Genomic DNA, 72089 nt, shown 5'->3' on the forward strand with positions numbered 1-72089 from the left:
ACTATGAAATTGTACAGGCGATACTTAGTCTATCATACCCGGAACTTGACCAGATATTACAAGCCGGAGATTTTGACACTCCATCCTTAAATCTCAGCAAGAGCTACATCCCCTAAAATGTAGTTTCATAAACGTCTTGCGAACAGCCATTAGAGGTTCAGGACTAATTGAACATATGGATGATGCCACGAGATCAATCCTGGACAAAATACCCTCAAAGCTACGTTGTTTATCGACAAACAATCAGCTTCTATTTGACGGTTTCCGTGTCCATGCCCATAATACAGTAGCGATCATGATATGGTCATGTTTGACGTTGTCACAAACGAGATACTTCGGAGGGACCACAATGTTCTTTACTCTAGCTACATTGAAGCAGACTACACGGCAATGTGTGAGCTTGTTCAATGCTAACCCTGACTACGAGTGTGTTGGAGGCTTATATTATGCATCCAGTGGGGGGTAGTGAGAAACGTCACTCGGAATCCTATCGAACACAATGAAACTCAGGGTCATGACACAAGCGGAAAGCAAAGAACCCGGGTTAGGCGACGCACGTAACGCTTGCTACATGCCAAACGGAGAACTTGGCACAACTGGAAAGTCTCCTTGAAGGACTATGAACGTAACTTACATAATATTGAGAAACAGATGCCATGCCAAAGTTCTAGGCAATCGGAGATGTTTTCATTCCAAACTAGCAGCCGAACCGAAAACCAACACTAAATATTTCTACAGATTCATGAATAAGAGTAAACCTACGGACCAGGGATTTGTACTTGTAAACAGACAAATCACCAGTTGAGGGTCTGAGTGATCTCTAACTAACTTCTGGGTTACTAGTCGAAAAACTAGAATTCTTGCGCCCAGGAAAACCGTCAGGTTTTGAGCATTCGAGATACAACCCTGAAACAGTGCACAGAGGCTACTGGCACACCACTGTGAGGCCTGTTCAGGCGCACTAGATTCACACCAACTTTCAAGGAAACGGAAGCAGGCCAACCTATCTCCATTTTTGAAAATTCGGATAGAATAGATCCAGTCTCTTACAGACCAGTTGCAGTACTCCCAGTGTCGTCAAAGGTGATGGAAGGACTACTAAATAGAAGAATTAAAGAATGAATGGGTAAAAATGACATACTTCGGCAAGTTCAGCAGTGTTTAGTTTTGGAAAACTGTACAACCTACTGGAACCATAGTATACCAGTTGATGTAATATTGCTCGATTTAGTGAAAGCCATCGGCACAGTACTGCATGTACTCCTCACACCAAAGAGTGGAAAGACGAGTTTCACTGCCCTACTTCGTATCACTCTCATTAACATTTGTGTTTGCCCTCTCACTCGTTCAAGACGTGAAGGCAAGGATTGGCAAAACAAGGACAGCATTCTTACAGTTGAAGAACATATGGAACTCAAAACAACTATCAACCAATACCAAAGTCACAATCTTCAATACGAATGTTAAGACAGTCCTACTGTATGGAGTTGAAACTTGGAGAACTACAACAACCATCATCAAAAATGTACAAGTATTTCTAAACAATTGTCTACATAAGATACTGAATGTCCGTTAGCTAGATACCATCAGCAACAACCTACTGTGGGAGAGAACAAACTAACTTACAGCTGAAGAGGAGATCAGGAAAAGACACTGGGAATGGATAGGACATACATTGAGGGAATTAGTGCCCCAGGGTACAGTTTTGGGGCCAGTGCTATTCCTCTTGTATGTAAATGACCTTCCTTGTATCCTATCATCATCGGTCTTGCTATATGCTGACGATGTCAAGATATGGAGAACGATACGATGTGAGGGTGATAGCTTAGAACTTCAAAATGACCTGAAGAAGTTATCTGAATGGTCTCAAACATGGCAGTTGCCGATAAATACTTCCAAGTGTGTTGTGATGCATATCGGTCATCAAGGCACAGATACATACACGATGAATAACACTGAGCTACCTGTCGTCCAGACATATAATGACTTAGGAGTTATCGTTAGTCAAGACTTAAAGACTACTGCACACTGCCGTGCAATAGCCGCCAAAAGTTTTAGAACGTTATGGTCAATACGTAGGGCTTTTAGTCATGTCGACGCTAAGACGTTTTTGACTTTGTATACAGTGTTCGTTCGTCCTAAACTTGAGTACTGCATACAAGCGACTAGCCCTTGCTTAAAAAAGACAGTGAGCTTCCGGAAAAGGTTCAGAGAACGGCAACTAAGCTGATTCCCGGAATAGCGAAGCTTCCGTATGGAGTTCGACTGGCCAAGCTGAACCTTTTCCCGTTGTCATATCGTAGAACTAGAGGAGACATGATTACAGTCTACAAATTGCTTAGTGATAAATTTGCACCTAATATGCCCTCATTTTTCTCGTCTTCCAGAACAGAGAATTTACGAGGACACTCCAAAAAAGTTCATATGCCGAGAACAAATTACTTATCAGCTGACTATCGACTTTCCCATCGAATCATCAACGAGTGGAATTCACTACCTCAGCACGTGGTTGAGGCTCCATCCGTCGACTCTTTCAAAAGAAAGTTGGATCAACTGAGAGACCACCATTGCCAGGACTAACATAGGCCATCGAGCCTCCTGTCCTTCCCAAACTGAAACTGAATTAGCAAATTGCATTACGAGGCGAGCGCTAACTTGAAATCCTAAAGGGAAACGTTAAAGAGGAAGGCCAAACAGCGCATTGTGTCGGCAATTGGAAGCAGACAGGAAAAGGATGAATAGCAACTGGAAACAACTAGAAAGGATTGGCTAGGACAATGTTGGATAGAGAATGATGGTGGACGGCCTATATCCCTCCATGAAGGGTGACAAGCGTAAGTAAGTGGATATGTTACCACCCACTGGACATTACCAGATACCTAGAACCGTTCCGAAACAACAAGAAGGGGTCGAAAAAAATCAGTCGGTTTATACAATCTCTTGACAACGATGTTTGAACTGTCCTGGGTTTTTTCAATAGTATCGAGAAAGATTTAGATATCAATGAATACTTTAACAGTGTATAACCTAAGACATTACTGTCTACAACCCACAAACTCTACTAAGAACCTCCAGTTCAGAAAAACCATGAATCGCCGCTTAACCGTGAGCCAAATAACCATCGAATTTCTTTTCTTATCTCGAAGTTTGTCGTTGAATAGATTGGACATTGGAACGTAGAGGATATTAACAAAGAATTTGTTGTTAGCTCAAGCGCTTACGTTGAATTTTCGAGCACGATGCACAGAGAGGGCGGTAGATCTTACAAAGCTATCCAACCTCCTATTGTAAGTTTCTTTGTTGTATGCTTATTGTTAACTGCAGGGTGTTGTTTATAATTTCTTGCAGAAGGTATTTTGTTGAAACGACTGTCTATGTAATACTTCTTCCTAGAAAGCACGTGTGAGGGTATGGCTGTATGAACAGTGTAACTTACGAATTGAAGGAGTGATAATTGTACGTCAGTAATTTGTTGCTCACCACTGTACACAGGGTTTTGACGAGTATATGAACCTAGTGTTGGCTGACGCTTGTGAAAGGCACATGAAGTCAGGAGCTAAAAAACCTTTGGGTTAGTATTGTAATTTCATTTCGAGTTGTTTCCTTGCAGGAAGGATCCTCTTAAAAGGAGAGACTATAACGCTCGTCCAGGTTGCGAACTAACGGAGTTATTTCAGATTCTGATAAATCACTTGATATTTCCCACTTTGTACGTTAAAGTACATATAAAACCATTTGATGTAATTCTTTGTAGTGTTAGACTTGTTTCTTTAATGTGTTATTCGTAATAATTCAACTCTCCAGTGATATCATATATAAGAGGATATGGCGAAGGTTATCGTTGCATTCATATTCGACCTATTAAGATGTCTAAAACTGTATCTTTTCCTGTTCACTTTGTTAGCAATAACTTATCATATTAATGACTTCCAAATCATTCACAGATCACATTTAAGGAAAATTGTTTTGCTTTATCAAACGAAAAGGTATTGCTTTGAAAATAGACGAAAGTAGTTGTAGTGATTCTGACTTATAGGGTGATTAATAATCTGCATAAGCTAATTCAGCGAAATTGTTGGCTCGATGGTTCATTTTATTTATTTTCATCGTTAGTTTTGCATAACTGACATGATGATGGCGGGACAACTCTATTTAGTAAAGAAGCTGTAGCTGAATGCTTTTCACAGGAATATGTTACTCGGCATTTCAATCTGCTGTCATTGGAGCTCCAAATTACTACTACATTGATCTTAACTCAGCCTTTATGTTTTCTTAAAAAGTCCAAATCGATTACTTAGGCGTGTTAAAGCCCTAGTCGTACGAAAGTTCAAACCACCATGGTGTTAAAAAATATTGGTGCGTACCTTGATTTCATTGATTTACTATTCAGTTGTATGGCTCGCTAAGTTTTTCACACCGATCAATTTGCGCAGTTGACCTCTTTTTTATGCATAAATGCTTCAACAGGTAAATATGATCAGATATTTCGAAATTCATTGGGCTTATATATCATAGTTCTGATAGTCTTGGTATTTTATTACATTATATAAATTTATCAAAGGGACTAGTTGGACTTTTGATTACCTGGTTTTATTTTTGTTAGGGAGGTAATGGTATTGTAGGGGAAATTACGTGTACTCCTGACAACTAGTATTCAGAATGTTTAGTAAACCTGATCTTATTTTCCAGGTTTTTCTCGTTACTTAGCTATAATTGGGTGTAATAATCTATTTGGTGTTTTATGGTATTGGTTACAGTTAGGTCCTCGTACTTATTAATACAGATAGGTTTTTCTGAGGCTATAATGTGATGACGAATAATTCTAAATAAACGGAAACGGACCATCATATAAATTTATTTACGACTAGTCACTAAACGTATAGAAATATATATAGTGCATAAATAACACCAGTCAGTCAGCTACGACTTAGGGCCGGGCACATATATGCCACACCTCATTAGCAAAACAAGTTGAACACCAAATTCATCGAAGTAGTTACTTCAATGATAGAAATGTATAAAAGAGATTGCGTAATAGGGTATAATACAAGGAGAAAGAATTGCTTCATGGGAAGAAAAGTATAAAAATTTTAATCTCGCGCTTTAAGGGAAAAGGATGTATACGCCTACGTTGTGATCGATCAAACTAATCCCTCTATGGTTATCGCAGGATGAATTTGACCCCTTATATATTGCGAAAATCAGTGGTTGTGACCAGTTAGGTGGGATTACGTCCAACTCCCAGATTTTAGCTAAAATATTAGTCAACCTAATCTCTAGAATTAGACCACCATACTTAAATACCTCTGAAGCCAATGCATCTGGACCAGCTGCTCTTCCTCTTTTCAGATTAGCTATAGCCTTTTGAACTTTAGCTTGAGTCGGGGGACCTACTTTAGAACTCTATTCACGCTGTCTGGAAATGGTGGGTTGTTGTAGAGTTGCTGAAGGCCAACTGAACTGCTCCTTAAAGTGTTCCGCCCATTATTTTAAACGTCTGGGCTGGAAGCAGATGAAAGTGTTGTCTTGTTCCGATATGGTCTCACTCATACTTCGTTTTTTAGTTCCAATTTCCTTTATGAGTCTGAAGGGTTGTCCTGTGTTACCTACAGCAGCCGCCTTTTCTATCTCTTTTGCTATCGTTGCCCGCCACTGCCCACAGTCGTTCCATAGACTTTTGCTTAACCTAGGTCTGATTTGCTTTCGCTCATCATCGTGTTGACAGCCTGATGATATGACTTGACGAGAATCCATCAGTGCAATAGTCCTAGAAGAAATCCATTGGTTTTTTGTAACTGGTTCAAATCACTAACAGATGTCACTGCTATTTGTATATCTTTTCAAGCAACATCTAGATCGGCCTCGTTTTCAGAACTACCTAGGTGTGGCCTCAGTCGTTCCTGGAACCTACTTTTGATTTTATCATTACTCAACTCAATTATAATGTGGTTTTCCTGCGTCCAGAGAGGCGCAGGTATATGCATGATCGGAGTCTAAGCAAGTATTCCAGAACGAGCAACAATCTTCTATCGACTCTCTCCAAATATGATTGATGGCAATATGGTCTATTTGAGTCCATCGTTGGTTTGGTGCAGGGGGTCGCCGTATAAGATGATGTCTCCTTATGTTTAAAATTGGTGTTTGCTAGAAATAAACGATTGTCTGAGCACAGTTGCAGCAAACGATCACCATTATCTGTTCGCTGAGCCGGAATGCTAAGACCACCCTTGAACTTACTTTTTTTTTCAGGTACCTCTAGAAGAACGCTTTCACGTTGTGGGCTAGCACCCAAAATCACTGTATTCATAATCAATATCTCTCTTGAATTCCTATCATTCCTCCTATATCAACTTTCAACTCTAAACTTGCTCATTTAGTTGGTGTCTGACGAAATCTCAGCACAGATTCGGGAAGCTCGTTTGGCTTTTGCCAACTTACGTCGCCTATGGTGAAGGTGAGATATCCGTATATCAATTAAGGGACGAGTATACTGCCCAACAGTTCGTTATGTTCTACTTTACGACTGCGCAACGTTGCCATTAAGAGTATAAGATATTCGTAAGCTAATAGTTGTGGTTAGGGACTTCGTAACATGTGGAAATAAAATGTTGACGTGATGAAGTGTAACAAATATGACGTGAAAAAAGAAGTACGTTGTTGTAAGATTAAAATATCAGTAGCGAAGGAGACAGTGGTCACTGCGTTCCGAACACTAGTGGCTAAAGCCGGGATGGGGAAAAAAGTTGAATAAATCCCTCTGGTTTACCTAGTTTTGGCTTTAATAAACCTGATGCACTGCCAAGACGGACGCACACTTTTTGGTTAGATTTTGATCACCTTGTAGCTGACTAAAAGCTGAATTTATTTTGACCACTGTCCACAAGATAATTGACTGAGGCGCCTCTGATCAAAACATAGGAGGATGGAATGTAAGTACAATTAATTTTTACAAGTATTCAAATGTGATTCAACTGGATTTTTAGTGGTTGTTCAAGAGGAAAATTGATATATACCCAAGAACCCAGAACACCATAACCTATTAATATTCCTCATTTTACCGTTAAATATAATTAAGTTTGTACCTGGAGGCACCAGTGACTTGGTGCCACTAGATATAGTAGCCCGTTCCATGAATTACAAAATTGAAAAAATCTCCCTAACGTAAGAAAAATCGTTACTTATTATACGTACAAGTGTTTCATTATGACAAATGTTTTTGTTCAGAAAATCTGTAATACTATCCCCTATTTGACTTGCTATAATTTTTAAGCTTATTTGAAATATATATTTTTTAAAAACACTATATGAACGTCGAACTAAGCATTGATATTTTGTTTGCAGATACACTGAACATTTCCAAGTGGTTTATTCTAGAGATAAAAGTTACAGTGATTTAGTCCGATTATTTAGTTATTTCCATGCCTAAATTTTACTAGCAATCAAGTAATGATTTAGAGAGCATCTAACTTACTAGTGGTAATTTCTGGTAAAGTATTCATACTTCATGAGTTGAATATTTCATAGAAAATCTTAAGAATGGTTCATCAGTTGATTAGAACGAGACGGTTAAGACTGATTCCAGGTACTAAGTTATTTATTCATCTCAAACCTACGTTGTAGCACAACGATCTTGCATAAAGTTCATTCCTCTAATTAATTCATGTGCACCTTTTTTAATAAAATATATTTTTAATACTACAAAATCATGTGATTTTCGTTTTGAATAAAGTTACCTACAAGAAAGTAGGCGTAAACTGTTAAGAACAATAAAATATCACAAAAGAAATCTTACTTCAATATATAAATATTGAAGTCCTTACTTTAACCAGACAATATTGATTATATGACTTAATTATGATCTAATTATTTTTCCAATAAACCTATAACAGGACGCAGCATCATCCCATTAGGTTGCTCTAAATTTCATTTACATAATTCTATCTTACCACAAACTTGCACATTATTCAAAATATTCTTAAATTACAAATTTAATAACAAAGAAGCAGATTAATTTCCAGATGGTTATTAAACTTGCTGTTAACCTCTAGATTCCATAGAATGAGTAAGTGATAATCTATCCAACTGAATATAGCATTGCTAGTAGACACTGAGAAGTAATCATTTCAGACACACGATTCCTTTTTTTGATGGAGTTTTGTCCTCTGAGCTGGATTGTTTGGTCGTGGAGTTTTGATCGTTCTTCTGAACGACATCATCAGCACAAACTTCAGATTGAAGTAAAATGTTCGAATTTCTCCATATGCGTTTCACAGCTTGTTCTGTACACCTCGACGTTGACTGGTTCTTATTGACCTTAAATTTGTCATTGTTTACTTTGTTTTGGTTGTCTCTCATTGATTTAATTTTTGTTCCTATATTTGTGCATAATTTTGCTGATTGGTTCGTAAATTGGATCGATTTCAACGTGCTTGTTGACTGCTGAGTGCCAAGCTTCTAGAAACTCTCTGATGTTTTTGGAATTTCCTCTGTCCATGATTTCCACATTTTTCCAATCGAATGGGTGTCCGCAGTTGTCCACGTGCATTAATATAAGTGAGGAAGTATTATGGCGTTTGACTGCTAATTGATGTTCATGTAGGCGAAGGTGGCGTCCACTTTGTCCGATGTAGTGTTTTTCGCAGTTGGCACAATTTATTTTGTAGACGATGTTTGATTTGTCTTCTTTTGTTATTTCATCCTTTGGTTTGCATAGGGCTGATTGTAGTGATTTTGTCGGTCTGTGTGCCACATCTATCCCGAAGGCTTTCAGCAGTTACGTTGCGCTTTCTCATATGCCTTTTATGTATGGTAGGGTGATCCTTTGGTTGACTTCTGTGCTTGACTTAGTTTCTGATGCTGTGCGCGGTTGGTATTTTTTGATGAAGCTGATCGAGTAGCCGTTCTTTTGAAATCCGTCCTTCGGGTCTTTCTCTTTGTATTTTCGTGCTGCCAGTGTGTCCTCGCTCTTTTGAACAATGTGTGTACGCAGTTGGTTTTGTGAGCTCTTGGGTTGTTGCTATTGTAGTTGATAACTTGATCTGTATGTGTCGGTCCCAGTGTTATATATATTCAAGAATGGTGGTTTGTTGTTTGACTCCTGTTCCATTGTGAACTTGATGTCATCGATTATGTTGTTGATCAGCTTGTAAGTGTTTCTCAGTTCATTCTTTTTGACGATGACGAAGGTGTCGTTTACATAGCGAATCAGAATTTTTGGTTTGGTCACTAGTAATATCGCGGCTTCTAGTCTTTGCATCACTGCTTCTGCGATCAGTCCTGACGCTGGTGATCCCATTGGTGTCCCTTTCGTTTGTTCGTAGATTTTGTTGTTGAATTGAAAATACGTTGTTAGGCATAAATCAATGAGTTCTAGTAGACTTTGAATTTAAAGCTTCGTGTACTTAGTGAGATTTGTGTCGTTGAGGAAGAGCAGGGATATAGTTTCTTTTGCTAATCTTGGTTCAATCGAGGTGAATAACGCTGTTATATCGAAGGATATCATCAGTTCGTCGTTGTTGATTTACTGCACGGCCATTTTTGTATTTTTTTTGGAGTGAAATTTTTTTCATCCGCATCTTCCAATAACTTTCATTCTGTTTCGTCCAATCAAATAACTAGTTTTGAGTTCGATATAACTGGTCGTTTATTTCTTCAAATCGATATAAAGTATGAGGACTTGACGACAGAGCACATTTCCTTACAATTATGGACGGTAGTAACATGCAGAGCACGAGCTCCGTCGTTCATCACGTTGTCACAGAAACCGATAACCTGTTCGTTCTTGAGCACATTGTATCTCGTAGCGTTCTAATCTCTTGAAGCGTTGAAGAGCGCCATTAGAACGTATGAAAGAGCCACGTACAGCCATTATGTGGTGACAGATTCTCATTTACACAGAGATCGGAAGTCCTATATTAAATTCGTATGTTGGAGAAGTGGCCGTAGAACATCTAGCGGTTCCTCACAGCCGAGTAGACGAACGAGGTAATTTGATTAGTGTTGGTATAATTTTTCATAAAGGACTTTCGTGAACACTCAATGTCCTTCCTTCATCTTTTGTAAGTAACCGACTATCAAAATAACGTCAATATGGATGCAACGTTAAGCAATGACGAGGAAGAAATTGTTTCGACGAGCTCAGAGGAGTTCACTGAACGAGACGAGGACGCGTATGACAACAGACTTTGTGATATTTGCAATCTTGCGCAACCGCCACATGAAACTGGTGATGGAAGTACCTGAATTTTTTGTCCATGCGAAGCAATGTTTCATTTATTTTGTGCTTACGACCCGTCACCACGCGTCCATGGAATCCACTGTCCCGTGTACGGAGCTATGATGGAATAATAGCAACGCCTTTGTTCATGAAACTCGGAACTGTTAAGAGAACGAGTAAAGGCCTTTTTCAGGGCCACCCACAATCTGATTTAAATTCTTGTGTTTCAGTTTCGTATTTCTATAGCAAAGGTCAAGTGATCAAACCATCAAAATTCATTTTAGATTAATAGTCATTATGTGATTAGCGCCTACGTATTCGTAAACGCTTTGTGAGCTTTATCAAATATACGGTTTAAGTAAACGATTTCGTATAGGAAATGTCATCTAATGAACACTAATCTGTCTAACAATGGTACATGCAAAACTTATTCAGAATGTTTCAGTGCTTTGTCATAAAGTTAGTTACTATAGGCGAATGTAGTACTACCAGTTTACTAGTACAACGACATCATTTCTATAGGAAAGGTCAACTGAACCAACATCGATGAATTCTAATTAAGCCTTAGTGATTGAGTAACATAATCAATGGGGATTTATAAAAATTTCGTGGATTAGATCATTAAAAGAGAATTTTGGAAAAAACATAACTGGTTTTAATAGTTGATGATAGTAATAACTGACGTTGAAAGGTGGTCAAATGTTTAATACACAATTAGTAAAGAAATTATTCATCGAAGTATTTCCATTAGTTTTTTCTTAACACATCGTATGTTATTTTAATAAACGTTATATGCGTAGCAACATATCCATAAATCATCATGATAAAATAATGAATAGGGCATGCATAAATCACGCTAACCGTTAACGATCGGTAAATGAAGCAAAATAGTAATAACTTCTCTCAGAAAATGACAAATAATATTTATGATTGGGCACTTTTCCAAACAATAATTCTTAGTAGAAAATAATTGTTTAGTTTTATCTGAATAATGGTGTCATAAATAAATGCAAGATTGTCAATTGAGTTATTTTGCTAATCCATTAAGAGCGTTACTTGTTTTTACCTGTACATTCTTTGCAGTTGAGCAGATTAAAATTATGACAAAAAATACTTGCCTATGTAAGTAGTCATGTGAATAGTTAGTTGTGCTCGTCAATCAGGCTTGATATTTTTTGCACGTAATGTCAACAGCATATTTGCAGTTTAAAAAAATCTCCATAAGATATTCTATATTGTTGAATAACAAGTTTTTTTACATATACCTCGTTCTATTGTATTTTCATGCAGGCCTCTTGATTTTATCGGATGGTTCGCTCATATTTCCTTCTTTTGGAGACTATTCTCTCGCTGCTCTATCATCTATGAATTTCAGCTTTTCATTCTCATTGCTCTTCTCCCCTCATCTTTTGGCTTCTATATCCATAGAGATCTATCATTTTTGGTTTTGATTATTGGGCCTCAGCGCTCCTGGAATTTTGATACTGTTGCTTCTTAGATTATTATCCAGTAGCTCTCCATAACGGTCTCGTTATTTTTAATAAGATACTGTAAGATTTAAGTTCAGTTGTTGAAATCTTTCTTAAACTCACTGAACATTTTGGTATCTCCACGGAAGTATCTGTTAAACTTTTCCATTGTAGCTCATCCAATTGTTCAGTGTTGCTTCATCTTTAAACCAGTACTTAACGCTCCCAGTTCCGATGAGCTATCCTCTAATTTAGTGTACAACGTTAGCTTTGAATGTAATCGTCGTGTATCCTATCGATTGTCAAAATCTTCCAAGTTCTTACAGAAACTGTCAAATCAAAAATGTTAGGAATTTAGCTAGAGTTCAGTCACAATCTGTCTGATTGCCTCTATTGTTCAATTAATTGGTGATGGATGAATCTTCAAAGGTAGTATGTTAGGGCGACGATTTACAATTTGAGACAATTTTGGGGTCTGTATGAAAGAAGTACACAACGTTACAAGTGTTATGTGACTGATAATCCTGTCCAGTGTGTAGAGTGATTGTCAACTATGGTCTACTATCATTACTACTCTAATAATAGACCTGATCCTAAAATTTTGGATTCGTCATGATGTAATTGCCTAATTCGTAAGATTTGACGTGAAAGTCACATCATTGTCTACACCAACTCATCGCATCGTAACAATCATCAATATATGGTGGAGAACAAACTTAGGCTAGAGATAGAACCATATGTTTGAGATGAATAAAAGATTGTGTTAAAACACTTAAAGGTGAACACGTCTTCAAGGCTGAGCCATGTTGTCCGATCAATTCGAATTAATTCCATTCATTCTTCCCACTTTCTTCATCGTTGGGTTTTTCTCTGCGGTAATTATTGAATATCTATTTTCCCAGTTGTCCCGTGTTCAGCTTTGAGGTTTGTGTGGTTAGGGCCCAACGCCACTACAAATGTATATCCATACTACCTATGACATATCGATATGTAAAAAGAAGGAAGGTGACTTGTCTCTAATGCATATTATTTTTGATTATGTTAACGCGATGCATCAGTATCAGATTTCGTTCTTCAAGGTTTAGACAATGATAATGACCAGCATTCTTCCTAAGATTATACACCTTTCGACTCATCACTCCCATTCAGTCAATGAAAATAACGTCGGTAATCTACATATATGGCCCTTGGTGCTTTAAGCCTAAGTATCGCGAGAAGAAAAAATGACGTCGAGTTACTAACAACAATTAATGCCGTTTTTGTTGAGTGATACGCCGACATCTTCAACATTATCTTTCCTGAAAGATCTACAGGCAGTTTACCAGGTACGGTTTTGCCGAAATTCCGTGACAGTCTCATGGATGCTGCTGGATGATTAGCACTTTGTAAATAGACTCCTATCAAATACACGGCAACGAACGGAGGCGAAGATAGACAATGTAGATGCAGCCTCTGGAACAGTAGAATCCAACACACATTTGAAAGAACGAAATTCTAACACACTGAAAGAAGTGCCAACCAAATCTCACTTTGTTGAAAAGCTTTGAAAGTGATGTTAACCTTGACGTACCACATGAGTACCAGTGATAATCGAGGATTTGGTGCAGATATGAAACAACTGGTTGCGAAGTCAAGGAAAGTATCCATTAACTGAGGAACATTTAGGACACGTAACCAATCTCAGCCAACACGGAATTCAGTATTATGAATAAGAACGTCGAACAGTCCTACTTTGCGAAGTTAGGACCTGGAGAACTACTATGACCATCATTATAAATAAACAGGTATTTACGAAGAGTTGTCTGCTCAAGACACTCCGAATTCCACGCCCGTAGATTATCACCAATAACATGCTCTTGTAGCGTGGTGTCGAGTCTCAGTTGACTATGAACACCGCTACCAAGAAACACGTGCCAAATAAATCCATAAAATCTCCCGGAAGCCAAATATCAGAAGGCAGTTAATGGACCAAGTTGAGATATATTTGCTGGCGATCTCGTGGTATCAAAAAAATACCGAGATCATTCCAGGATACAAGCTTGGTTACTGAGCGTAACCGGATTAGCGCGAGGTCACAATCGGAGTAAGTTTAATGGATGTTTTCGGCACAGTTAATCAAAGAGTATATTAAAACAAGCACAGGTACAATTGGTTATAATAATAATAATTGTTTTCATTAAACCAATCGTCAGCACATCGCGCCGAGAATTGTGTACAGATATCAAACAGATGAATAGCTTTTGAGAACCAAATGGTAAGGAGATCCCAGTACAGCGAAGGTTGCATATACTCTACCGGCGGCCTATGTCTTACGAGGAGTAGTAAGCCTAAGTGAGTCGTTGTAATGATACTAGAACTCATAATATCAATAATCACAAGTTGAGGATGTTTATCGGGTACAGATTGCCAGATGAAAGACGACGAACTACGGTAGACTTATACCTCGCTGTCAAGCCTCTTCATAAAGCTGTTCACGGAATAAGCAGTGGTCACATAGGCTGAGAGTGTTCCAGATCGGGCCTAATCGCAATGATAAAAAGTGTAACCTCGTTTGGATGTTTGAGCTTTGACATACAACTCCTCAAAAGTCACTTTGTGGAACGTAATAATATATTTCAAGCAAAATATTACTGTTGGGCAGGCGTGCGGTACATATTAGATTTCACACGATTATCATAACTCATCTAATTCTTGTTTGTTCTAGCGAGTATTATACGAAGTAGAAAACCCCCCTTCATTAGATTTGTCGTAAAACTCAATAGCCCGTTCAGTTAACGCAAATTAAGCATAATTTACCAATATAAAATCTGATTATTCAAGACAATAAGTATATTCATAATTTCCTGTGTGAATACTGTTGTATACTTTCAAGCAATAATTGTACTTTCAGACCTTTCAAAGTACGAGATCCATCTCACATGTCTTTTAACGCCTATGGAGGACCAATGAAATTTCAGATCGATGGGATATTGAATTGACTGCTTGTGGTGTACAATATGTATGGATGAAGTTTCCCATCTAGCGCTTGTTTCAGATATGGCGCAACTCAATGCATAGGAGTGAGAAGGACAAACGGTATGATAGACAGTTGAGGCTATGGGGTGATCATGGGCAGTTTGCACTTGAGTATGCCAAGGTGTGTCTTTTGAGAGCTGAAGGTTTGGGGGCAGAAATATTGAAAAATTTAGTACTTCCAGGTATTCCTATACCTACACAATCTGAAACATTCAGGCGTCGGCAGCTTCACAATTATAGATGATTCCTATGTAACTGATAAAGATTTAGGAAGCAAGTAACTCGAATGTCTTATCATATGAATTTTTAGTTTCTTCGTTACAGAAAATCATATCGGAAAGGTAGTTACACAACATTCCATTGCAAAAAACTTCTCAGGCAAGGGCACAGGTTGTAACAGAGTCTTTACTGGAGCTAAATGACGAAGTCAATGGAAATTACTTGATCGAGGTTTGTTGTTACACGATATATCTAGCGCTAACAGGATGTTCGCGATTTGTTAGAAAGGGACCCTCAAATTTTCTTTTCCTTTGATATTGTTATCGTAACAGATGCCAGAGAAAAGTGAGGATTCGCATTCTTAAATCTGTCAAATTTGTTTTTTAGTGATGACTTTTTGATCTGCGAGGGTATTAGGGTCGGCAATTTCCTCTGTACACCTCACAAATATTTACGTTACTACCCCTACTACTTTGATATTTGAGCGGACGATCTCTCAGTGCATATAGGCTATTGAGACTTAGAGCAGTGTACATTTATACCAGGTTATACGTCGCTACTGACTGGTTCGTAATCATTGTTTCCTCGTCTTTTTTGTGCACGTACACAATGAATTTTTATTCCATTCTCATATTGCTTTATATGACATTCAGTTTGTCAAAAAATTTGGGTGGTCACTCTTGAGCCGACTTGAAACTGTTAAATTAAAGCATGTTTTAATCCATATGGTTCATAAATTTCCCTAGAGAATCAGTGTTTAGAAAACTCGTGTTAAACCAACTGATCTTTTGTACTTATCTGCAGGCTACTAGAGATTTATTTCCCAATGCATTTTTTAATATTACCGATATCACATATTCTCAACCTGTTTTCGGGCAAGTTTTGCAACAAAATGGCAAAAAAGTAACGGTTGTTTTTGTTCATAATTGGCTATTCATAACTGAGCCTGATTTTGTACCAATATTTGCAAACTATCTTGTCATTTCGTATGTCACGTTTTCTGGTCAGCTCAATATTAGTCACTTGATTACCCGTATGCATAACTGGCCACTATTTTCCCGTGGCGTACATGCTTATGTATGCACTGTGCATACCGGTGGGTAGATCCAGTAACTTTTTGTGCGATGTATCCACGTTCCCATACTTATGAAGTATGGTGCGCAACCAGAAAACCGGAATCTTAAAACTTTGTGCATGCCGAAACTCCTCACTCTGATAGAAATAGCAACTCAAGTCGATTCACGTTAATATCAGTTCCTACGTTGACTGTGACTAGCAAAATATGTTGTGATTCGATCCCTAATGATCGATATTCAGCAACTAAGTCCCAGGCACGAACCTCGTTCTACCTATTTCGGTCTGGAAATCCGGGTTGCACAATTACTCCTCAAACTTAGAGTGGTATGTATTAAGTATTTGACGAGTGGGTTTGTTTAATTTTTATTTTTTAAATAAAGAAACACGCTCTACATTGAAACGTCTGTACTGAGAACTTGATTGTATTCACGCTCCATTAGTAGTTAATATCCAGTGGTTCCTTGTGTTGACTTCATATGATCACAAAAGTTGGATTGTCGGCGTTTACTATTAAGAACAGACATCCATCGTTAACCACCTCAAGAACTTAAAATAATAACAGGTGTACTACCTTGCTGATTACTCAAATTACCATTTCTCAATGTCTTGAATGTTTTTGCAATGACAGTGTAATCGCACCAGAATATCAGAAATTACTTGGTCACCGTTAGCCTGAGTATTACTGATAGGAACTTACACAATAGCGGTTGTGGTTGCATATTCAAATTCACGAGCGGAAATTTGGTTTCAATTGTCAGATGCTTGTAGGTTTCTCTTGGAAAAAAAGTGAATTTGTATTAAAAATTTTACCACTGCGTTTAGTGTTATGACGAAACTCTAATTCAGTGATCTACACCGTTAATCATAAGTTCTCAGGTTCAAGATATTTCCACTTACCTCAATTCGAGCACCTTGATTTCATCTTCAGCTCCACAACAATGATAAAGCAGGTTGAGCACATACTAATTGCGTATATTTTTAATCAGAGTATGATTTGGTGTCTAATTAATTCGTCATCATTTATTACATGTATTGGTCGTGTTAGTAATGTGACAATCTGAAATAATTTCTGTTCAGTTCGGGCATTCAAATGGGTGAGTAGCTGTAGACAAAAAACTATGACTTCATGGTACTCTGGTCACGTCACAACTTGGTATCCGAAGATTGAAGTTATAATCATATGATTTTTGAGTAGTCCGAGATTTCAGAGTTCATCAGAATATCTATGTTGGATCTTCATTTAAAATATCAATTAACCAATTTGTAGAATTGTAATCTTAGTGCATAAATTTGAACAACCAATACAAATGTTTATAATCTTTTGTTGATAGATTACTCATTCGTCTCAGTCAGCTTTTGAGTGGTACTTCTATCACTTTGGTGGTATGCTTCAGCATTGGTGTCATTGGATATTTAAGAATCTGTTCTCCTGAACATGTGATAGTCGAGTCACATCCAGATTCCTATTGCCCCGATCTAAGACTTGATCGACCATTTCCTGATTTCGTTAAAATGGTAGACGAACAACCGTTAGAAGAAATGACATCTGAAAAGCTTTGTCATACACCGTGGCTCATAATTGTTTATGTTTTTCTGCAGAAGTTTATTTCTCTAGTAAGTTTTACTGCTGTCGGAGAATTGTTTTAATTTTTATGTGTGGTCAGTGTCTTCAGTTTCTGTTTTGTTTGTCGCTAATATTAGTGCACGGGTGATATGGCTCAGATTAATCGTAGTGGCATAGATACATTCACTCTTAAACTCCCCTCAAATGTTCAGTCCAAAAATCGTTTTTCTTTCTTTGCCTATTTTTTCCCATTGCTCCTGATATTTTTACTACTTCAACTATATGTTTTGGCTTAGTAATTTCATCTCTGTAATAAGGCGGTGTAGCAAATTAAACCAGTATAAATATGTGCCGTATTCAACATGGCTGAGTGACTAGTGTACTACTTATTCATTTCTTGTCTTCGAAGCTATGTCTGACGTCACATCTGTTGTCACGATAATTATTTTCTAATCTGTAGCTTATATTTATACATCCTTTTTTGCAGTTATTTAGCCAACTTACAACAACCATTTGGAAACGTTGATAGGACTAGCTTTCAATTAGTGGCATTATTCATTCGATCGTTTAAATATTCATGTAGAAACTAAAAATTAAGTTCACCATGCGTCCTGTAAAAGAAAAGCAATTTCATCATTAGATATGTAAAATCGTAAACTGCAATGATTAAGGCATATGTTAGGGAAAGTTTACTACCAGGTTGAATACAAGTAGATCAAAAATCATCTCACGTTTATCAGATCAAGAATTCGTCAAATTATGAACATTCTAACTATCGAAATAAGCTGTGTTGGAAAGTATGAACCCTATAAACTGTCTGTCAACAAACCTAGATTATCAAGTTTAGACTTTGTAGTTTAATTTAATAACTACTGTTTGTGGCTAACGTTTCGTGATGTTTTATGGCTAATGTCTTAACAGGGTTATTTTTACGGGATGAGGTTGCTAATCTAAGGCCCGATTCCCCCCTTTATTCGGAATTAGTGTCGTCAGTAACCCTAGTAGGACTCTAGGCGGAGGCAACCAATTTTGTATTCCTGCAATTCATAGACATCTCTTTATTTTGAACCACTTATTTCTTTTGTATAAGGGTTTTATATTCTATTGTTTTTATATCCCTGTACTACTGTTAGGGTCCTGGCTTTCAGTTGTGTTGATTTCTCTAGTAATGTTTTACACGGTACACAACTACTTTAGGTCCTTTGTTATTTCTGTTTGTAAGTTAATAGAATGCTACAGACAAAATGTAGGCATATGAGTTTAGTGTCGTAAAGTTAGTAAGTTTTTTAACCCAGACTTTGTGGCTCGATATTTTGAAGATTTTTTCTTCTACCATTGAGTCACTGATTAAAATGTTCCAAACTATTTTAGTTTGCATAACCTGGTAGTATTTACAACCCTTAACAAGTACTGAATAAATGACATAGTGCAAAGCTGTAGTCAGTTGAATAAACCTCAGGGTCATCAGGTGATCATATGAAAACGAATTGTCAAGTTATTGATAATTGATGTGAAGCACTGTTGTATTGATTGCTGGTGATAGTATCTTATATTTCACTTCATTTTCGGCTTTAATTTCAATTTGCTCTATTTCAGGCAGTTAATTGCGTCACCATTTTATCGGGCTAGCCCCTCAGTTCCAATATATTATTTCTGTTTTTTTTAAAAATATATTTAATCTAGTGTGTTGTGGTTGTGTAATTGTCCCACTCACTTAATTTACATTTTTTCGACTCCTACTTTTCTTAGCACGGCCATTTTCCAAGAAATCATAAAGAAAAGGCAGAGATTAAAGATATGATTTCTAAAGGTAACCACCCATTATTCGTCCGTTTCTATTCCATTTCCAGTGTATGTTATTGTTACTTAATTGTTTCCATAGTCTTAACATTTTGCCTTAATGATAACTTTCATTTGTGAAATGTTAGACCTTAATTTCCCTGGACTTACTATCATCTTGATATTCATCGCTTAACTCAGACAGTCAGTCATAAGCAATATAAAACCTGGCATATATGTACATCGGCCCAGTTTGCCGCACCATGTAAGTACAACAGGGAGAAATTTTAAAATTAAATATTAAAGTATAGTAGTAGTATCAGCTTAAACAACTACTCAATTAGGTGTTAGCAGATCAGAAATCGACATCCGAATAACGTACATTCATTTCGATGCATATTGACAGCAACCACAATGTCTCTGATTGTGCTCTTTCTTTACTTGTACAGTGAAAGGTCGTGAAGTTTTCACAAACACACCTGATTAGGTTGTGCAACTAATTGACATAATAATCTATCGAAACAAACAAAAGACAGATAAATTTGAAATATCTAGATGGCTGGAACAAGTATCGCAGATATTCAAGAAGGTTTGATTCTTCGATTTGAACTAAACTTATTAGATCATCGAACTAAAACCTTTACCGATATTTCGCTGATAAAGGATTCCTACTGTAATCGTGAAGTGATAATAAATGATATCCAGATATCCCTTTAAAAACCAACATGTGATAATTATCCTTGGTGTAAAAGCTTGTATGGTCACCATTCATTTATCGCTTGATTACATAGATATCATTTAATTCAATCTGATTGGATGTTATTTGTTGAACATGACAGATGCGACTTGAGACACAGAAACTTACGTCTATCACGAAGATATGTAGGCGCCGAATTCTAGCTTGTTGCACCAGCTTTGTTTCTATAAAACAAACTACTAGTCTGTGTCTCCTTAAATAGTTTATATGATCGTTCTTACATTATTGCATCAATTTTATTTAGGATACATTTGTATTCTAGTGAAGTTTTTGTCAAGTTTGCAAATCATCTATTTTCTAGGTGCGGTTGATCTTTGGAGTCAATTGTGTAAACGTGAGAATAACCTGGATTCATCTTTTGTCTTGGAGAATTTTCAAGAAGCATGTCAGGCAGTCAATACAGCAGTTCTACCGACTACAGTTAGTTTATTTCCTGCAGATGTGTTTTCAAAAAGTTGTTTATAATTGTAGTCACATGGTCCTAATCGATTTGATGTTACAAAATTCCCTACTGGGTGGCACAGTAGTAGTTAAAGTTTACTTTACTCCTTTATTTGATACGTGGCTGTTCGCTGTTAAAATTCGCGAAATATGCTGTTTACGTCATGTCTAATGAACACCGAAACCTTAGTGTTCCGTCTGTTTTCCAGGTTCTTCACTTTAAGAAAATAATAAGTCGACTATGGTTTAATCGACCATCACCATTACAAATCCTTGAATCTTCAATGCTTTGGAATTACCGAGTTAGGCAATAATTATTTGATTGTTTTACTATACACTGCTTTCTAGTATTATGTAAACTAGTAATCTGAATCGCATTAAACTCAAACCCCTTTTAAACAATATGACAGTATTTTTTCTTGCTGAGAAAACCAAAAGGCAACGAAACTGCTTCTTCTCTTTGACTCTCGTTATTTTTTACATACTGTTTCTCTGGATGTATCGTCATAGTGGTGGTAAATTTTCTTTTCTGTCCCATATCTCTTTGTCACCCATCATAGTAAGTTGATGTTTAGAAAAAGAGTTCTACTTACGACAGTTGTATAATTCCTTTCATATATGAATATAGTCTCAAAATTATGGTTTTGCATATTATATCTGTAATCCTAAATTGTTGTTTCTAGCTCTTTATTATTGGTGTGTTTACTAGTATCGTGTTAATCATAGTCATATGACCAATGTACTATGTAATTATCTCAAGGATACACTTGTTTTTCTATTTTATAGGATCATTTAAGTAAGTTTTTTTTATGTTTTAGATTCCTGAAAATGTGAAGAAGTTACTCGAGGATGACCGCTGTAATGATCCCTGTCTTACAAATATTGGTATTTCGGGATCCAGTAATACAGTATGTAAATACGGGAAATTACATATTTTGTTAGGATTTATTTATTAATTTCTGTACTAAAATTAACTTAACCTCTCACATCTTGAAGGTCACTGGTTTCATCAAGTTCCTTTCCTAGTGAAGCTAATGATTATTTCTTAACATCCCTAGGCATTATTTTGCGCTAAAAGTTGATTATCTGCTTTAAATATTTAGTGGTTTCATATACATATTGATACTGTTGTTTTAAAAAAGAGGTTTAACAACAATTACTTCTGTGGTACACACATATTATCTTCTTATCAAATTATGTTATAGTTAGAAATATTATTGAAAACCGTTGTAAATTGAGTAAATCTAACTTCATATAATTCTGTGTACAACGTCCTTAAGCGGTTATCTTACAGAGTTAGTGAGCATACTTAAGAGAACCTTGTGAGTAGCTTCCGAAAGTTGATTATCCGCTTACGCCATCCTCATTTTCAAACCCTCACTATATTACATTTGCTGAAGCGTATTTAGAATAGAAAATTGTGTTCAAATTTTTGGCTGAAATTACTTTCTATGTAAGTCAAAGAACGAAAAATGAGTCAGTAATTAAGTAAATTAGTGCTTCTTTGTGCCACCACAACATTAGTGTATATTGCTGGTAAATTCGTTAAATTGTGGGTACAAAATTTAAAACGCTGCGCAAAATTGTCTGCCGATACAACATTCCACATTTCTGAAAGAATTCATCTATATGATCTAATAAATTTACCTTATTTACTGTATATCTTTACTCACATAAATAGAATCTAAAGTTTCCTACCAGGAACCACCAACAATTACACAGAAAGAATTCTGTTTACACAACTATTTCACCTATAAAATTCTGGCGTCTAGTTCGTGCTCTACGAGATTTTATTGAACATGAAGGTGAAGGACAATTACCTGTACGTGGTAGTCTACCAGATATGATATCTGATTCGAAGCGTTATTTACAGCTTTTGTCTATTTATCGTGAACGTTCTGAATGGGCAGTGGAACGCCTTGCCTCAAGATTATTGCAAGTAAGTTTTAAGAAATCGTTTTTACATCTCTAAAAGGAATATTCAACTTTTTATGTTGAGATAATTTGTGTAAACAAATCCTGTTTGATTGAATCTATCATATCATTAGAACAATAAGTAGTAGAAAATATCCCAAGCAGTAGAAAAATATTCTGTCGGAGAAAAACTGCAAAAATTCTGTCATCCGAGCTTTCGTAGTGAGAATGTTTCTTCATTTTATACTCGCATTCTATATTATAACCAGAATTTATTTTTTACACGTGCCTTGGTCTTAGTAGCTATTCGTTATCTGAATTTCCCGGAATTAATATCCAATCTGAAGTTTTTATCATCGATTCTATGGTTATAAATGATAAAGATCCATATCTTTTATGGTGATGCCAAAATGTAGGATATATAGATTTCTCTTCTACCGATTGCGTGATTTTGCCTCAGGACTAGTTTGAGTCATTTCCTAATCTAATTGTACCGCGTAACGTAGTTGTAAAATTAGTCCAAGTGATCTTTTAGCTGACTTAATACCAGAACAGATACAACAGCGACCACCTTTGACCTCAACGAGATTTTCATCTCCCTAACAAAAGACGAAGATACTATGCAGCAGCTCCTTTTGTATTATTTTTCCAAACTCTGAGACACAGGCTTTAATGATGGGAGGCATTTATATAAATATACCTAAATCACAATTTCGATGTTCACATTGGGACTTGAACCTGACGACTATACCTACTTTATTTTTTGCATTTTAGTTCCCTGATATTTCTGTAGACGACGTACGTCTTTTTGGTGAGTCCTCGAAAAGCTTTCGTTCTTAATATTTATGATGTTAATATTTTCGAGCTAAATACAGATTGCCGCAAAAAGAATTCTAAAAAAAATTGAGTTAACAATGTCAATTCAGTTGTTTTGTATCATTGGTTGTTGAACTGTACCGTGTGGGCATAGGTGCAGCTAATTAGTTGGGGTCTTCCTCGAGTATTCTAACCACTGAATGGAACGGTTCAGAGTCAGTTGTAGTTACTCAGATTCTTGGATCTTGAGTTTAAAAATTATCTACTTTTTATCGTAATAATTCAGTCTTTCCTGAATCATACAGTCTGTGCCTAGTCTTTTTTACTGCAATTAGTACTGTTACTAGTTCTTCTACTCTGGAACTTGTTTTGGTTATTTCAACTCAGTGTTTATATGGCATATGAGCTTGAACTGGTGCACAAATGTGTGCTCCAGGTCCTGCGTTACTTATGATTGACTAGCTGTTGTGATTGTTTATGTTTGAAATATATTCTAGAGAAATGTAAAGATGTTTCTTTATCTTTAATGTAGTAACATATTTATCTCAATCAATAAATTAGATATTATAAGATAAGCATATAGTCTGGGAAATTTCGCATTAAAGGTGAAATTCCCCTCAAAACTAATAAATTGTTAATCATTATTATGTTGATTAATATAAGTCGGCAACTAAGTTTTGATTAATGTATAGAGTACCGTTAATGTGTGGTTAGTGATACTAATCGACTGCGGAAATCAAAGTGTGTATTTCCATTATGTTTTCGATGACTGTCCTTTTATTCTGCTACGCTTTTTTTATTATAAACTTTCCTAGGTGTTTCATTGTAAATATCTAATTTTAAGAAAATTATTTGGACGAAGGCATTCAATAATTTGTTACATACATCTAAACAGAAACTCTCTCGTCTCAATAAAAGCATTTAGTGGTATTTTGAAACAATGACTATTTTCGCTTGCGAAAAATCTCACTGTAATTAGACTGTTCAGATGTTGGACCTTATTTTATTTTCATTTGTTGATTAACATTTTAATGCATTATTTTCAGTTAAAAATGCAAGCTTCTTGAATGTTGTACGTTGTCGGTCATTAGAAGAGGAAATGAAACTTTCACCAGCGCGTTCAGACGATCTGAGTAAATTCCTATTTATTGTTAAAATTTGTGTTTCTTTATCAGTATCAATGATTTTATTCTAAGCAAGTCATACCCGTTTTTCATTATGGCAACAAAAGTTGTCTTGTAGACGTTGATTTTCTTTCAGGTGTTCCACTTCCAAGGTAACATAGCTCCACTATGAATCTAGTACTAACCTTTAAGATTTTCAAGAATCTGCTCTTCTTTATAAGTACTGGCTATGAAGCAGCTAGTGATTTCCACTTCATTTGGTCAGCAGCGTATCCGAATTTTTGGATTACCGTTTCAATTAACTGTAGACACAAATGTGCATTGATTCATCAATCCCCACATTCAATAACTAAAATAAGAGAATATTCGCAATTCTTCGGTTAGATATTTTTACTGCTTAGTTAGTTATGGTAGTTTTACTAGAAACTTGGATTTAATACCTCCTAATTTAAAGCATTAGTGTACTATTTCGCAATAGACTAAATACTTTAAAAAAAAGCAACTCAAACTTCTTGATGGCTGTCTTCTGTCGAGCATAATTACACAGTCACTTTACTTATTATTTATTATGAATTCTAGTGGCTTGTCCGTATACAATATATGAACTCTGGTATTTTCTTTTAGATTTACTCCCAACACACAAAGAAAATGATTCCATGTTGTGGTATTTAGTTCTTAGAGGTGCTAGTAGTTTTCTGATGGAAACTGGACGGTGGCCTGGTAGCTCCCAGCCTTATACTACCACATTTAAATTCAGTACTAACAACCAAAATCAAAACTCAACTGGAATTCCAGTGCCACGTGAAGAACGATTCTTCGCTACAAATTCTGAACAGTTAGACATAAACATCATTGAATCTGACTTACCAACGTTACGGATACACTTAAATCGTGTACTCCAGTCGTTTGGGATTGCAACGAATCGTGTTAACACAGATTATTTAGAGGTAATGTACTTACTTAATTATATTTCCTACGGTATGTAATACTGATAAAAACGAATTAGCAGTGTGATATACTAAAATTATCAGTTTGTGTTCTCTGAATGTCTTTAAAAGCCTCGAAAAGTTAGGTGGGAGTAATCTGTGATCGGTGAGTGAGCAAAGACAGACACATCTAGTTACAGTAAAAATAAAACACTTTTATATGTAAAACTGACCCTACTTGTTTCAATTTGACTCCACTTTGTGATTGCATTTTATGTGTTAATTTACTGTTGTGCTATGACCTATTTCTAGTTCTTGATGGCTAGCCAGATAATTAAGTCAAGTGTGTCATTTGATCAAATATTATGACCGACCCATCTAGCTATTTGCTGATCCGGAATCAAGTATCCAGTGTAGGATCCAAAGCCCAAACATATTCTTGTTGATTCAGATTGTGTTATCAGGAGTAAACTACCTTTTTGGGATTTGCACAATGATCAATGTCAGTGATTGGAGACCCACCCACATTTTCCACCTTCTTCTAGATCTTGATTTTCAATAATATTCTTTTTAATCGATGAAGTTGGCCAATTGGTCTGAGACATTACCGCAGCCAGAGATTAGAGGGGTTGAGTAACATTGTACAGAATCGGTCACATGGACGCAATCGCATTCACTCCTTATCTTACTTTATAAATTCCTCTTAGTTTTTTAAAATCTTATTTATTTCAACACATAAATATTGGTACAGGAGGGCACCGAATACATATGCGCCACACAAATCTCAGTCGATATGTGTGAGGGCTGTGATACTGCCCGGGTGCTCAAACAGGAGTAGGTGGTTTTCTTAGGGGGCCACACCTCAAGCCTTTGACCTAAAGGTCTGATCCACAAGGCAGTGGAGCATCGTAAGGAGATGCATTCCCATGGTAGCCGGTGACCAACGATTGGTTCATACGCCAATTGTTCCCGCAGGATACTGGAGCCGATGTGCACCATTGGTTGGGGATCCGGTTAAAGCGCCGGACATTCGCTTTTCGTCCTCTCATTTTCGTAAACAACAGTAATGCCACGAGAAGGCAGTGAGTAGGACTTCCCTGGTGGAGGCTGTATACGCGTGGTCATGTGAGAGCATTTCGAGAGGGAGGGCGAACCCACCCCACTCTCAGTCATACCAGGGCGTTTGGGGGCCTTTTTCTCTCACAACATAATGACAGTACGTAGATCTTTCAAAAGTTCTGATAGCGGACTTTAACGCTGCAACTGATTGGAACGCTACGAGAAATAATGTAGTTTTTTAGAAACTATATTCTCAATTCATAATCTTTCTCATTATCATTGGTACTAAATTATTTTGTTATTTATGTTTTTAATCAATATAACTTGAGTGGACACATAATTGTTTCAAACTGCACTTTAATGATGACTAACTCCCTATCTAGAATTGTAATACTTTAAAATGATTGATACTCGAGTCCTGTGGAAGTTTTTTTGAACTTATCAGCAACGCTATTATTTACATTTAAGAGAACAATATTATGTTCAATTAGAACTTCATATTTCTAAGATACGATAATATCTATATACATATTTAAAGAATATTGAATCATTCGAAAAAAATGGAGTTAATCGTCATAAAATAGGATACATAAATAGTCGTAGTGAGTATATTGTAAAAATTGTTATTAATATAGTTGGTGTAGGACTAAAAAACAGCATGATAACAAGACTAAGAAAAAGATCATTAATAATTATTTGGTGAATCCCTATGAATGCTCTAGTTCTATCCACGACATGATCCTGATCGACCAAGTGTGATAAGATGGAGCTGGATATAGATACAGTTAGACCGTTTTCGAACCACGAAAACAGATACTCGTCAACTAGTAAGCTAAGTGATCTAGTCTTAGGATCGACATAGCTTACTCCATGGTATCAGCTAAATTGATAGTCTGACGAAGATCTATTTTAAAACAGGATTGTTCGCCTATATGTTCTGTCCCAATTTACATGAAAGCTTGTAATATTTTCATAAGTATTCAGAAAACATAATGATATCCACTAAATTCTTTTAAATCGATCGCTGTGAGACCGAATATGCTCTACTCGACTCTCGGTGAGGTTGTAGATGTGCACTGCTGAGTCCCACACTAAGATAAAACAGCTATCCAATGCTTCCTGGTTTACAGCGGTTGCCTAACTAAAGTTAGTCAGTGATGCAAACTATATATATATATATATATATATATATATATATATATATATATATATATATAATTTTTTTCTGCAATCTATTAAAGCCGCGCCACTTCTACCTTCTTTTCTAACCTACAGGAAATGTGTCAGTTCCGTGGTAATGAGCTGCATTCAGTGGTTGCATTTATGGGTGGAGTTGTAGCACAAGAAGTTATCAAGTTAATCACACACCAGTTTATCCCAGTATCGAAGCCGTTGATCTATAATGCTATTAACCAGAAAATAGAATTGTTGGATTTTTGATGAACGTTGTTGTTCATATATGAGTTGAGTATATGCATGTTAAATAAATGTTGTTTCCCACTTGAAGTACATTTGTCACTCAGGTGACCTTTCGTTTTCTGAGCTGGATGGTTTGGTTGTGGAACATTCATTTCTCATCTGGAAATCATCAGCGCAAATTTCAGGTAAAATTTAAGCGTTCGGATTTCCCCACATGTGACTCACAGCTTGAGTGGTTATTGACCGATCCAATTTATAAACCAATCAGAAAAATCATGGATAAACATGGTGTGGTACAATCAAATTAAAGAATTAAACAATGACAGGTTAAAGGTCAACAATAACCAATCAAGATCGATAGAACATGCTGAGTCATATATGAACAAATTCAAACACATCATTTCTACCTGAATTTTGTCCTGATGATGTTGTTGAGAAGAACAATGAAAACACCAAATCATCCAACTCGGGGAACAAAACTTCTCCTAAATGACTTACTATATCTTTGTCATTTTCTACATTCTGATCAACTCATCATTTGAGTTTCATGAGTTTTGTTTCCGAACAGTTGTTGAATAGGGACTACGTAATTACGTCACTTAATTTCATATAACACCTAATACTGTGATTTTATTCAAAGTGATGGAATCTTTCTCTGGACAGGATATCGTATTTTCTAAGCCTACTGCTATCTATATTAATGAATACTATATTCATTTAAACCCTTAGCTGAGAGCATAATTTCCTTCCTTATCAAAACTGAAGCACAATGGCAGTGGAAGTTCTCATGCATACTGATTAACGATAATGGATTGAAATTTACACTTTACACTGATCCGATAAAACGTAGTGATGGCAACGTTCACATGCACAATCCGTCGATTTACTAACTGAATGAATATATTTTACGGAATTAATAGGTTTGCCGAGTATTAGCTTACCAAAAGGTAATTAAATCCTATATTTCAGAGTTGCTATGTGACCACCAGTCTTACTGACTTGATAGGTCCTGAGTTTTCAGCCGATTTCATTTAAAGCATCAATTTTTTATACTACAGTTTAGAGAAATGGAATAAGTTCCATATTCATCAATTGTGATGATCTAGTTGGCAGAAAAATTAAACAGTGTGCGTGTAACAAAATGTATTATACAGTCTGTTTCTTTACAAAGTTATCCTGTGATACAAGCAGCCATGAAAACAAATCAAATACGTTACGTAGTTTGTTAACTATTCATCTAACATAAACATAAAACCACATAAGATAAAATAATTCTGTTCAAGTATGAATAAGTTAGTAAAATGGATAGAAAATAATAAAACTGAAACTATCAAACAAGTGTAGGCATGGAGAAAATTACAGACTACAAAATTCAAGAAGAGCTCAAACCATTATATTTATACGTAGTGCCTTAGGTGTTTGTATCTTGACTGCCTGAATTGGATATTTTATGATTATCATTGCTGTTACAATTATCAGTAGTACTCGTAATAGTAGTGGGTAAGATTCCACTTCGTTGTTGATCCCAAAGTTGTTTATAATATGAATCCGGTTGTGATAGTAAACTGGAGTGCGTACCACGTTCAGATACACGACCATTTCGTAAGACTAAGATTTCATCAGCATCAATTATTGTGCTTAAACGATGAGCGATTACAAGCGATGTAATTCCAGGTGTAACTTCTGCTAATCGTTGAAGAATAGTCTACATAATTTGTTTATATTATTTTAGTAGGGAAAAGAAAAAAAGTATATATATATATATATATATATATAGGATCGATTTACTTGACTTTCACCAACAGTGTCAGTGATTCATAAACTACTATCAAGAATGTTGTTAGCCAGGTATCATTTAGGTATCGCATATAGACTGTATCGATGTGCCCCTGTGTACGATGAATTGGAATAGTGTCGCAACTGAGATTTACCATGCAGTTTTATCTTGAAGAAATAAAAGTCGATCGACTTACAACATAAGCAGAGCCTCAGTATCAAGTTCTGTCGTCTTGAATCGTGTGTTTTGACCTAAGTATTTAACTGTGCACTAGCAATTGGAAAAGTGATGAATTTTAAGATCTATTATATTAGGGTGAAGATTGTTGTTTCTTTTAGAGTACTAGCTGCATTCAACTAAGCTTCGGTTCATTTCAAGGACGAAATGCATTTTCGATAACAAACTATCAGCGTAGTTAATGAGGAAACTATCTAGGTATGTTTCTTACTGTACATATCTCAAATGATGACTTCCGTCATACCGAAAAAATTATGATGAGTTAGACTGTCTAATTACCAATTTGCCTCTTCTGTCGTGTGTTTGAACACATAGATGGTTGTATTTGTTGACATGATAACTGTCTTTCGCTTTACTTTTCTAAGCCTTAATTTATTAGTGATACCTGGAAACCCCTTCAAAACTAACTCGAATAAACTGAGAGCTCACAAACACCTTTTCACGGTTTTGGAATTAACTTGTTTACACAACTTCTTAAGAAGTACTTACCGAAGATCGATTTCCTGGAAAATGAACTTCATCTATGAGTAAGGGACGATATGTAAGGCTAACGAAATCGTACATAATCAGTGTACATAGGTATAATACAAACTTCGCATCACCTCCACTTACTCTTCATGGTAATTGATTTGAAATTCGAGAAGTTTGCGTAATTTGATGAACGGTGAGTACTCGTACAGATGTAACATATAAACTTAATATGTATACAACAAAAATAAGAGTAACTCTGTGTAATCTGATCTACGTCCAGAGCCGTTACGAGGTTTGTCTGTTCACAAATAAAATCTGGTGTACAACGGCAATTCTCATAACCACTAATTATTCAAACACATAAAAATTGGTACAAGGAGGCACCAAATAGATATGCGGCGCATAAATCCTTCGCTTTGTGTGAGGGCTGGAGTACTGCCCGAGTGCCCAAACCGAAACAGGTGGTTTTCTTAGGGGACCACACTCTGAGCCTTCATCCTAAGGGTCTAATCCACAAGGCAATGGAGCAACGTCAGGAGATGCAGTCTTATAGTAGTCGTTGGCCAACAATAGATTCATAAGCCATTTGTTCCTTCAGGATCCTGGAGCCCATGTACACCACTGGTTTGGAATCAGGGTTTCCCAACTCCCCTAGGTGGAACCTCCGTATCCCCCAACCCGGTTAAAGCGCCGAACATTCGCTTTTCGTCCTGTTAATTTCGTAAACAATAGTAATGCCGCGAGAAGGCAGTGAGTAAGACTTCCCTGGCAGTTGTATGCACGTGGCCATATCAGAGCATTTCGGGAGGGAGAGCTGACTGCCCGCTCTCGGCCGTACTCACTTAGTTGGGACCTTGACTATAATGAAAAATAAATTGTTATCGATATTGAGAACATATAAAAACATACATGTTCAGTGATTGAATCTAATGATGACGTTGCTTCGTCATAAACCAAAATTGAAGCTTTCTTCAGTAGAGCCCTTGCAATCGCTATTCGTTGTTTTTCACCACCGCTCAATTTCAAACCACGTTCTCCGACCTTTGATTACGAAGAAAAACCAAAAATAAAATTAAATGTAAGTTTAATATTCATATTATCAAAATAAACGAACAACTGATCAATTATTCGAAGTGAATGTATGTCATGTTCATCAGAGATTGATCCCAGTTGAGGTATTACTACAGATCAAGTGGTACTGAACAACTGTTTTGTTCCAGTATGAAACTCCCCAGTATTGAGCACTAACAAACAAATCGGAGATAGAACCAAGGAACGTCTGCTCTCTAGGCGAACGCCTAATCATTAGGAGCTAAAAATAAAGACAATCTTCAAAACTTTTCCAATAAATATAATAGTCAGCTTTGTAATAACCTGCTTCAAGATGTTCCTGTAGTTCTAATGAGAACACGTGATTGATAGAGTTCAGACATGTCAGTAGTGACTTGTTTCTGATATCATTAGACGATTGTCGTCCAAATTGCGAACTGCTTGATATCAAATCAAGGGTTCTAAAGGTTTGCAGTTTGCTGTGACACCTGAAGACCCTTGAATTTGAATACTGGTGGGATGGTGGGTTCGCATTGCTGAAGAGTAACGTACAGTGATAGAGCTGTCCAATGTCCGCTAGTATTTAATGGCACCTCAACTGAAATCAAACTGTGATAAAATGCAACCTAAAAGCTAGGACTGATCTTCAAAAACCTTCAACTATAGTACGTTGAATGTATTAATTCTTAATAAATAGGAATTTATGAAGTATAAATTTATTTAGTCAGTTATTGGGGGCACGGCTGTTTCCTACTACCCGACTATCCAAAATAAAGTAAGCAGAGTAGTATCTTAACTTGTAGCTGGAAGGTGAATCTTCTAACCGTTAAGATGTTGGACAATATATAATAATAAATGATCCTGATCAGCGCTTAGTTACATCTATATGCTATAAACTTGCAGCAATCTGTTAACAAAACAATTTCATAACAACTAGAACAAATTCGTTACATAACTTAATCAGATCATCACGATTAACGCTTTAGTAAAAAAAAATTTATTTATATTTCAGACCGGATAAATGTCAACGATTAATATGAGGTACGTAAGATCCAAAACTGCGCCTTTGAAAATTGTGTCCTTTTTTACCATCGGGATAATTGAATTGCGATCGGGCCTTTTTCTGAAGGGTATATAATATACACAAGTATTCAGTAGTTCCGCATTGTAGTGTTAAGGTACTTTAATAGATTGGGTTGGTTGTCTGGTTTATAAAATAACTAACTTCTAGTTGATGATATGGTTTAAAAACAGCGAATACTCCACTTACTTGTGTATCGTATCCGTGTGGCATACGTTCAATTGCATTGGCTACATTCGATAAACGAGCGGCTTCGTAAACTTCTTCCGGAGTTGCTTTCAAGTTACCGTATTGGAGATTATAAAATATTGTATTATGGAACAAAACCGTATCCTATGAAACAACAGGACAATGAACATGGATACTGATAAAGCGTTCTTACATATATAATTAGCAAAGCTACATTTTAATTTGATATATGAAATCCGATTGAAAATAGCAGCCCTTGAGATGTTGCACGAAATATGAAACAGTGACGGATAGCTGGTTGAATTTGGCTGATTTCGATGACGATATAATCGTGGACATTTATAGAACAGTGAACTATTGAGGAATGTCATTTAGTGATTTTGGTCAACAAATTATGAGAAAAGGTACGGGAATTTCATTAACTCAACAGGAGGCATGGATTGATGGGGATGGGTGAGACATAATTAACTACTTTGTATATCGTGGGAAAAGGGAACAGTTACACTAAAACTAGATAATAAGTTAGTTACGGAAATGTCAGTTACCTAATGATATATTGTGACCATTAAAACTACAGATAATTATATTAGACGAACATAAGTTACGTTAAGACAAAGTTTGCTGACAACAAACGATTCACTTGAGTAACAATAGCTAAGATTTTAACTGCTCTTATAAAATGTTATACCAGTTTGACCTAATCAAATCACTTGAATAATTTAAGTATGCATTTGTTATTCACAGAATTACCTGTGGTATCACTGCAATTGCACGACGTAAACTCTCTAAATTCACTGACCGAACATCTTGACCACCGACTAGTACACTACCACTAGATACATCAAAAAATCGGTAGACTAATCGAACAATTGTAGATTTTCCGGTACCACTCTCACCAACAATAGCTACACGTTGACCAGGTTCAACCTTAAAAGGAGAAACGAGCAAAAAAGAAGAATTTCTTAATTATATGTTTTATGACAGCAAGGATATATATACCATAATTGGTCGCATCACCTTAGAACACGGAAATGAAGTCATCAACATAGACAGCAAAAATGAAAAACCTAGTGTTAATAATATTAAAAATGGAGAATATGATTCGAAAAGCGTAAGTCAAATAAGGGAATAAAAATTATGAACGATGTAACCATATTGGAATATTGAGGGGTCAGTCAAGATAGTGACTTTTAGTTTATTTTCGTGAGAATGGCATCTAAAAAATCAACCGTGAAGTGAAACTATCGGTTAGAATATCTTGACAGCTATTAACTCTAACTGTCCAGTCAGTTTATACGATAGACTTTAAAGGTGAACATCATCATCAAATCTTAATAATTGGTTTAAAAATCACTCACTTGATGATAATTAATAACATAAACTAAACTGAAATGTTATTCATTAACATGGGAGATATTGTTAAGACCTCAAGCTGTATAGTCACTTTTGTTAAATGGTCGTTCTGACGTGTAAGAAAGTCTTTGATAACTTATTTCAATTTATATTAAACCCAACTGACCTTTGCTGAACTTCTGATTCATTGCTTACTCTCTTAGTCTACTATTTTCATTGAATTACAAGGTCATATTTTTCGTTATATACGCATACAATTGTACTATTACTATTTTGAACTATTTGAACATTAAGCGTTTTCCAGAATTCCCGACTTCTCTTCTATGAATTACGTGAAGGACAATGGTTGAAGCTTTGTGTAGTAGTAGTTGTTCAACTTATTCAATTCGCATAGATCCCATATCGTATTAGAACAATTTCCCAATCATTTATTATTTGAATTTACCGTAATCAATCTCAAAACACAGCAGATGTTAAATTTTATTTTTTGTGTTTTGAAACATCGTGCAAATTTACCATAACAACTAAATTAGTTATAAAACTGGTCAAAGAAAAAATAATATCGATGAAAAAAAAAGTAATTTTGTTGAAAAACTTTACTTATCTATTGAAACTAACACACCATCATAATAAGCTTGCTTACCTTAAAACTTAATCCATCACATATGAACTTCCCAGGTTTTAATAAAGAATCTTTAGGGTCTTTAGTGTAGTAAGTGAATTTCACATCACGAAATTCTACAGATGAATTAGAACGATCAATGTGTATATTTGGTGCATTCGGTAAGGACTATAATCATACCATTCAATTTTCATGTGTGTTTGGAAGAAGAATAAAGCAGTTAAATCGGTGAACACATAGAAAACAAGTGATCATTGTTTGATTTACAACAAAATGACATTAAACAAAAAAAACACCATATAAATTAAAATCAATTCATAAGGTAACGAAAATAATGTGGATAGAAATCAGACTAATGTGGAAGACAGTCAATGAGGTCATTGACTGGTAGACTTCAGCCATGATGTTGGTAAGGCCCAGACAATCTGGTTAAGGCTCATGTGATTATCGTAAGTAATAGTTAAAGATGTTGAATGACAGAGCTCAGAATCGGTGCTAATGACGCGGATCGATTCACTGTGTGTTTTCCGCTAAATCTTGAGTTTTATAATAATTTTATACTTTTTTTTATTGCACGAACTCATTCTTTTCGAATCATATTGTCTATACTTGATCTTTTCTACTATTACTGATATTGTTACCAATTCTACTACTTTACGGTTTGTTTTGATAATTCCATCTGATTGTGCTAATTTGATCGGGAAACTTGAACCGATGTACAAATGTCCTAGGTTCTACGTTGCAAGTAGCTGACTAGCCCTCAACACTTGGAATGTGACTCGAAGCCAAGTACATAAACCTGTGCCAAGTAAGCGGACTAAATAAAAAATGTGAAAAAATTCTGATTTCTTTATTGTTACGCTTCTGTAAATTGAAGTGAACTGAATGCTAGTGAAATCCTAACTAATACTTTCAAGAAATCTGATGGAAAACAAACTATGATCATAAGCTAATTGGAAAAAGTAGACAATACTCATAGCTGCTATTGAAAAACAAGACGAATTTCCTTCTGATTGATTAGTACCCAAAATATAAGATATTGCGACATTTAAATTTCTAATAAGAAAACAGAAGATCAATTAGTGAATGTTTTTGTTAACAACAGAAATATTAATTCATAAAAAAATGGTTGTTTGGATATTTGCATTAATGTTCAGAAATACAACTGATCAGTCGCTTTTGGCATATGTACATCCTATGTGGATTGCCTCCATATCCCTCATTAAGTAACAAGCAATTTAAGCAGAGACGAACGGTGGTTAGCAGTAGTATCCAGGAAACACGTCTCGTTCTATTTGGGACTCGTCAGATGAGTGTGCCTGCAGACCAGAGTTGATACTCACTCTAGGACTCAACTCTGGAATGCAGGTACATCCAGCCGACAAGTTCCAAATAGGAAATAACGCGTATCTTGGATTACACTGCTAACCATTATCAATCTCAACTGAAAATAGAAATAGTGAATTACACATTCATCAATATACCTGGCTAAATTAATCAAACCAATAATCATAATTTTATTGTTTACTTAAAGTTAACACACAGTTTAGAGTAGGTAGAGTTCGTGCTACCATTAAAAAATACAGTACCACGACTTCATGTTTAAAGTATCAGTTAGTCTCTACTAAAAAGTAGTAATGATTGGATTTCAACTGAAATAAAAAGTTTAAAACTAACATCGAAATACTGATAAGAGAAATCATTTTAAAACATCGGTTCCGAACATATTTTATAACATCTTTACCTTGAATAAACGCATAATAAACTACAGTTTAAAACAACTATGTAACTACATTTCCAATGTAAATTTGAATATTAAAGCAGAGTAGAATATATCGAAAACAAAGAACTGATGTATATTTTAACATCCAATTAGTTAGGACAGATTAACCTTAAAAAGCTACTTCTCAAGAATATATATTGATGTCAATGAATTTCACCCTATAGTCAAAATGAATTTCTCTAAAAAAAATTTCAGGTCAAATTAAAAAAAATAGGGGATCAAAAAAATATGATCAATAAAAACTAGGTTCGTTTTATCATTACACATTGTAGTCTAAAATTATCAAACAAATGACTTGAACTTGATAGTTGTTTTCTATTTATGGAAAAGAACTATTTTATTACTGTAAACAATAACACAGTATTTAACAAAATCACATTTCGTGTAAGCTTAAAAGCCTGTTTATATACATCTTTCATTTGAAGGAGCGTATGTTTACTAGCTCGTTAATTTGAACATGTATAGTGTGGCCAGAGGATCTGTGTTAGTTGTTTTCTGGTTAATTTGTTCTGGTTGTTCAAACGAAAGATAAACTACTTAGTCCTGTTGTAGTGAACCTAGACGGAGGCGGAGACAACCAAATGTATTTAAACACAAAATTACAGAATATCTTGGTAAAATATGAGAACCATACAGTAAATATTTCATTTGCAAAATATACATCAATTGGCTCAGACTTAACTGTTCCTACGTTTCAATACCAATCACTCTCTGTTCTCGTTCTCTTCTCTTCGATTTTCTCAACCTTCGAATGCCAGGCGTTCCACTTTCAGTCGGTGATACATACTACTTATATTTGTCGACATAAGTAACACATACCACATTATCACTTAAATAATTATTAGGTAGTAAAGATTTATAGTTTAGGAGGATAACTTTGGTGGAATTGTTTTTTCTGAGATGAGTGATGTAAATGTGAGGATTCCATTGTCTGCCTAAACAACATCACCAACACAGACTTCAGGTAGAATTTTACCACATATAACTGACAGCTTGTTCAGATACCTCACTTCTGGTTGAAGTTTGTGCTCATGATGCTTAGGCAGACAATGAAATCTCCACGATTATAGCACCCAGCTGAGGAAACAGATCCACCGAAATATTATTTCTTACTTGTGACTCTCAATGTAGAAATAAGTATGTTGAACATATTTCTAAGGAAATTCATGCCCCCGAATGCGGAGAGTGGGATGAGTCAGCTCTCCCTCCCGAAATGCTCTGATATGGCCACGTGCATACAACAACCGCCAGGGAAGTCTGACTCACTGCCTTCTCACGGCATTACTGTTGTTTACGAAATTAACAGGACGAAAAGCGAATGTTCGGCATTTTAACCAGGTTGGTGGACACAGAGGGTCCACCTAGGGGAGTTGGGAAACCCTGATTCCAAACCAGTGGTGTACATGGGCTCCAGGATCCTGAAGGAACAAATGGCTTATGAATCTATTGTTGGCCAACGACTACTATAAGACTGCATCTCCTGACGTTGCTCCATTGCCTTGTGGATTAGACCTTTAGGTTGAAGGCTCAGAGTGTGGTCCCCTAAGAAAACCACCTGTTTCGGTTTGGGCACTCGGGCAGTACTCCAGCCCTCACACAAAGCGAAGGATTTATGTGCCTCATATCTATTTGGTGCCTCCTTGTACCAATCTTTATGTGTTTAAATAAATAAATAAATAAATGCGTAGAGGTTTGCTACAGCAGTTTCTCCCATAATTATGCAAGGTTCAAAAACAAAACAGCACCGGAACAAAATTTTATCACATTCGATATTGGTAAAAAGTACCCTTATGTTCAAGAAAGTGACTATATTACCTTGTTCCAAATTATATTACCACAGCTATTTTTAAAATTATTGACCATGTTGTGTCTGAGTTAATCTTGTACATATAGTTAATGCAGATGACAGTTTTAATAATGTTGAATTGTGTGATATCTAGTCACAATATTACTAGCTGACTGATACATCACGTACATCATTGATATTTTAAAGTTTGACACATATTCAGATTCGCTTTATAAAATGATAATTAAGAAAAATTGAAGTAGTTAGTAGCATTCCCAGTGTTCAGTATGTGTGTTGTACCCAGCACTTTCGACCATTTTTTCCATTAGTGTAGTAAGTGGGTGTTCTATAGTGTTATTTTCATTAGAGCTTCCAATCCGAGATCTAACTTTTACTGCATTTGTGTTTTTCATATGAAAAGTTAAGCTGCACTACGCTAACATGCTCATGGTAGACAATTGTGAGTAGCTTCGGACGATGGGAATGAAATCCTTGATAAAATTTACATTCAAATATGCAGTATGTATCCACTAAACAGACAGAAAAATAACCGCAGTCACTGGGCACAACACATTTAGTGAACATTGAAAACGTAGACAACCCTAGCTTATTAGGATATAAATTACCATACAATGATGTGAGACAGCTTCGCAAAGATTTTTTTCCGTTCCGAAAGTAATTTTCGCTACGAAATGAAATCAGGTCAAGAACCATTGAAAATCTAGAGAATAAATAACCAAATTTGGTTATTTATTCTCTGAAGTGGCTTACACTAAGTCACGAAATGTCAGAAAACATAATTTTTCTGCTCATTGGGATATTACAAATATATTATTTATTTCTAACAATCTACCCAATGTTCAATTTATTCGAACTTATCAAATCAAACCTCGGCAATGATACCTACATTGAAGACCAAGGAAAATTGAAAAGCTGTTTGGTCCATGGGCTTCAGAACTTCTCTGTAATGCATGACTCTGGACTGTGCATGTGATTGAAATAATAATTTGTAGATCTTGTGGAGAGTATGATATCAATGAAGTATTATTAAATTGTTATCCAATGACCGATGTTTTTTAACTTCAGTCAAATAGCATTATCCTTACCTAGTAGTATCACAGTTAGCCAAAAATATTTCACTCTCACATATCACTAGTTCTCATCAGAACTCTGAAAATTCCACATTGAGAGGTTACTTCCTATTGAGAATATGAATACTAGTAGGTCAAGAAAGCTAAACAGAGCCGTATGTATTTTGAAGATGACTTTCATCACGAAACAATACCAAGTCGAAAATTACGAAAATTATGATCGAAATTTTAACCAAATTACTTTTTAAAGAGTACATACACTAACTTACACGAACTGTTGGAGCAAGTTCTAATAGTGTAAACATAGTTGACATATCAATTAAAGATTGCCGTACTTCACGATATACCGTACCCAAAAAATTCAATGGTATCGATAGTTGGAATAATAATCCGTTTACGAGAACAAGATCTCCCACAGTTAAAGATTTAGCTAAACTACTTATCCCAGTGGCTTGAAGAACATGAGCAGCTGTTGCTGGATCGGTTATACCGGAAGTAACTTGATTTGCAACTGCTATCATTGTAGCAGCTAAGCCAACAGAGAATATAGCAGCCTGACCGAAGTTAAGTACAGCTAGACTAGTTGTTGTTCTAATACTGGCCTCTTCGTATTGAGCTTGAAGTTTGTCATAAAGTTCTGCTTCACGCTCTTCGTTGTTGAAGTACTAAAAAATAATTATGGAAGCAATTCTCAAAAGTAACGAGAAGATAATAGGTTGTTAATCAACCATAGCAGGGTTACAAAAAATAGAACGAAAATTGTAAAAGGGGCTTATCAAAGCTCTAGTGTTTCTCACTGGAGTAAATAATCACCAACTCATCGCATTAGTAACTTTCATATCTGTTCTAATTTTCAAGGTGCAATAAAAAAAATGTACGACTGATCCAAAAGCTACTGCACTTTATATTAAATACGGATCTCTGTAAAGTAAGGTAATTTAACTTGTGATTGTGAACAAGGTGACTATGAATGTTACCACAAATGCGTGAGTGAGTGTCACAGCTCGTTTGCACTCGAAACACGTTTTTCACCACCCCAAGTTGAACTGAGTTAGATTTAACTTGTAGACCAGAGTGTACTGTTTGCTTAATCAGTAGAAATAGAAAATAATAACGAAATATAAGTGACAGTAAATTATTAGACATAGGTGAATAAGCGAAAAAGTGAAACTTTGAAGACTTTTATTTAAGTATATTTAGGCTTTTGGTGCTTCCGTATTTCCATACTTGTAGGCTTTTATTCAACTGTCGGTATATCTTTTATCATTCATAAACTACAGTTAATTAATGTACGTGTTATTCAGTTTTGTACTACAAATGACCTAGCTATCCGTAGATTGTGCTCTTATATTTATGGTGCGTTTCAGTATTGTGATTCATGTATATTATTATGTGAGTTTAAGTTAAAAATAAACATAGTAAACTGGCTGGATTTGTTCCTGTTTTGATTAGAAAGGCTAGGGGCAGAAACAAGTTTCGTGGGCCAGTCAGGGTTAGCATATTAGTAGCACTGGGATGATTAACGTAAGCGAAGTCATTATTAGCAGACTCAACAAATTAGTGATTGTATTAAATAACCTTATAGAGACCGACTTCCGACCATAATTGATGTCCATCTACTATGTATTTAAAAGAAATAAAACATTGTTACTCTTACTTTTACAGTTTCATAATTAATAAGTGAGTCAGTAGCTTGACTTGCAGCTCGTCCATCTGCCTTATTCATTTGAACACGAAATTGAGTACGCCAACGTGTAACAGCAAATGTGAATGCTGTATAAGCAGCTATGCAGCTTAGTGCAATTGTACTGGCCGCTACTCCATATTTATAATACTAAACAAGAAAACAACATAAAAAGCGGGAATTAGGATGCAATACTCAGATATAATTTGTGGAGACTCATATCTCATCCCTTCGTATATCAGAATAAATAAAAAGTACTGAAGATATTTACCTTTATATAAGATAGAAAGACGAAAATTTAAAACGTGAAGAAGACTATTAATTAAAAGACACACTTTATACCCAAATACATAATAAAATTTTCAAACATCTATTTATACACAGCTAGTTAACAGGTAACTACTAAACAGTAGTTAGCGGTACCATACTGTCTAGTGTTGAATGATATGTATTAATGTATAAATTAATGATACACTTGGTAATCCAACTTTTAACAATTTTATATTTGATTGTTAGCCTTATTTCCTCTTTCCTGTCGGTTAAAAAATCCTCTCCTGACTTTTCTCTTATAATACTGATAACTTTTGAATCTTTTCATTCTTCATTACTTTTGTCGGTGGCTAAGACCACACCATTACGCATCCGTAGTCACCGCTTAACCTAATGTAAAATGCTTGCTAAGTGCAGGTTAGAAAAAGACTGGGGGCGACATAGTATCAGTTCATGGATCTATTAACTGTTGATTTGAACTATTGGGAGAGGTTGCGAGTTACTGGTTAAGGCTATACAATAGTTGCTACATATATATATATATATATATATAACTTCACAGTGAGAGGGAAAATTAAGTGGAGGTAGGATAATCAAATCAACTCCAATGAAAAGCTTAAGAAAAAATTGTGGTTCAAAAGGAACGAATAATGTCACAGAATGAAAAATGCGGGCGATGATATTGAACTCACTCTCTAAATGAACCTCACCGAAAATCCCCAGCTATACGTCACAATTATTGTGTAACCTTAACCAGTAACGATTGTTTGTCGTGGTGTAACAAAAAACTGATTGCTTGGAAGGTTTGTATGAAGACTAAGAAACCTAATGGTCGGAGTGTATTAACGAGTTGATTTACATGCATTAGTGAGCGTAGTCCTTCTCTGTACATGTGAAACGTAACCTCTCCGAGTTGGGGATGTTGTGCGAATGTCTCCGAAGGATCGATGACATCCAGTAACAACACCATGTTAGTAATGTAGAGGTGCGGCATCGTATGTTCGGGCACAGCTACGATAATTCGATTGGTGTCACTATCTTGAAACACCGGCGTCGGTGCCTTGGACATGTCTTACAAATGTTATCCCAGCAAACCCCACATTGTGCATTATTTGCCGACGCTGGGACTGGTTGTAAAAAGCAGAGGTGGTCAGTTTATAATACTGTACTGTTGTATGGAAGAAGGCTGTACAGGACTGGCATCTGTCATTCCTTCACGACTGCCTAGTTAAGGTCCTAGAGATAGCGCAACATAGTGACTCGAAACATTATCAGACATGGGCTCAGAATCAAAGCCAGTGACGGTGCTGCTGTAAGTTTCTTTCACTTTCTTCATATAAGTGAATTTTAACTGAAAAGATTCTTTCTGGTTGTATTTTTCTTAACTGAACTACTACTATTCGTTTTTACCCATTCACTCATTTTCATTTACCTATTGTTTCTTAAAGTTTATTATACTCACGTTCCTTTCCCTATCCCTTTACAATATCACTTTCTTATTGTGTGGTGCAAGTACATCATTTCGTTCCTTTGTACCAATATTTGTGTTTAAATAATAATAATACAGTTGAGTTGACTTTTAATGACAAACATGAAATTTCCAGTGACAAGTTACTGTTTTCCATCAATTCATATTTTCTACTGAGCCAGGGATTTGAGAAAATTGCTTTACTATTTTTTTAAACCAATCTACCATTAAAGATATAAGTAATAATGCACTAGATCGTATGACTGAAAATTACATGACATCATAAAACTAATCTTGAAATGTACGAAGAAAAATTAATAACACTCTCCAATCAGATAGCCATAAAGTTATTGTTCTCAATAATCTATACTTCACTATATAGGTAAATCATGAGTGAAAGTCTTTGAACTACCTACAAAATGTCATGTAATCTTTCATCTCATTTTTTCGTTCATAAGGGCTGATATATTGGCTTGAAAGATATGTTTCAATGGATTATCCTAATTTTAGATTATTCAGTAAGGAGTAAGACGAGTGAACGAATTTATTAGGCACTTGCTCAGCATCAAGTACATATTTACCTACTTTACTTCGAGCTATATTCTAATTGTGTGAGGGCTGATTATACCACGTGATTGTTGGAATCGACATAAGTGGAGTAAGATTAAAACCTGTGACTTAGTGACTGAGATTTGAATGCTTCAAATATCGAGTCATCGCTACACACTTAAAAATGGTATAAGCTTCAATAATTTACAAATAAATAATGTGAGCTTAAATGTTAATATTGTACAATGCACAAAACGTCAAACACTAAACTATATAGTTGTCAAAAGTCAATTAATAATTAGTTTTGTTTATCGATAAAACTGAAAATAAAATTTTTCGCAGTCAAAGGTTGCATAACTAACCATTTAATGCAATAGAAATATCAAAATTAATCAAAAGTATTTAGCATATACAACACCGAAATATTTTACAAGATATGAAGCCAATGATGGGAAATTTTTAACGGTGAAATTTATCTACAGTATGAATTTGCCCCCAAATGCCCTGGTATGGCCGAGAGCGGGGTGTGTTCGCCCTTCCTCTCGAAATACTCTCACACGGCCGCGCGTATACAGCCTCTGCCAGGGAAGTCCTACTCACTGCCTTCTCGTGGCATTACTGTTGTTTACGAAAATGAGAGGACGAAAAGCGAATGTCCGGCGCTTTAACCGGATTCCAAATCTATGGTGCACATGGGCACCAGTATCCTGCGGGAACAAATAGCGTATGAACCAATTTTCGGTCACCGGCTACCATGGAACTGCATCTCCTTACGATGCTCCACTGCCTTGTGCGTTAGACCTTTAGGTCAAAGGCTCGGGGTGTGGCCCCCTAAGATAACCACCTGCTTCGGTCTGGGCACCCGGGCGGTATCGCAGCCCACACGCAATTAATGAACTGAAATTGTGTGGCGCACTCCTGTACCAATATATATGTGTTCAAATAAAATAAAATAAAATAAAATGAATTTCATTATGCTTGACATATGATAAGTTAACTAGAAATTTGTTTCAGTAAAACAAATACTACATGACTGTTATATCCCAGTGAAGATTAAATTACGGGTAACTTCCGAGGACTATTAATGGACTAATATTCTATAAATATTCTTATTGTATAACTATTCAATAATTGGATTATGTATATTTATATTCCTCTTATTATAAGCTTTATCTTGACCTATAATTTATTACTGTACGATTTACGGTTCTTAAGCTATGTTCATTTTATTGACTACTGCCTCCCACGCTTATGGTACGTTATGGTCTGTCTGGTTGATATATAAACCGAGTATGTCTGAAATAAACAATTCGATTCATATTGCAGAAGCTGGTATTGTGTTCTGGACTCAAGTGGACGGGCTAGGCGGACATAGGACCAATAAGGACGCTAGGCTGCTCATACCGGTCGAACGTCACTGGTTTGGTATAGTGCTAAGATTGTATAAGTTGTATTTTGATTGGTGGGTAAATCACATGATAAAAGCCGGACATAAAGTCATAACGATAACTGTCTTTTGAATACTGAAAAATTGATTACAGTTAAACTGGTTGCAAAACAATCATTTATAACATTACGTAATATAACCTTGAGAATCAGTTAAGAAAACTTGCACAGAATTCACAATTCCAAAGATGAGCTTTAATTCATGAATGTAATAACCATTAATTAGTTTACTCTTGATTTCACAGAAACCACTAAGAGTAAACAGCAAACATTTCGGCAAAAACATTATTTTGTTGATAATTTATTAAGAAGTACAAACTTTTCTATAATAAAAGCACAGAAAACATTTACTTTTAAGTAAAAACGAGAAATAAGATACAATCTTACCAAAATCCCTGTTACAACAGCAACTTCAAATGTAGTAGGAAATAAATTGAAAACCATAGCAGTCAATATAAAATTTATTCCCCTAGCGCCACGATCAATTGCTTTACCTAATGCTCCAGTTCTTCTTCCAAGATGATAACTTAAGTCAAGATTGTGCATATGTCGAAATACTTGAACTCCGACTTCTCGAATTGAAGAAAGAGCGGCTTTAGCAAAAACTGCAGTACGTAATTCATTTAAACCAGAAGCAGTAGCTCTGAACAAACCATCTGTGAATAAAAAAAAACAGAAGATAGGTTGAAAGGATTATAAATAGGAATAAAAAGGACGAACTAGAAACGGTCGTAAATAGTAATGAATTTAGAATTTGGGACAAACTATCTTTATGTACTCGATGTAACTACAAGTATTTTGCACTATGTTCTGAATAAGACTTTTTACTAGACAGGTAGTAACACCATAACGAGAAGTTAAACCGACACGAGTGAAGTGGCATTCCAATCTGTGCTTCCATAGTTGAAAATCTGGCACGCCTCTTTACCATAAAGCCGTCGTTACAATTATTTACCGTAAGTGAATTTAAGTGAACTGACCAGCCGGTGTTATATAAAACGTTGAAGAGTAATAAGACACACTAGTCATACTGAATAAATAAGAACTACGTCACCACAAGTGCTTTTAATTCGGAGATATGCATCACTTTAAGTTGCCCTTATTTTCAGTATTACAAGAAATTCACATAAGACATGAAGCTACCAGACAAACTTATGAAAGAAAGAGGCAAACAAGTGATGGGATTCGTAACTACAAGTTGATTTCAGATCAAAGCATTTTCAGTAAATTATTTTGTAAATAAAAGAAGTGAATAGATCTAGGTAATTACAATCTATTAAGGGTGATAGGGCACAATGAAACAGATACATCCATTCTTTGTCTATCATTAGAATCTTATCTTTAATATGAACTGATATTCCTTATTTCGCGAATTCGTTCCTTGTTTTTAAACTGTATTTCTTATTCCTAGTATTCGTTCCATTATCAATGACATCAATGCCAATTCTGGGTCGATAGAGATTTGTGCTGTGTTACGTTTCCTATAGATCGTTAATGTTTGGGCTTACTTATAGTATTCACGAAAGTAAATACTGTCTACAACTACATGTTATAAACATACCCTTAATCTCATTGCACTTAACAAGGAGGTAGTCACATTACAAACTGACTATACATAGTTGTATGTAACTACATCTTGTCCTGCTCTCGTGGTAAAACAACTTAGCCAAACCGACATTTATCCCAGGCTCTGTATCGATTATGAATACCGTCCGGATCATTACAACATGAAAAAATGAATAAAAGAGTTCAAGTAATCTCATTCACCCATTTAGACTGTATATAAGACCAGCAAATTAAATGATAACCAAGCGCGCAACTCTAGGCATATTGGTCACTTCGTTTTCACTCGAATAATCAATTCTGGACATATAATTGCACATTTTACACACACTTGATTGCTTATTTACTTATACGATTGCGTTAATTTTGTAAACTAGTTAACATAACATAAAGCGAGACAAATAATACCAAAAGTGGGGAGGAAAGATAATAAGATTTTCAATATCTAGATTATTGACAACGAAACTGTATCAAAACCTGCTAATTAAATAGTAAGAAATCGCCAAAGTACTTTTACTTATTGTCTCCAGCATATTGTTCTGAATTATAATGAGTTTATGCTTGATACATAGTAGCTATGGCTGAACAAATGAGTGCAGCTTTCTAAAACAAGCACACTGATAAGGATGGCAGTAAAATCAATTAAAGCAGAAACTGTCTGAATATTATTATCGTGAAAGCATGAACATAGCATTTAAGCAACTTGAGTTAGAATAATACTATGAGAATTCCTTTAATGCTAAACTTGTATTGACAAAAATTACTGTTAATAAATAATGTACTAGTTTCTTGTAGAATACAAGGCTGTGTTAATGACAATAATTTTGCAGTCTTCAGAAAATATGCATAAAAAATTTGGGAAGGTGGTGACTCTTTCATTCAAATCAAGCGTATTTGTTATTGGACATGCCAATTATTGAGTATACATATGATGCAAATACATTCACTTTCTGTTCCTTACAAAAGATATGTTGGTTAAGTATACCGTTTGAAATTCATAGTCTTACCAATAAACACGAAATAAATTTCTTACACGAAATTAAAATAGTTGTAGCTGCCACACTAGGACTTGTATCACCTAATAGTAGTGGAGTTTCTCCTGACAAACAGTCAACTGCAATTTTGAAAACGAATGGGACCAAAACATTAACAAATTTGGAAGATAATAACAACAACATAGCCGCGACTACACGCAAACGGATTTCCGGCCTATCCTGTGGCCAAACATATTTTAGAAGTCGTCTAATAATAGTCCAGTCAGATAAAATCTAAATGAAATTAGAATGCAAACAAATTAATCGGATTTAATTGCAAGAACAAAAAGCTGAAAATTGATTAGTCTCACTTCAGAAAAAACGATAGAAATAAACAGAACTTACGTAGTAACTGATAGCTAGCCCGTATTTTAATCAATGTAACGGTTGGTATTTCGTCAAATAGGTTGATTGAAATGTAAAGTAGTGTAGTATATTTAACCTTAGGATGTCTTTTAACACAAAACAATGTTCTGGACCCAAAATCTCAAAATATGAGATAGCCTAGAAGCTTACATGACAATGTTCTGGTTTACACCACACAATATCACAAAAGGAAAAAGATATTAGTGAAAACGGAGACAATGGATGAATGGGTAGTGGATAAGTATAACGTCTGATTGAACATAAAAACAGTGAATCTCTATTGAGATTTTTGTGAGGTATATCTCTTGAAATTATTACTCACTGAACTCGAAACTTTGTGGTTGACAGTTAATAAGCTTGCACTGTTCCAGAATAAACAGCTGACAAAATTAAATTATGTTAATCCGGGTTTCGATATGAAACCGAGCCGCTAAAATCCAAGTGTTTCGAGCTACCAACCTTTTCTATTGGAAGATATGTTCATCGTTAAGACACAGACACACCTATTGGTACAGACAGTCATCGCATTAAGAGAGGAAACAATATTTGGTTGCTTACAAACCTAATGGAGTAGATGAGAACTGAAAACTTACTCACTAGTTAGGTCAAATGGTTTGCTTTCCATACAATGGGTACAATACATAATTATGAACGCGAACAGAATACTTAATAGATATTATAATCTACAATTTGTTACTGTGCTTCCATAGTTTTGAACGATTTACACAAGCATGACTAAGCTTTCAAATACCAATGAAACAAACTGACGCCAAAATAGAATTAAACAAGGATATTTCATGAAAGTAGACTAAAAATACTTATGACGTGTTAATCCCATAGCAATCTCATAAATATAGCCATTGTTCATAAAAGTTATGCTAACGAAGTTTTTTAAGTATGATGAAACAGTCATATAAATTTTCCGAGTACTCATTCGACTACACAAGAAAGCAACACTAAATTGGTGGGAATTTCATGATTTAACTTACTGCTTTTTGTTCCAAAGCTGGATTTGATAAATTATCTGAAGGACCATGAGAGTGTTGCAATCTCAGAGTTAAAGCTCCAGTTGGGTGAAAATGAAGTAAATCAACAGGTTTGTAAAGGAGTTTTTGCCTGCCATTTACATTATGAAATGTACTGGAAAACACTCCGCATACTGACTTACTGGCTAAGAGTTGGGGGAATGAAGTACTTCTGAATACACATTTATGAGTAGTAGCCAGTATTTTCGGAGTTCCGTTGATCATTACAAATCAGAAAAAGATATAATATCCATATGAAAATGCCGTGTGACACTCATTTCACAAAGCCATCTAGTAAATCCACGTTACCTAGTGGTTTTTAGACTTAAGAAGTCCTCACGCGAGATACAGTTGTAACGTCCAATTTTTGGTAGGTTTGCGTCTAGCCTGAAGATACCTTGTGTGTTGGGGGAATGTTAGGAGCAGTTAGATTATCTGGAGGAGAACAAGAGGAAAAAAGAGCCGAAGACTCATTAAGAACATAAAACTGATTTACATTAAAAACGAAGGCAAACGATAACAATCACTAATAACATGAAAGTGAGATTAAGACAATATTCTCTCCTAGTTTCGAGCGTGTCAGTCACCTGCGTCCTTGAATTTAAGAATACTTAGACTTTGCGCTAGTGAAATGTGAGCTATCCACTATACAATATCTTTCTCACGAGTTTGCATTAACCGACTGGTTTGATTAATTGGTAATCCTGTAGCGGTAAATAAATCCTCAGAATAAATAGCTCTGCAAGTTTTCGACATTGGATGCTGACCAGATTAGTTTTAGTGGACTCACCTAGCTGAAGGCGCTCGGTCATGCATCCGCACCAGATCACGTGTGGGAACGCCGTGCTCAACATCTACTGCAACCGCTAGCCAGACTAGATCAGACAATTCCGATATATTGGCAATCGTCAAATACAACTTCTGATCTCCTCGATTCTGTCTTTTGATTTCTCTTGGTGAGTACGAGTTATATTAGAAGGTGTCACTGGTAAAAGCGTTGTCAAATACTGAATACCTGTGTCATCATCACTAGTGAGCCCAACGTGATCTGGTACAACAAATCGTAAACTGCGAGTCTGTTCCTATTTGAGATAGTATATGTCATTGCCTTATCTTAATTTTTTATACATTGTGATATTTTTTCCCCGCGTTTTGGGATATATATTTTTCCCCTCGTTCATTATCGTACTTCATACTTCATCAAGACTGAACAGACATCCAAAGTACTTAAGTTTTAGATTTTGTCCCCACCTTCGTTCCAAGTGATGCCCTTCTGGCCAGACAACATCGAAGCCTGGTTCTGCTACGCAGAAGCCGACTTTTCTGAGTACGGCGTGATCGGCACACATGCACGATTCCTCGCAGTAGTCGAGGCACTACCGCGCGAATTCAACAGGTACGTAACACTTAGTATGTTTACTAGTGATGTTTCTGAACCTTACGAAACGCTGAAACGTTCTATTCTTAAACGCGGAGACCTAACCGATAGACAAATGTTAAACCAACTCCGTTATAATATCGAACTGCAGACGGTTCTGCGACTGACATGTTGCAACGGATGAAAGAGGTTGTCGGCCAACGAACTTTCGATGATAGCCTATTTAAACAACATTTCTTGTCGAAACTTCCTCAACAGGTGCAAGCTGTGCTTGTCTCGTTACGCAACAACGCCTTAGACGAGCTAGCTGCATCTGCTGACCGCATTTTAGAAATCACAAAATCTACTACCGAGGTTTTTTCAGTCAAGGAAAGGCCTCAAACGACCCAGCATGACATAACCGAGTTATGTCATACACTTACACGTTATCTTCATTTTCGTAACGACCGTAAGCGATCACACACCCCACGTAGAAGCACTTCACGTAAGCGATCTGTCTCTAGACCACGAGAGACGGATAACCCGACTGGTGCTGGTATCATACCCAGTATGGGAAGTCTTCCAGAAATCGCAGAAAACATTGCAATTTTCTCAACTCTAATTCCACCGACACGGAAAACAACTCAAGAAACTTCCGAGCAGGCACGCGTGAACGGTAACCGTAGCCGACGAACATAGCCGTCTGTTGTACGTCACAGTTGTGACGACGAGAGTTCGCAGACAACACTGCAATTTTCCCAACTCAAAACCGGTATAGATCTTCTACAACACCATAATCTAATCATCGATACGCGCAAACGGAGGCTAGTAGACGGAGACACTAATTTATCCGTTTGCGTAACTTCCTTTCCAGGTTGCAGATTATCTCTAGTCACAATTAAGCATACGATAAATTCACTTTATCAACCACTACTCGATAAGTATCCTAGGATACATAAAACGCTACCGAAACTACCGTGTGTAACCAGCAACATTACACATCACATCACGACTACAGGACCACCTGTATTCTCTAAAGCACGATGACTAGCTCCCGAAAAGCTAAGGTTGGCGGAAAACGAGTTCGACCATATGATAGACTTAGGAATCATACGACCGTCAAGTAGCCCATATGCATCTCCGTTGCACATGGTCCCTAAAAAGGACAGCAACGATTGGCGTCCAACTGGTGACTATCGGCGATTGAACGCGAAAACCATTTCCGATCGTTACCCGTTGCCTCACACTCACGATTTGACAGCTACCTTGAAAGGTACAACTGTCTTTTCGAAAATCGACTTGGTTAAAGCGTATAACCAAATCCCCATGGCTACAGACTATATGCCAAAAACAGCTATCATTACTCCCTTTGGACTCTGAATTTTTGCGAATGCCCTTCGGTCTAAGAAACGCTGCCCAAACATTCCAAAGATTCATAGACGACGTTTTTCGAGGTCTAAACTTCGTACATGCGTATGTTGACGACTGCTTAATCTCAAGTTCGGACAGAGAAACACATCTCAAGCATCTGGATCTTGTTTTCGAACATCTACAAAAACATGGCATTACTGTAAACGTTCAGAAATGTCAATTCGGAACCGACTCATTAAACTTCCTAGGACACACTATCGATGCTCAAGGCATTCGACCCCTTAGAACCAAAGTGGCGGCAATTCTGGATTACCCAGAACCGACCGCGATCAAGCAACTACGAACGTTTAACGACCTTGTAAGTTTCTATAGACGATTCGTACCTAAATGCGTTTTACTCATGAAACCTCTAACCGACCAACTTCGGGGAGATGCGAAATCCATTAATTTGGACGACATTGCACGAAAATCATTCTTCACAGTTAAGGAACTCATCGCTAAAGCAACAATGCTCGCCCATCAGGACACCGAAGCACCCATTAGTATCGCAGTAGACGCATCGGACTCGGCAATCGGTGGCGTCTTACAACAATGAGTTAACAACTCCTGGCAACCTTTGGCATTTTTCTCTAGACGGTTGCTAAACACTGAATCGAGGTACAGCACATTCGGTAGAGAACTCCTAGCTATGTATTGTGCTGTACGACATTTTCAACACTATATCGAAGGCCGTGAATTTACCCTTTTCATGGACAATAAACCGCTCACCTTCTATCTAAGCTCTTCCTCTGACAAGTACTCACCTCATGAGTTTCGACGACTGGACTACATTTCGCAGTTTACTTCAGAAATTCAGAACATTTCTGGAGCACACAATGTAGTTGCAGACGCTTTGTCTCGCATAACTTCCTTGAACAGTTTCCAAGGAATCGACCTTCTTAAACTCGCCCAGCTTCAAAAAGAAGACACTGATTTTCAGCACGAGTTATCGTCCACAACACTTAAACTACGCATCAAACAGATGGGAACAGGTAAGGAAACCTTACTTTGTGACACATCTACAGGTAGGGATAGACCAATCGTGCCGAAACGTTATCAACGCAACGTATTCAATACATTGCACAAACGTCCTCATCCAGGCGTTCGTGCAACCATCAAGCTTATAGCAGAACGGTTTTGCTGGCCTGGCATGAATAAAGACGTGAGGGAGTGGGCACGCTCCTGTGTAAGCTGCCAAAAATTTAAGGTTATCAGACACAATAAATGTCCCTTAGGCTCATTTAAAACTCCCGATGCTCGTTTCGACCATGTTCATCTGGATTTGGTAGGACCTTTACCAGATTCAAATGGATACTCTTATCTCTTAACCTGCGTAGACCGTTTCACTCGATGGCCAGAAGCAGTACCTATCAAGGACATCACTGCTGAAACAGTGGATCGCGCCTTCGTCGTACGATGGGTAGCAAATTTCGGCTTCAACCATCACTACAGATCGCGGACGTCAGTTTGAATCTGAACTTTTCCGTCGTCTGACCACACTTTTAGAAATCACTCGCTTCCGAACGACCGCCTACCACTCACAAGCAAACGGGTTGGTAGAACGTTTTCACCGACAACTGAAAGCTTCACTATAAGCTGCAAACGTTTCACAGTGGACCGACGATCTTCTACTCGTCTTACTAGATATTCGCAATGCAGTGAAAGCTGACATTGGATACACTGCGGCTCAACTGGTTTATGGAACGACACTTCGACTTCCAGGAGAATTCGTGGATCCTTCGATCTCTTCAATGAAAATGAATCTAAACTCCTACACGAACAGGCTTACAAACTCAATGCGTTCAGTTAAACCTGCTTCCACTCGACCTCAATCAACTGATGTTTTCGTTCATCCTGACTTACGATGTAGTACACACGTTTTCGTTGTTGAGACTCACATCGACGACCTTTCGAATTAGCATACGAAGGACCTTTCAAAGTCCTTCATCGTGAATCTAAGTACTAAATAGTCGATCAGAACGGAACCAACTATAGCATCAGCATCGATCGCCTCAAAGTAGTGTATTTAGAAGGAAATCCTATTCACGTCGATTTCGCTTACAATCGCACAACACGACTCCTACGCTTATAATACCCCAACCGACAGGCAACACACGCGATGATACTTCAATAGTATCAGAAAACAAACTCAAGACGACGCGTTCTGGAAGAAGAGTAAGATTTCCAGAACATCTAAACGATTATTGCAAGTAAGGCACTCCTCGACATTTTATATTATCTCGATTTTTCTTTTAACCATATGTAATAATTTTTAAAAAAAACAATTTTAATATGCTTATATATTTATATGTTTATTTTAGAATAAAAACAAAAAAACATTATAAAGATCCTTTTTTAACGATATTGCGTCTATATGAGTTTATTTTCCACTTTTTTTCGTCATCATTGTGTTTTTACGCGCGTACGTGTGCATTTCGACATGCACTTATATTTTCTTCTTTCTTTTGAAGGACGGCTGGAAAAGAACGTTGAAGTTTACGAGGAGCCGAAATTTTCATTGTACTTTTTCTTTTTTTACTATACTATACTTCATGGTCCTATATAGTAAGGAAAGACGACCAGACGATGCTAAACCTAGCAAGCTATCAAAAGAGTGTTTACCAACGACAAAACCCGTTCGCTTTAGACTTCTGGCTGGCCACGTATTCCAGAAATTGCAGACAACACTGCAATTTTCCCAACTCAAAACCGACTGACTCGAAAAACAACCCGGGAAACTTCGAAGCCGGCACCTTCTAATACAACTCGTACTCACCAAGAGAAATCAAAAGACAGAATCGAGGAGATTAGAAGTTGTATTTGACGATTGCCAATATATCGGAATTGTCTGATCTAGTCTGGCTAGCGGTTGCAGTAGATGTTGAGCACGGCGTTCCCACACGTGATCTGGTGCGGATGCATGACCGAGCGCCTTCAGCTAGGTGAGTCCACTAAAACTAATCTGGTCAGCATCCAATGTCGAAAACTTGCAGAGCTATTTATTTTGAGGATTTATTTACCGCAACAGCATGTTATAGGTTGTTTTAATAAAATAGCTAATCCAGCATATGATTGGAAGCATGAGTCTGAGTATTGAGCGTAAGAGAACGAACCCAGTACCACTAATTGATAGCCTCGTCCCCAATCATAATGGGCCCCACAAACACGAGTGGATTGTTTGCTGGTCAGTAACTCCACCCTTCCGCTTTTTGTGATTTTAGGCCCATTTAGGCTTTTTTGGATAAATATTATACCTCACACGATGCTCTGTGTATCACGCACTTTTGGGAATCACTATTTCTATAAGTACCATTTTACAAGCTTATCAGGCAGTTACAAATCATAGACTGTGTGTAAGACATGGATAGAATGCTTTAAATAGCTATAGTATAAAGTGTGGGTTGCCAATAAAGTATGGGCATTAGGAAGTGTATAATGCAATACATATGTTTGGGGAAAAATGAAATTAACCTTGACCTTAAAAGTTCGATTACTTAGATATGAAATGAACCAATCAATTAACGGTGGCTTGACACTTCGCCATTTGAGCTGATTTATAATACGTATATGATTGACCCTACCAAAGGTTTTTGAGTAGTCATTTTATTTGACGTCAACCTTCTCCTTATGATCAAGGATAAGTGTCCATCTGTCTACGGCGGTCAAAGAGTTGGTTATATAAGAGTGACGATTCCCCAAACGAAACCGTTTGGGTGAAAAATAGCTTATGGATATTAAGTAGTCGTGTAAACCGTCGCATATCGTGGACTTCATATTTTTTGAGGGTATAGAGAGAAGGCTTGAAAAATCGCTGTGCCAATCCTTTTTTGAAAGTTGGTGTAATGTACGCCAGCTTGCACTTTTTCAGGATCATGCCTCAGTTCGGCGAATGTGAGAACATCACAGTAAGTGGTTGCTAAGATTGAAGCCGCTTCCTTTAGTAAAGCAGAATGGAGTACTTCTGATAGTCTTATTCATTTTGAATGAAGTTACGAAGAATGAAGCCAGGGAATTTCCGCGATTCAGATACTTTAGCAGACATATGTTCAGAGAAGTTAAGAAAGTAATGCACCCTATTGCCTGTTGATGATTTGAGTTTGGGTAGTAGATTATTGTCGAGTGTTAGTCTTATTTTAACGGACATCTCCAATACGTAGCCAGCAGTATTTCTTTGCGTGGAGTTCTAAGCTGCGACGTTTACTTCAGTTACCTGTCCTGTCGAGTTCAGGCTAGATTGTTTGCTTAGTACTACGTACATCGCAAATGCTAGTTTTATAAATGACTTTTAAGTCATCAGCTCAAAGGTAGGTCTTATATGTGTTGAAACACCAGCATATATTGTTGATTTGGAGTGTAAAAAGCAATAGAGACAAAAAAACATCCGGCGCGACACCATTGGTTATTTGGTCAAGGTGCAGATGTTGTAGATTTAATTTTAGTTCCTTGGCATCTGTTTGTGAGTAAAGACTTATTCCACTGCAATAGAGGGTTAGTGATTGCAACTGACTGAATTTTGATGATGAGAATTTGTGAGGTGCCTTATCAAAAGCTTCCTTGATATCGAAATATAGTATTATCATTAGGTTCTTTTGGTCTTGTATGCGAGTGACTTCGTTAAAGAAGACTATCAGGCATGTTCTGCAGGACCCTGTTCCAATGAAGCCGTGATGCGACGGGTCGAATAGACCTTCCCTAAGTAGGTGATCAGAGAATTAATCTTGTATCACATTTTCATTATGCGTGATATAAGTGTAGTTCTGGATCAGATTTTTCGATTTTGATTTGCACTTCGGGACAATATACGTTACCTCCTAGGTTTTGTGTTATGCCTTTAAGGATAATATGAATATTTCGATTATTGGTATTCTAATGTCCGGTCCTGTTATTTTCTAAGGAATCGATGGGATGCCATCTGCACTAGGACATGTATTCGGCTTGAGTGTTTTGATGGTGGCGTATGTATCACTAAAATCAGCGTTAAAGGTACTAAGATTATTTTTGCTGATATGCTTTACGTTAATGTATAGGGCATTTGATTTATTTCCATTGTGCAAAAATATTAACATAGCAGTTTTTATATGACAGTTTGGCAGTAATACGTCACACCACTGTACTGCCTGTGATCCACACTCTTTCTTATGCGCTTTCCAAAGAGACAAGATAGGTTTTGAGATTTCCATGCTGTAGTGAGCGCAGCACTTTCCTCTGTTTGCTAAGGTTTCCTATGCTGACTTTACACTCCGTCAAGTTTAGGATATATCTATCGCAATACACTGAAGCTTTTTGATATACTTTACATTCTTTATAGCTTTCATAACTTAGCCCTAGTTGTTTGTGTGGTGAAAAGAGTTATTGTTTCAAAATATATTTTGGAGAGGACAGTAGTGTCTAGTGTGGATTTAGCGGCGATAATGACTATTTCTAGCGTTTCTGAAGGCTTATAACCAGTAAAAAAACTAGTCCAGTCAGAGTGAATATTAGAAATCGAAAGTCTTCCCAGTCAGAGTGTTCATATTCGCTGTATTGAAGACGTGTATTTTATGTATTGGATTTGTAACCTTTTGCAAGAAAGGGTGGAGTGCAGAAGACTACATTATGACCGCTAGTGTAAAAATTTTCGCCAACCACCAGTGATGCTTGTGTGACATTGTGACAGAATATCAAGTTGACAACGTTATGGTTTCGTGTAGGTAGGAGTATATGTTACTTTCAACTGTGTATGTCTAAAGGACCATGTATGATTTCTAAACCCAGTGGGCCTGAATGTGTGTCTTCCAGTTGATCCTGGAAAGGTTGCGATCACTGCAATCAATTTTGCAGGCGAAATCAAGGCAGGCGGCTCTGTCAATGACTCACCTAATGTTGTGCAAGTTAATCACAGCGAAAGAGTTCGTAAGAGTATATTTGAATGTATGAGTCTGTGGCACTGGAGCACAACCAGCTTTACACTATCAAAACAAGTGAATGATTGTTTAAAAGTAACAGGGTGCACTGGTTAATCATTTTATCACGTACAAATAGAGCACTGAGTAACACTAGTGTCGAGTAAAGTGAGCACTGTTATATGATTACAGATAGAATTCTGCCACATCCTGTTGACTTCCTTGAGCGCAAGGAATTTAGTATTTTCATTAATAGCCCGGAAGTTCGTTGGATACTGCGTAGACCATCAACTGTCACTGGAGTTGAGAGTCGTTTTGCTCTTGAGGGCTTCTGGTTCAACCATTATCAAACATCATAGATTATTTCCGTAAGAGGTTATTACAGATTACCTACTTTCGTCCAGAATGGCGGCCAACTACCTGTATATGGGAAGGTTTCTTAAAATTCATTCTCCTTATTCCCACAATGTCTAACCGTATCTTGTGTCTTGTTTTTAGTCTGTTGTTGTATCTTGTATTACTTATTAATAATGTCACCTATTTGCAAACGCTAATTGAGTGAGAACTATTAATCTCTTATTTTCTTCCCACCGCGCCTTCGTAGCGGTACGCTTCTAGCCCGAAGGTACTTTATTTATGCAAAGTAGCGTGCTGTAAACTATGAAGGAAGTTAGGAAAAATAAGTAACAAAAGAAAGGGCGAGTTGGCCACCTTATATGCATACACAACGCACTAATGTTTACTACGGAAAGCAGCAGACACCAGTCAGCAGTGACACAAGCGTCGGATTAACACAATCTTGAAATGAAAACCAAAAGAAGAAATATTGACCCGCTACAAATTATTTTTAAATTCTCACTTCACAACTCTGAATGCAGTCAACCAAACAACAGTTGCAAGGTGTGATAGTTTCTGGTCTCGGATACAACTCAACTCATGGAAAACTACTTATCTACTCCTGTAATACAACAATCATCAAGTAATTATAATAATTGCCTTACCATCCACAGGAAGTACTATAAAAACCTGAGACCTGTTCTTTACACCTAACTTCGAGAGCAAGAAACCAAATTTATTATTATGGCTAGTTGAGATTATTGTTTGTTTTCAGTGGTAATGCGTTGAGCTACACTAGAATTAAAAACAATTTCCCCACCATATTTGTAGCGGGCTACTCAAAATTCATTAAGAAGTCATGAATTTCAAGTTCAAAGAGACCCATACCTTTGGTTTGTTGGTTTTAATTCTTCTATTTCTTTACAGAGCAAAGACAACAGGACTCCTCAAAGATAAAGGCCAAGTACCCTAATAGAGTTCCGGTAAGTCCTGCACAATGTAATAATTGAGTAATATTAACTCTGAATAATTAAGTTTTATTTTTCAAAAATAATGATTCTCCCAGACTTTTATCAGTCCTTAACATCACATTTGTTTACTTGGCTTTTTGTCACTTTATAGTTCTAAGCTCCAGTTTTTTTAATACTGAAGTACGGAAAAGTTAGTCATGCTCTCACTCCGTGTTTCTGAATTTTCCTGTTTCACTTTTAGACTGAAGTTGTATATGGGTATAGAATAACTCTTACGTCCAGTTTTCCACTATTCATTGTCTCTAAACGTTGATGTCAGAAGTCAAAAATCCGGGACATTTAACCTTTACGAAGCCTATTGGTCAACGCCAGTGATCTTTAGAAATAGCGGTTAACCATATGTGTTTAACTAATTCCCACTGACCTATAGCTAGTATTTCGTGTCTCCGGGTTACGCCACACCGTCCAGCCAGTTCTGACATCCCTATTCGCCGATTCGTCCCATGTAACATTCTTAGCAAACTGAAAGTACCTAATACCTATAGCATGCCAATACAACTAATCACCTCTATCTCTTGACTAAGGTCTCATTCAGCTGAACTATTAGACCTCAACTATCACATCAAAGGATGAATGAAAACTTCTTTTTAGGTTACTGATTTACAATGGATAATATTTGTCGAAAGCTTAGTTAAAACAGAATTTTCTGTATTTCTGTTGAATTATGCACTTGAGTAGTTTGCGAAGTCAACACAAATTTTCTGTAATAGTGAGTTCTTCGGCCTGAAAGATTCATCTGCAAAGCTTTTGCTGTCGCGAGATAAAATCATCGGGTTAAACCCCAGTATCCGAAGTAGGGATTGCATCACCAGTACTGGACAAGATTGGACGTAGATATTATTCAAAACAATATGAGTTCTTTAAAAAAAACTAGGTAATTTAGCCTTGCATTCGACTTGTGTTGTTTGAGTGCACAGGACATTCTGCCCAATATAATACTTTGGGGTTGATACAATTTGTTTTGTAGACAGTGCTCCATGTTGCTCCTGTTGCGTCTTCCGGTCTGCATAAAATCTAATGGAATCATGGTTATTAGCTTGTGGGAAACACTGACTTCGAATGGCACTAATATCCGTATGATAATTTCTGAAACGTTTGTATACATATATAAAGGCAGCGAATCTTGGCTCTTCTAAGTAGTATCTCTACATCTGTGCACTGTTGAGTTGTTGCTGTACTCTAAAATTTGATCTCGGTGGTTTGGTCTATAATATATATATATATATATATATATATATATATATATATATGTTCCAATAGGTTCACTTATTCTGTCCATATGTTTGACCAACAAATTGCAAATACGTGATGCACAAGTCTATTAGCTTTATCACACCCAACCACCGCATTTCTGTATATTTATAGTGTTGTTTATTTATTTAAATGTAAACATCGGTTCAAGGAGTGACCAGATACCTATGTGCCACACTTCACCATTCGGCTTGTGTGGGAGCTGAAATACTACCCGGGTGCCCAAACCTAAGTAGTTGGTTTTCTTAGGGAGCCACGCCCGGAGCCTTCGACCTAAAGGTCCGATCCACCTTGTTCATCGATGATGCTTCCCAGGTATGTGAAGGACTACATCTTCCAGAGTTTCGCCATCAAGAGTGATTGGATTGGCGTCCTCCGTGTTGTATTTCGGGACCTTGGTTCTCCCCTTGTGTATGTTGAGAACTACTGATGCAGAGACTGCTGCTACACTGGCTGTCTTTATCTGCATTTGTTCGTGTGTATGCGATAGGAGAGCTAGGTCATCTGCGAAGTCCAAACCGTCTAATCGGTTCTGAGCTGTCCATTGTATGCCGTGTTTTTCCTCAAATGTCGAGGACTTTATAATCCAGTCGACCACCAGAAGAAAGAGGAAGGGAGAGAGTAGACAGCCTTGTCTGACTCCGGTCCTTACTTGGAATGCGTCTGTCAGCTATCCTCCATGCACGAACTTGCACTGTAGTCCGTCGTATAAGTTCCGGATAATGTTAACAATCTTCTCAGGAACTCTGTAGTGTCGAAGAAGTTTCCATAACGTCCTCCTATCTACACTGTCAAATGCCTTTTCATAATCAGTGAAGTTGATGTACGGTGACGAGTCCCACTCAACTGATTGTTCGACGATGATCCATAGTGTCGCAATTTGGTCTGTGCACGACCGATCCTTACGAGTTTTAACTTTTTTTGTACAAAATTATTTCGCAAGTTAAAGCAAACACTTGTCATTTTTGAACTCGTTTTCAATCTTTTTTACAGGTCGTCGTGGAACGTCATCGTCATTCACAAATACCCGATATTGACAAACATAAGTTTCTTGTTCCGGACGATGTTACAGTTGCTCAGTTTATGTGGATCATTCGAAAACGTATTGATATCTCATCAGAAAAAGCCCTCTTTCTTTTTGTTGAGAAGAATATGCCGCAAACAAGGTATATTAATCGATTTACGAGTCGATTCACTTTTTAAAGTTCTTCCTTACATAAGATATTTTAATCAGATGTTTTCGACTTGATATACACAGTAATTGTTGGTCTAATGGACATTTAAAATTCCTATGAATAATCCGTAATTTATCTTGCATCTTTAATGCCTTACTTTCAGTTTGGACAACAGTGGTACCATTTGACATAAAATACAAACACTTGTTCAAATAGTAACATACTCAAGGGAGAAGTGTTACTGCATTTAGGTAAAAAAAATTCACAAACTAACACCGGTCAAAAAGCTGAAGTATATGCTGTTTATTTAAACTACATAAGTTCATTCCGGCTTATATCAGCGCTAAACAAAAAGCTATAATTCGATATTCAGAATCAGTCCGTAATTCATTGTCAAAGTAGGACCTTAGGAATAATGTTTATCGGTAAGTTTCTATACTCTATGTCAGTACAGGGAGAGGTAACATCAAAAGAAGCAAATATGAAGAACCAATTTCCATCACAATGGAAATCTACGTACGAAAGTACAATTTTAAAGGAACAAATGAGATTAAATCGTGAAAATTTAAGATTGACACTTAACTCACGATTCAGCCCAGTAATAAAGAATGAATGCAACTAATATCAATTTTGTCGTGTCACCCAACTTTTCTAACCATTAAATTACGATTGCTGAGCAGCCCCCAATCAGGAAGTTTGCTCCTACACCAACACGCTTCGGACCAATGATCAAGTAATACCATGTCTTGATCTGCTAACATGCAGCTTTATTCTAATCTGTCTACCCTACTCATGCATAACATACTTCCTAACTGTAACAATTCTCATGTAGTTAAGTCACTCTTTTCCTTATAACAATGATTTTCAGATACAACTACTATTTCAATTTTCATTAGTAACACTAACGAATAAATAGATGTTAATATAAATTATTTTGACACTGATTCCACCGTATGCACAATGTGAAATGTCCTACAAGCCGAGAGATAACACCACTAGTTAAATAAGGGAAATGCGAGTAGGTGCAACAGAACAATCAAAAGTCATATAAAAAATGTTCAACAGAGGGTAAAAAAGAGCTCAGACACGATCGCATGTAGATTAAGGCTTAAGATACAATTGATAAATTCAGAATATTTGAATCTCTACTAGAACATGTAAGTCGAACATATTCTGGATATCACTTTCAGGCAAGTTACATGGAACTAGAAAAATGGTAACAAATTAAGGTAAAAATTTTGTCTAGAATATCTGGGATAGTTTCTTCCCTCATTAGGTGCTCGTGACCCAAATTGTTGTAATACTTAAGGGATTTAAAACTCTAAAGTAATCTCTACGTATACTATTAAAAAATAAAGTATTTTACACATTACAGTTTACAGATGTTATTTCTGTTAATACAGTAGGTTTCAGTGCTCGTCGTTACTTGTTTTGAAACAAGATATAACCGATATAGTTTAAATGTTAAGATTCGTTTGCTTATATCCGTAAGTAGATATTTCATGTAATCTGAACACCCAAATATTTGTGTGGCTTCATCTCATTGTCTATAATTCTAATGAGTTAGTTACCTACATACTTTAACCTCAAGCTTTTAATTATGAGCCTCACAGCCTAATAAATATCTACGTTTTATTTTGTTGAATAAAATTGGAACGCTTTGACGAGAGACAGAATAAATTTTTCTTCTGTTATATTTTGTGATGCTTTGTTCTCCATCTTATTAATGTGGATCGAAATGTGAAGTGCTTATTCACTATATTGTATAAAAGAATTTCTACGATGCGTTTCTAATTTTTCAGACTATTCTCTGAATTATACAGTGATTTCCATTTATTTTAATCATTTTAGTGCCACAATAGGTCAACTGTATCATAACTTTCACGATGATGATGGTTTTCTATACATAAGCTACAGTGGGGAGAATTCTTTCGGCTCCGGTTCATAGCTTTATATTTTCGAAACAAGATATTTTTCTGTACTTGTGAAAATGAATGTTTAGTTTAATATGAATATACATAAATTATTTTCAGCTTACGTTTGCTAACTTTAAATAGTTTCTTTTTTCATCTATCCTCCAAAGCAACAGTGTTGTTTGCCAATTATGTGTTTTTTAGTGAGCTTGGAAGTTTTTTCCTGTTTATCTTCCGATTTGTTGACCGTTCTGCCTCTTTTGTCAGATTTATTCATATATTATGTCGGTTTTTGGTTCAGCGGTTGTGCACAACTGTGTTGTTTAAGAAATCTAAGCACAATGGGCTTTGATCCGAATCAATAACTAATGTTATTCCTGTTTTGTATGTAATGCTCATTATTAGTATGGAGTTTCGCATTGCTTACTGTTTTTTGTTGTGGTCCAATAAGTGATATTCTAATTATGTTATATTTTTAGATTTTCTTGTTTCTCTGTGTTCAACTGCTATTTTTATTCTGTGTATATTGTTTATGCATTTTAGCAATATTTGATTGTATTGTTTAATTTTCTCACTACTAAGTTACATAAACAGGTGATTATTTATTTTAATTTTTATCTGTAAATACACCTGGATTATACTAACTACTACTTGTTTCTCACAATTAATTCGATTAAATTATGTTATATGGTTCTCATGAAATTAGCGGCCCTTTGATCAAGGGGACTTTCATCTAGTAAGTATTAAAGGGCACACTGAAAATTTAGCAAGTAGGCTGTTTGGTCAAGTGAGTTGACTGTTTATATTACGTTGACCCAAACTTCGTACAGATCGCTTGCATTGAAGAAAGTTGTGGGCAAACCACTTTCAGTTCAGCTTAATACTCTACCTGTAGCACACAAACTACTGGATTATCCACCTAAGGGAAAGTCTTTGCTTCTGTATTGCCGAAGAATTTGGATAGTCTATAACATGACGCTGTTTAGTGTATGACTTTTTCATAGACTGTCTTAAGTGGAAAAATAAATAACTAGTTTCACCATGCGTGTTGATGTTCTTTGGTATGGGAGAATTAAGTGACATCTACTTATATTTGAAGAGTGTGCAATATACCCATAAGGTCATATTGTTTAAAAAAATTTAATGATGAATTAAACTACCATTTTGATAAATTTGAATAGCTTATTGATAAGCTTCATCTTAGCAATCTGAGTGGTTAATAAAATAAACTCAACAAGTAAGAAACATTTAAAACGAATAGAGGAGATCATCGATGTTCATTGAGTTTTATTGTTGGTTTATACAAATGAACTAGTTTTACTAAATTATCCTACCCATTAAATCGACGGCACCGCAATACGTGTCCAGTAACAAACCCAACTTATTCTTAGTGTACTTAAATAAATATATCGGTGTATTATGTTGTGAGTCAGTCAGTAACAACGTAGGACTTCGTACGTACATACATCAGTTCGAGTTGCCACACCACATTAGCACAGAGATGCAATGGTCGACTCAAATCCCGTAGTGGTAGAGGTAATAAGAGTATAAGCAGTAATCGGGAAAATTAGTGTTTGGAGATGTTATTTAAAGGGTATAATACAGTGAAATAAATTTGGGAAGAGAAAAAAAGAGACAAGGAGATCAAAATTTGGGAGAACACAAAGAGTGTATGCACCTGCGCCATTGGAAACGATTTTGAGACATGTCATTCAGGGTCTCTAACCATCGGTTGCTATCATCTCGCGGTCCCCAACCAGGTATTCTACACCTACCGACATGACTCAGACCACTTGTCAGTGACTTCATGGACTTGTGCCATGTTTTGGTCTGGCCGCCCCTAGCTTTCTTCCAACCTACTCCTATACCACTGAACATAGCACGTCGAGGCAGTCGGTCGTTGCGCATACGTAACACGTGTCCCAGCCATCTCAACTGATGAAGTTTCACTACTTCGTCAATTGATTTGCCATCCTTACCTGGTACCCGTTTTCTAACAACTGCATTACTTACTCGATGGTCCCATGATATACGAGCAATATTTCGAAGACACCTATGATCGAATACTAGTAACCTATGAATATCCTCTACTCTTACCGGCCATGTTTCACTGCCATAAAGTAGGACGGAACGAACTGCTGCGCAGTAAACACGTCCTTTGGTTGATAGACGGATATCTCGCCTACGCCATAAATGACGCAAGTTGGTAAAAGCTAGTCGAGCCTTCTGTATCCGTGCTGAGATTTCGTCACACACCAGACCACAAGGGCTGATGAGACTTCCAAGATAAGTGAAGTGATCGACACGTTCAATTACTTCACTCCCTATCATTAGTTCGGGTGACGATGCAACCCAATCCTGAAGCAACATTTTGCATTTCGTGGGGGGGGGAGAATCGCATCTCGAACATGCTTGCATTGTTGCTTAGAGTGGTCAGAGGACTGCATTTTGTCAGCGTCTTCACCAAATAAAACTATGTCATCTGCATATTCTAAGTCAACAAGTGAACCTCGCGGTAGAAGTTCAACCCCTGGAAATTTAGACGAGGAAAGTGTTATCTCTAAAAGTACGTCGACGACAAAGTTGAACAAGAATAGAGAGAGTGGACAGCCCTGACGAACACCACTTGAGGTAACCAATTATGATGACAGTTCGCCATAAGCTCTCACTCTGCCAGTTGTGTTCGAGTAGAGAGCCTTTATAAGGTTAATGTACTTCTTTGGTACTCCTTTCAGTGACAAACACGGCCATAGAACCTCACGATCAACAGAGTCGAATGCTGCTCTAAGGTCGAGAAATACTACGATTGTGGGACGTCTGAATGTGTGTCTGTGTCCTAGAATCTGACGTAGTGTGAATATGTGGTCTATACAACCACGTCCAGGTCGAAAACTAGCCTGATTTTCTCTAGTCTGCTCTTCACGAGCTTTAGTTAGGCGTCGAAGTATTATTGAAACTAATATTTTAGACACTATTTGTGAATCTTTACAATAATCGATAACTTCCACTTATTTTCATTTATAGTTGTAATTATAAATCTAGTACAATGTCATGTTACCGTCCATGAGTATTCATGTAACCTTTATTAACTCGTAAGTCAAACAAAAACCAGCTAAGTTTAATGATTTATATACTTTCATTACTCTTCACACGTCAAATATTAACATAAGATTTCGGTTGTCAATGTGTATATACGCTTCCCCTAATGGCAAGCTGGCATCTATTTCTTATGTAGCATGGATGCCGATAAACCTATTTCTCCAATACAGAATGAAGTCCTGGCTTTGTGTAATTTAATTCTAAATGAAAGGCCTTTGTGTCGATATCTAATATCAACTCGGTGTACTTTTGTTGGTTATTGAATAAAACCTCAATCTTATATTAACAGGCAATCAAAACGATCAATTCCTAATTGAGTATTATTTGATTCTTCAGTATAACTTGATATATATTACTCCTGGAAGCTTCCATATCACTTCACTGCGATTAAATTTAGTAATTAGCTTCCTTTTGAATAAGTTTTAAATAGAAATTTATACACGATGGGAGATCGGCTGTGGTTATATTGGCTTGGTTATAAAGTTGTGAAATACACTAATTATTGATATCGGGGTTAATATTCACGTCTAATTGAATTATTTAAAGACTTTATTTTATTCAAACACATAAACATTGGTACAAGGAGGCACCAAGTAGATATGCGGCAGATAAATCATTCGATTTATGTGAGGGATGAGATACTGCCAGGGTTCCCAAATCGATGCAGGTGGTTTTCTTAGGGGATCACACCCTGAGCCTTCAACCTAAAGGTCTAATCCACAAGGCAGTGGAGCAACGTCAGGAGATGCAGTCCCATGGTGGCCGGTGACCAGCAATGTGTTCATACGCTATTTGATCCCCAAGGATCCAGTGACCCACGTGCACCACTGTTTGAAATCAGGGTTTTCCAACTACCCTAGGTGGACCCTCCGTGCCCATCATCCCGGTTAAAGTGCCGGACATTCGCTTTTCGTACTCTTAATTTTGTAAACAACAGTAATGTCGCGAAAAGGCAGTGAAAAGGACTTCCCTGGCAATTGTTGTATGCACGTGGCCATATGAGAGCATTTGGAGAGGGAGAGCTGACTGTCCACACTCTTGGCCGTAAGAGGATATTTGGGGGCCAGTAAGTAAGTATTTCTCATTGATGTGTAAATCCAAGAGGAAACGTAGACCCAATGCTTTTTCATTATGATTGTAAATCAGTATACAGACTTCATATAAATAACGTGTAATCTTTTATTAAGATGTAATGGAAGAATTAAGGATCTGATTTCTGAATTCATCTATATTTATTCTACGTGACAAAATATAAAACAGGTTAATAATCGCTGAGTATTCATAATCAGAATTTGGTAAATATTTAGAGTTGACTACAGTAAAATGAGATAGCGTTAAAACTAGTGCTTTCAAATGTAAATAGGCTCTATAGAACCAATGTCCCGTCACTTTTTATACAGTAGCACGTTCATTCAGTAGTCTTCTTTTATTCGAATTCGATCTGTGAGAAAATCGAACATTGAAATTGTATTTGTGATTCAATCTACTTTGAATTCATAAACAAATTGAGGGAAAATTTGTGTGGATTGGCTTAAATTTATTGGCTGCGTAGTTCACAAGTTGGTGTCTGCTAAATTTGCATTGGAAGCCATGAACCATTGAACAGTTGCTTTATCCTAGTTCGCGACTATTTGACAATGAACATTTACATCTCCACCACAAGTCGAATTCAGGAGATTCAACTCTCTTAATGAATGCTTAATCAGTAGAGCCACTAAGTCAGAATTCAATACCGAAATCTCAACTCCAACTAATTCGTGATAGAATACGATGGTCATCCAGTGACACTGATGACAACTTCTTGACTATCGACGTATTTGAACTCCATCAATGATTACTTCTCACTAGAACTTCAAGAACTTGTTGAAGTAATTCACTGGCGATCTGAGTATTACACTTTAGTAGAAGTATTGTGGAGAATGATATGAATTTCTATGTTGGATTCGTTACAAATCGTATTTTAACAAAAGACACTGCATTTGTCTTTTTAACAATTGGGCATTGTGAATACGGTTAAGTCATGACTGAAATTAAATCACCTGTTGTATAGTCAATTTGAAAGTTTGATTTGACCTGATCACTTCAATCCTAATATCCGATAATTGCAATCATTAGAATGTTTGCCTTGTTAAAATTTTCTCTTGACACACTACTAAACTTCCCTTGCTTTTATTGAGATTGAATGTTATTAAGCACCTCGAATTAGTGATTTTATCATAATAGATTTAAAGAACGTACATAAAATAAAATATCCTCTTATATACACCTATTTATTCGGAATAATGCTGTAAAAACATTTAAACAGCCAACATGAACTCTACTTTGATGGTATTAACTGGATCATCATTTAGGAAGACCATTTAAATGCTTGTATATTTGTCTTTACCATTTGTTTACTACCTCCTGGATGTACGCATTCATGATTCCCATTAGTATCTAATTCAACTGGATCATTACTTCTGATATTATTCATATCAAAACTCTGATCCAGATAATATTTGTAATTTACTTTTAACTCTGTTCATAAGTTTGAAAGAAATAAGATAATTTGTAGTGAAGTGGAACTGTATTTATGATTGCATTACATGTTTAAAATTAACTGATTAAATTCTTATACAGCTTTTGAAGAACAGGGTTGATAGATTCCTGGTTTATTCTTTTTTTAAATTCTGCAAACAGTTATTCTATTGATGTGAACTTGAAAGTATAAGATCCCCTTAATTGTATGTGTCCTTGATTGCGGTATCGATTATATGAAACAAAGGAATTTGCTTTCCTGTATCATGATTGTTATTACTTATTTGGATAATTTTATTAGCCCTAAATATTTACAATTTCTTATTCATTGATATCCAGACAAGTTACTGATGATTTCTAACACTCAGTCTCATTGTTTACATAGATAACACAATTTAATCTCTTGTTCTTTTGTAATTCATACCGATTAAACAATTGTACGTTAATGAAGCCTAGAAAAATAATGTCTTCATTTGTTATAATTATCCAATAATTTCCCAGTTTATCACTGACCTATAAAATCTTAGCTGATCAACTTTTCCTGTTTTCATCATCTGATTTCAGTCAATTACGAAGTTTATCTTCACTTATTTATGAAAAATAATGTAGGTCAAAGCAGTTACTCTAATACAACTATTGGTTATCGGTTCAAGGATCAGTGTAAACAAATGTAGTTCTTAATTTATTCTTATATTGAAACTAAGCTCAATATCGGAAAAATATCATATATCATTTGTGGATTTGTTTGTATTTATGACTACTGCTAATTACGTGTGATCTTTCATGTAGTTCCTCTTTTTTAATTGTTATGTCTACTACGTTCAACCAACCATGGATGTGTATTTGTAGGTATACGGTGATTGATTTTTTTTCCTTTTCAAGAACAAACTGTGGACGGAAATGAATTTTTATGAATTTGTTTGTTCAACCACTTTATTTGAATTTCACATAAAATTTAGTGGTAATAAAGTTAAAACTTGTGTAGTTATTTTCCTGCAGTTTTTGTAATACGATTATGAAATAAGGGAAGTAAATATGTGTATAAATCTTGTGATCCAATCATTTTGTTAAAATACAAATCAATGAAACTGTTTAAAGTTAAAACAACCGTAAATGAATTGACACATGCACATATGCAGTTATTTCAGCTGATATTTAGTTCATTATAATTAACCACCTGAGATTAATCTGTCATGATTCCTATCTACAAATTCATATTATTCTCCACAATACTTCTACTAAAGTGTAATACTCAGATCGCCAGTGAATTACTTCAACAAGTTCTTGAAGTTCTAGTGAGAAGTAATCATTGATGGAGTTCAAATACGTCGATAGTCAAGAAGTTGTCATCAGTGTCACTGGATGACCATCGTATTCTATCACGAATTAGTTGGAGTTGAGATTTCGGTATTGAATTCTGACTTAGTGGCTCTACTGATTAAGCATTCATTAAGAGAGTTGAATCTCCTGAATTCGACTTGTGGTGGAGATGTAAATGTTCATTGTCAAATAGTCGCGAACTAGGATAAAGCAACTGTTCAATGGTTCATGGCTTCCAATGCAAATTTAGCAGACACCAACTTGTGAACTACGCAGCCAATAAATTTAAGCCAATCCACACAAATTTTCCCTCAATTTGTTTATGAATTCAAAGTAGATTGAATCACAAATACAATTTCAATGTTCGATTTTCTCACAGATCGAATTCGAATAAAAGAAGACTACTGAATGAACGTGCTACTGTATAAAAAGTGACGGGACATTGGTTCTATAGAGCCTATTTACATTTGAAAGCACTAGTTTTAACGCTATCTCATTTTACTGTAGTCAACTCTAAATATTTACCAAATTCTGATTATGAATACTCAGCGATTATTAACCTGTTTTATATTTTGTCACGTAGAATAAATATAGATGAATTCAGAAATCAGATCCTTAATTCTTCCATTACATCTTAATAAAAGATTACACGTTATTTATATGAAGTCTGTATACTGATTTACAATCATAATGAAAAAGCATTGGGTCTACGTTTCCTCTTGGATTTACACATCAATGAGAAATACTTACTTACTGGCCCCCAAATATCCTCTTACGGCCAAGAGTGTGGACAGTCAGCTCTCCCTCTCCAAATGCTCTCATATGGCCACGTGCATACAACAATTGCCAGGGAAGTCCTTTTCACTGCCTTTTCGCGGCATTACTGTTGTTTACAAAATTAAGAGTACGAAAAGCGAATGTCCGGCACTTTAACCGGGATGATGGGCACGGAGGGTCCACCTAGGGTAGTTGGAAAACCCTGATTTCAAACAGTGGTGCACGTGGGTCACTGGATCCTTGGGGATCAAATAGCGTATGAACACATTGCTGGTCACCGGCCACCATGGGACTGCATCTCCTGACGTTGCTCCACTGCCTTGTGGATTAGACCTTTAGGTTGAAGGCTCAGGGTGTGATCCCCTAAGAAAACCACCTGCATCGATTTGGGAACCCTGGCAGTATCTCATCCCTCACATAAATCGAATGATTTATCTGCCGCATATCTACTTGGTGCCTCCTTGTACCAATGTTTATGTGTTTGAATAAAATAAATAGTCTTTAAATAATTCAATTAGACGTGAATATTAACCCCGATATCAATAATTAGTGTATTTCACAACTTTATAACCAAGCCAATATAACCACAGCCGATCTCCCATCGTGTATAAATTTCTATTTAAAACTTATTCAAAAGGAAGCTAATTACTAAATTTAATCGCAGTGAAGTGATATGGAAGCTTCCAGGAGTAATATATATCAAGTTATACTGAAGAATCAAATAATACTCAATTAGGAATTGATCGTTTTGATTGCCTGTTAATATAAGATTGAGGTTTTATTCAATAACCAACAAAAGTACACCGAGTTGACGTTTTATATTTTATAGGTCAATACTGGTGTGTGTTGAACACCAGTCAAGCAAATAATGTGTTTTTGAAGCGATCGAATTCTGTAAAACCATTTGGCAAACTCCAGATGTTACAATGTAGTATGCACCTTTGTTATAACCACAAATCAAGCGATTTTGAGAAATCATGTTCATTTTCTTCTTTTTAACAAATATACATGTATAATTCACGATAGGTATACATTCACACCTATTTGGAACAAATGATATTTAGATTAAGATTATCAGGATCCTAGAAAGGCATTTCTATCTATTATAACTGAGCATACTTCATGTAATGAATGAAAACACTAGGCATTTTTTTTCATTGGTGGTCTACTGGATGACAATTATGTATTTAGATAATTATGCATACAACACGAGGTCTGACAACCTTAGGTTTAGAGCCATAAGTAATCGTGGGTATCCACTCCTGAGTTGTTACTCAATACAACAAAACTGCCTAGTACTTTTCTGCTCTTAATACACATTCAGCTTGTATTGGTCTTGAAGGTAAACTATCTTAACTGATTTCATTTTAAGAAAGATCTA

General features: G+C 36.3%; 3 protein-coding genes across 6 annotated transcripts; 2 read left to right on the forward strand and 1 right to left on the reverse strand.

The window, feature by feature from the left end:
* Positions 1 to 14532: 14532 nt before the first annotated feature.
* NAE1_1 (NEDD8-activating enzyme E1 regulatory subunit) lies at positions 14533 to 28321 on the forward strand (the record flags this gene model as incomplete). 3 transcript variants are annotated; one of them, XM_012937569.3, is made up of 14 exons in its annotated part: positions 14735 to 14882; positions 14917 to 14977; positions 15011 to 15041; positions 15079 to 15150; positions 15185 to 15264; positions 17328 to 17610; positions 19310 to 19370; positions 20398 to 20516; positions 21356 to 21445; positions 22219 to 22476; positions 23226 to 23262; positions 24314 to 24400; positions 25016 to 25338; positions 27652 to 28321. In XM_012937569.3, 14 exons carry the CDS (start codon positions 14735 to 14737, stop codon positions 27814 to 27816), a joined length of 1815 nt encoding a protein of 604 aa, XP_012793023.2. In that variant the 3' UTR covers positions 27817 to 28321. The 3 variants fall into 3 exon arrangements, with proteins under 3 accessions (XP_051065588.1, XP_051065587.1, XP_012793023.2); XM_051216955.1 differs by having other exon boundaries at positions 14533 to 14977; positions 15011 to 15150; XM_051216954.1 differs by having other exon boundaries at positions 14533 to 14882; positions 15307 to 17610; positions 20398 to 22476; positions 24314 to 25338.
* A 509-nt stretch (positions 28322 to 28830) lies between these two features.
* On the reverse strand, positions 28831 to 49275 carry ABCB7 (ATP-binding cassette sub- B member 7, mitochondrial). Its single transcript, XM_051216956.1, has 11 exons — positions 49137 to 49275; positions 48605 to 49075; positions 47249 to 47483; positions 45040 to 45308; positions 40893 to 41069; positions 39505 to 39900; positions 34597 to 34743; positions 33351 to 33527; positions 32601 to 32744; positions 31190 to 31321; positions 28831 to 29500 (listed from the first exon to the last, which is right to left on the reverse strand). Exons 2-11 carry the CDS (start codon positions 48863 to 48865, stop codon positions 29207 to 29209), a joined length of 2232 nt encoding a protein of 743 aa, XP_051065589.1. The 5' UTR covers positions 48866 to 49075; positions 49137 to 49275; the 3' UTR covers positions 28831 to 29206.
* Positions 49276 to 50186: 911 nt separating this feature from the next.
* On the forward strand, positions 50187 to 64704 carry MS3_00008625 (Gamma-aminobutyric acid receptor-associated protein-like 2; the record flags this gene model as incomplete). 2 transcript variants are annotated; one of them, XM_035731901.2, is made up of 4 exons in its annotated part: positions 50187 to 50673; positions 58553 to 58608; positions 60901 to 61073; positions 62934 to 64704. In XM_035731901.2, the coding sequence occupies 4 exons, from the start codon at positions 50187 to 50189 to the stop codon at positions 63028 to 63030; spliced, it is 813 nt and encodes a 270-aa protein (XP_035589658.1). In that variant the 3' UTR covers positions 63031 to 64704. The 2 variants fall into 2 exon arrangements, with proteins under 2 accessions (XP_035589658.1, XP_051065590.1); XM_051216957.1 differs by lacking the exon at positions 50187 to 50673 and adding an exon at positions 58169 to 58518.
* Positions 64705 to 72089: the final 7385 nt, after the last annotated feature.

This window comes from Schistosoma haematobium, chromosome 6 (genome assembly GCF_000699445.3).
Source record: "Schistosoma haematobium chromosome 6, whole genome shotgun sequence".
NCBI lineage: Eukaryota > Metazoa > Platyhelminthes > Trematoda > Strigeidida > Schistosomatidae > Schistosoma > Schistosoma haematobium.

Coding starts and splice junctions, on each gene's coding strand:
- ABCB7 (XM_051216956.1), bottom strand. CDS start 48,865: ATGATCAACGGAACTCCGAAAATACTGGCTACTACTCATAAATGTGTA. Junction 47,484..48,604: donor CAGCTTTGGAACAAAAAGCA/GTAAGTTAAATC, acceptor AATTTCATTTAG/ATTTTATCTGACTGGACTAT. Junction 45,309..47,248: donor TACAACTATTTTAATTTCGT/GTAAGAAATTTA, acceptor TTTTATTCACAG/ATGGTTTGTTCAGAGCTACT.